The sequence below is a fragment of the Mauremys reevesii genome, linkage group 15, assembly GCF_016161935.1.
Source record: "Mauremys reevesii isolate NIE-2019 linkage group 15, ASM1616193v1, whole genome shotgun sequence".
NCBI classification, from domain to species: Eukaryota; Metazoa; Chordata; order Testudines; family Geoemydidae; genus Mauremys; species Mauremys reevesii.
The window spans coordinates 9,059,647-9,131,735 of NC_052637.1; the positions used below are offsets into that span (position 1 = coordinate 9,059,647).

General features: G+C 44.8%; 4 protein-coding genes across 4 annotated transcripts; 2 read left to right on the forward strand and 2 right to left on the reverse strand.

The window, feature by feature from the left end:
• Window positions 1-20,450: 20,450 nt before the first annotated feature.
• Window positions 20,451-21,413, reverse strand: LOC120383566 (olfactory receptor 14A16-like). Its single transcript, XM_039501721.1, has one exon. It carries the CDS (start codon window positions 21,405-21,407, stop codon window positions 20,451-20,453), a length of 957 nt encoding a protein of 318 aa, XP_039357655.1. The 5' UTR covers window positions 21,408-21,413.
• A 10,413-nt stretch (window positions 21,414-31,826) lies between these two features.
• On the forward strand, window positions 31,827-32,753 carry LOC120383872 (olfactory receptor 287-like). Its single transcript, XM_039502166.1, has one exon. The coding sequence runs from the start codon at window positions 31,827-31,829 to the stop codon at window positions 32,751-32,753; it is 927 nt and encodes a 308-aa protein (XP_039358100.1).
• Window positions 32,754-43,537: 10,784 nt separating this feature from the next.
• Window positions 43,538-44,464, forward strand: LOC120384032 (olfactory receptor 8S1-like). The gene has a single exon (XM_039502353.1). It carries the CDS (start codon window positions 43,538-43,540, stop codon window positions 44,462-44,464), a length of 927 nt encoding a protein of 308 aa, XP_039358287.1.
• A 6,395-nt stretch (window positions 44,465-50,859) lies between these two features.
• LOC120382986 (olfactory receptor 1020-like) lies at window positions 50,860-51,804 on the reverse strand. The gene has a single exon (XM_039500526.1). It carries the CDS (start codon window positions 51,796-51,798, stop codon window positions 50,860-50,862), a length of 939 nt encoding a protein of 312 aa, XP_039356460.1. The 5' UTR covers window positions 51,799-51,804.
• Between the last annotated feature and the right edge of the window lie 20,285 nt (window positions 51,805-72,089).

Genomic DNA, 72,089 nt, shown 5'->3' on the forward strand with positions numbered 1-72,089 from the left:
AGCCAGACACCAGGGCGATTAGAAGAGCACAGCTGGGCATGCTGCACATAAGAGAAGCTTTGAAAACCAGTTTCATGGCTGGCCAGGCTACACTGTGACAGTTCTATTTGTTTGTCCTTGATGAAAACCCACCCCCATTGGTTGACTCTACTTCCCTGTAACCCAACCGACCTCCCCGCTTTGATTACTGCTTTCAGAGGCAATAAAGGCATTATTGTTTCAAAATCATGCATTCTTTATTAATTCATCACACAAATAGGGGGAAAAGTTGCAAGGTAGCCTGGGAGGGGTGGGTGAGGAGGGAAGGACCAGGTGCGGTGGTGGATGAGGGGAGGAGGGAAGGACAAGGCCACACTGCACTTCAAAACTTATTGAATGCCAGCCTTCTGTTGCTTGGGCAGTCCTCTGGTGTGGAGAGGTTGGGTCCCCAGAGGGGCCCCCCACGTTCTTGGGCATCTGGGTGAGGAGGCTATGGAACACGGGGAGGAGGGAGGGGAGAGGGCAGTTACACAGGGGCTGCAGCATTGGTCTGTGCTCCGGCTGCCTTTCCTGCAGCTCCACCACATGCCAGAACATATCAGTTTGATTCCCCCAGTAGCCTCAGCTTTGAATCCAGCCTCCATTCATCGCGCTGCCACCACCTCTCATCTTGCTCCCACCACCTCTTATCTCGCTCGTCCCTCCTGTCCTTGCGTTCATTATCTGCTTTCCTGCCTCCACGCATTCTGCTGAGCTCTTTCAGTGTGGGAGAACTGCAAGAGCTTAGAGAACATTTAGTGGGGGCCATGTACTACATTGGGTAAAACTCAACAGCTTGAGACCATTTTGACCAACATCACATCAGTAGTTTGAGCTCTAGCTCTGAGCAAAATAAACAAACCTAGAAACTTGTAACTGGGCTTATATCTACACAACCCTTAGCTCAAATGACCCCAAATTAAGGTCACTAACCCTACCCTGCACCCTCCTAAGGCACATTAAATATCAAAGAAATTTGACTAAGCATATCATTTTTTTAAGGAGAGGTGGAACTTTAAACAGAAGTCATGGCACAACCTTCACTATCGGGGTGTTGCTGTGTAGTTATAATATTCATCTGTTCATTTACTGGCTGGGTACCCATCTCATAGGTTTCTATTAACCACGTTACTGGAATATTCTATGAGCATTGAGATGGGATTGTGATGTCCAGCAATGAGAATCTCAGATACAGAAACAAGCAAAAAGCTAGACATCAGGGCATAGATATTCAGCTCATGTCACTTGGCCTGGTTCCATAGCACTATGCCAATTTACAGCTGCTGAGGAACTAATTGACTTCAGTGGGACTGGGACTGATTTACACAAGAGCTGTTTGGGGATCTGGACCCTTTGACACCAAGGCAGCTAGAGGTGATTTACAAAAACTGGAGCTCTGACCCATTCACTCCAGTGGTGCTACCCTGATTTGAACTTGCTGAGGATCTGAACCATTGATTCCAATAGATCTAGGGCTGATTTATACCCGCTGGGGATTTGGCCCCTCATCTTTCATTCTCTGACACGAATGTCTAGTGTACATTTCACATTTTTAAACAGTGCATCTGCAGCCAAAGGAGCCTTTTATTTTAGTGCTGTCTGCAGAAAGGATAAATGTTACTACTGAGAAAGAAAGAAAGAAAGAAAGAAAGAAAGAAAGAAAGAAAGAAAGAAAGAAAAGCTGGGCCATTCATCCCATTAGAAGTTGAAGATCAGATAAAGAAAATCTCCACAACATGGAATTCCTGCAAAGTTCTGTCCCCAGAGGCAGTGATGAGCTGCTAAAATCTTAACAACCGGTTCCCTATAAAAAGTTCTGATTTAAGGGATGTGCCACAGCATGTATTTTTTGTACCAATAGGGCTACCATACGTCCGTATTTTCCTGGGAGGAATTTTTAAGAACTGAAAAGCCTGACATGTCCAGGAAAATACAGATGTATGTTAACCCTACCTAAAAGTCTTTTTTAAAAAGATGGGCCTGAACTAGAAATGAGCTCCTTTTCACATGTGTGGGTCCCCGCCACTCCCTTGGGGTGTGCTAGGGTGACCAGATATCCCAATTTTATAGGGACAGTCACGATTTTTGGGTCTTTTTCTTATATAGGCTCCTATTACCCCTCACCCCCGTCCTGATTTTTCACAGTTGCTGTCTGGTCACCCTGGGGTGTGCATGTGTGGGTCCCAGCTGCTCCCTGCCCCCCCCCATTGAAGCAGGTGTGCAGGGTTACTGCCCTGAGAACTGCAGGGCACCAGTGGCCATGGGGCTGTCTGCAGAGAAGGGTGTGGGGCAGGGCTAGCTGGAGGCAGGGAGTGTGACACAGGCTGGCTGCAAAAGGGGCTGGCTGTGGGCAGGTAATGCAGACAGGGGCTGGCTGAGGGTGACTGCAGGCAGGGGGTGGCTGCAGGAGGCTGTGGGAAGGGAGTGGCTGTGGCAGGGGTTGACTGAGGGTGGCTGCGGGAGGCTGTGGGCAGGGGGTGGCTGTTGGCAGGGAAGGCGGGGGGCAGGTACTCACCCAGGGGGAGCAGCTGGGAGCAGCCGGGGACTCACCAGGCAGCAGCAGGAGCCCCGCCAGAGGTCCAAGGAGCAGCAGCAACAGGGACAGGAGGCAGCCCACATGGCTCCTGCAGCACTCCCCATGGGACCGGGAGTAGGAATTACAGGCTTCCCGGCCAGAGCCCATCAAAGCTTCTATCATAGGTTAGTTCCCCACTTTGAACTTTAGCTTCCAAAAGATGAGGACCTGCATGGATCCTTCTGAACTTAAATCCTAGCTTAGATCTGGTAGCACTGCCACCAGCCAAAAATATAGTGTTTTGGCACACTCTCTGTTCCCCCAAACCTTTCCCGGGGGGAAGCCTGATCCAAACTCCTGGGATCTTAACACAAAGGGAAATAAACCATTCCCCCTCCCAGACTTCCCCTCCCTTGGTCATCAGGGAAGACTACCTTGATTCAAACTACTTGAACCTAAAACAAAGAGGGATTCACCTTTCCCCTCCTTCCCCCCCCCACACCTATCCCTGGTGAGTCAGACTAATCCCCTGAGGTCTTAAACAAGGAAAAAATCAATCAGGTTCTTAAAAAGAAAAGCTTTTAATTAAAGAAAAAGATAAAAACTATCTCTGTAAAATCAGGATGGAAGTTTACAGGGTACAGCTGATGAAACTAGAGAGCTAGCATCAGTACAAATACAGCAAACAGAGGTAAAAACCCTACCAGCAAAATATACATTTGCAAATACAGAAATTAATCAAAAGACTAATCCGCCTTTCTAATACTCACTATACTGAATAGAAGAGAATATTTCAGGAAGATTGGAGAGCCTGGATATACGTCTGGCCCCTCTTAGATCCAAAGAGAGACCCCCCCCCCCAAAACAAAGAACCCAAACAAAGGCTTCCCTCTACCGAGGTTTGAAAGTGTCTTGTCTCCTGACTGGTCCTCTGGTCAGGTGTTAGCCAGGTTCACTGAGCTTGTTAACACTTTACAGGTAAAAAAGATCTTAACCCTTAACTATCTGTTTATGACAGCTTCCCTTGCAGGGAAGCCAGTTAAAAAGCAGTTCTAAAACTGCTTCTAAGGGTACGTCCACACTACAGGATTATTCCGAAATTACATAAACCGGTTTAGTAAAACAGATTGTATAAAATCGAGTGCATGCGGCCACACTAAGCAAATTAATTTGGTGGTGTGCGTCCACGGTCCGAGGCTAGCGTCGATTTCTGGAGCGTTGCACTGTGGGTAGCTATTCCATAGCTATCCCATAGTTCCCGCAGTCTCCCCCGCCCCTTGGAATTCTGGGTTGAGATCCCAGTGCCTGATGGAGCAAAAATCATTGTCACGGGTGGTTCTGGGTAAATGTCGTCAGTCATTCCTTCCTCCGGGAAAGCAACGGCAGACAATCATTTCGCACCCTGTTTCCCTGGATTTCCCTGGCAGATGCCATAGCGTGGCAATGATGGAGCCTGTTTTGCCTTTTCTCACTGTCACCGTATGTGTACTAGATGCCGCGGACAGAGGCGATTCAGCAGCGCTACACAGCAGCATTCATTTGCTTTTTCATGACAGCAGAGATGGTTAGCAGCTGTTCTGTACCGTCTACCATGCCATTGTAAATTGGCAATGAAATGATGGTTACCAGTCGTATTGCACTATACCTTCTGTTGCTATCATAGGTGCCCCTGGCTGAGCTCAGCCGGGGGCGCAAAAGACAAAAATGGGAATGACTCCCCGAGTCAATCCCTCCTTTATGGTATCTAAAAATAGAATCAGTCCTGCCTAGAATATGGGGCAAGTGTACTAGAGATTTAGTGTATCATAGAACCAGAGAGCACAGCTGCTCTGTGTCAGATCCCGCAGGAATGATGAGCTGCATGGCATTCACAGGGGGTACTCCTCACCTGTTGCTTCCCTCCTCCCCCAGCCTTCCTGGGCTATCGTTGCAGTGTCCCCCCGTTTGTGTGCTGAAGTAATAAAGAATGCAGGAATAAGAAACAGTGACTTGTTAGTGAAATAACAAGGGGAAGGCAGCCTCCAGCTGCTATGATAGTCCAGGCAGTACAGAATCTTTTCTTTACACATGAAAGGCGGGGCTGATGGAGCTCAGCCCCCTGTTGCTATGATGAAGACGGTTACCAGCCGTTCTGTACCGTCTACTGGGAATGACCGGGAGGCAAGTCAGGAGTACTTATGGGATGATGACGAGGATGGATACCAGTCGTATTGCAACAAAGAATCCTGTGGCACCTTATAGACTAACAGACGTTCTGCAGCATGAGCTTTCGTGGGTGAATACCCACTTCTTCAGATGCAAGTGGTGGAAATTTCCAGGGGCAGGTTTATATATGCAAGCAAGAAGCAAGCTAGAGATAACGAGGTTAGTTCAATCAGGGAGGATGAGGCCCTGTTCTAGCAGTTGAGGTGTGAAAACCAAGGGAGGAGAAACTGGTTCTGTAATTGGCAAGCCATTCACAGTCTTTGTTTAATCCTGAGCTGATGGTGTCAAATTTGCAGATGAACTGGAGCTCAGCAGTTTCTCTTTGAAGTCTGGTCCTGAAGTTTTTTTGCTGCAGGATGGCCACCTTAAGATCTGCTATTGTGTGGCCAGGGAGGTTGAAGTGTTCTCCTACAGGTTTTTGTATATTGCCATTCCTAATATCTGATTTGTGTCCATTTATCCTTTTCCTTAGAGACTGTCCAGTTTGGCCGATGTACATAGCAGAGGGGCATTGCTGGCATATGATGGCATATGATGATGCCACAGCTAGCCCAGGAAATAATCGACATTAATAGTGCAAAGTGGAAAGCTAAATATAGGGGTAAGGAAATTTTTTCTTCTGCTTAGAGCAGTTATAGTTTATAAGCTGTGGACGAGGTAGTAAAGGATCTTAAGGAATACAGAGTCCCTAGATTAATTAAAGACAAATATATGCCCAAGTGGTATTGTCCTAAATGTACCCAGGAAAATCAGACTATAAATTGGGCCTGTATTTGGACACATGACCTAATTCTGTTTAATACCATGAGGAACTTCGGTCAGTAATGCCACATCCCAATGAAGATGCCTGTAAATTTAATTGTATCTCAATGGCCATTCTCCTATATATTTCATTTAATCATAGAATATCAGGGTTGTAAGGGATCTCAGGAGATCATCTAGTCCACTCCCCTGCTCAAAGCAGGACTAATCCCTAACGGCCCCCTCAAGGATTGAATTCACAACCCTGGGTTTAGCAGGCCAATGCTGAAAATGCTGAGCTATCCCTCCTTGGTCTTTTCCCATGTTTAATCCTTCTGACCAAGTATTTGATAAATTGGCAGATGTACATTCAAGAAGTTACCTGGAAGGAAATATTTATAAGGAATGCCTGGCAATACGAGAGATTTTGGTATATCATGATAAATCCAGAGCTTGCAGATCCCCTCATACGGCACGTTGTTCCACTGAAGGATATTTGTACATATGCGGGTGCGATGTATTTGACATCACAATTCCAATCTGCGGGTATGCTGGACTAGAAGAAAAGTCCAGCAAGACCTGTGAATTAGCCACTACTGTGTCCTGTCTTGTACAGCTCACCAAATGGCATTAATCAGCTGTGAGGGTGACCTATACCACTGCCACTCCATATGGGGTACAGGGTCAAGGGGGCAGAGCCCCATGCATGGCCCTGAGGTGTATGAATCTAGACCTGAGAGTCAGAAGAGCTCTTTGGGACTAAAAGTGCCTCTTTCCACATTCTCCTGGGAACAGACCTACTCAGAGCAGTGACTCCTGGACGGACCAGCACCAGCTGCTGTAGAGGGAGGGGCAGTGTCTCCCAGTGAACAATTCTTCACTGACCTCTGTGTCAGGGAGGTTCCCTGTGAGTTAGTGGCTGGCTGGGGACCTGCATCATGGCGGTTTAATTCATTCTCTGATCTGATGTAAATGTGGAGGCTCTTGTGATCCCTGTCAATGATTCACCTTGCTGGGCTCTTTGTCTGAGGGTATGTCTACACTATGGGATTATTCCAATTTTACAGAAACCGATTTTTGGAAACAGATCGTATAAAGTTGTGTGCACACGGCCACACTAAGCACATTAATTCGGCGGTGTGCATCCATGTACTGAGGCTAGCGTCGATTTCCTGAGCGCTGCACTGTGGATAGCTATCCCACAGCTATCCAATAGTTCCCGCAGTCTGCTCCACCCATTGGAATTCTGGGTTGAGATCCCAATTCATGATAGGGCAAAAACAGTGTCGTGGGTGATTCTGGGTCAATGTCATCACTCAATCCTCCTTCCGTGAAAGCAACGGCAGACAATCTTTGCACCCTTTTCCCTGGATTGCCAGGCAGACACCATAGCATGGCAACCGTGGAGCCCGTTTAGCCTTTTTTCACTCTCACTGTATTTCTCCTGGATGCTGCTGACAGACACGGTACTGCAGTGCTACATAGCAGTATCCCCTTGTCTTTGCAAGTTAGCAGAGATGTTTACATGTCCTATTGTACCGTCTGCTGCTTTGCGAGTTGGCAATGACGGTTACCAGTCATATTGTACCATCTGCTGCTGTCATGGTGCTCCTGGCTGGCCTCGGTGAGCGCATGGACAAAAATGGGAATAACTCCCCAGGTCATTCCCTTCTTTATGTTTTTCTAAAGGTAGATTCAGTCCTGCCTAGAATATCGGGCAAGCCTACTAAAGAAGCAGAGAGGACAGCCGTTCTGGGTCAGAGCCCCCAGACATCCCGCAGAAATGGTGACCTGCATGCCATTCTAGGGGGTGCCCCTGCAACAACCCCACCCATTGCTTCCCTCCTCCCACACCCCTCCTGGGCTACCATGGCAGTTATCCCCCCATTTGTGTGATGAAGTAATAAACAATGCATGAATAAGAAACACTGACTTTATTGAGATAAAGCTGGGGGGAGGCAGCCTCCAGCTGCTATGATATTCCATCCAGGACTGAATCTCCATTAGACATTAAAGGGGTGTGGGGGGGGGGGGGTGAGGAGCGCAGCCTCCAGCTGCTATGATATTCCAGGTAGGACTGAACCTCCAGGAGACAAAGCTTAAAGAAGAGAATGACCGGGAGTCATTCCCATTTTTGCCCAGGTGCTCCAGGCCGAACTCACTGAAGCCAGCGAGGAGCACTCCCAGGATGATGATGACGGCTACCAGTCCTATTGTACCGTCTGCCATCAGGAAGGGAAGGGGAGGGGATGCTACTGTTTAGCGCTGTAGCACCACGTATACCAGCAGCATCCAGTAGACATACGTTGTGACAAAGTTCTTCCTCTATCTTGGTGGGTCCTGCGCTTATTGGCAGATTTGCTCACCTCAGTGATCTTCCCCACAGTCTGGGTCAACTCCTCCTGTGTCTGATCAGGAGTTGGGAGGTTTGGGAGGAACCCGGGCCCGCCCTCTACTCCGGGTTCCAGCCCAGGGACCTGTGGATTGCAGCTGTCTATAGTGCCTCCTGTAACAGCTGCATGACAGCTACAATTCCCTGGGCTACTTCCCCATGGCCTCCTCCAAATACCTTCTTTAGCCTCACCACAGGACCTTCCTCCTGGTGTCTGATAACACTTGTACTCCTTAGTTCTCCAGCAACACACCCTTTCACTCTCAGCTCCTTGTGCCTCTTGCTCCCAGCTCCCCACACGAACTTTATCTCCTCTGGCTCCCCCATGCTTGACTGGAGTGAGCTCCTTTTTAAACCCAGGTTTCCTGATTAGCCTGCCTTGATTGGCTGCAGGCGTTCTAATCAGCCTGTCTGCCTTAATTGGTTCTAGCAGGTTCCTGATTACTCTAGTGCAGCCCCTGCTCTGATCACTCAGGGAGCAGAAAACGACTCATCCAGTGATCAGTATATTTGCCCTCTACCAGACTCCTGTACCCCACTGGTTTGGGTCTGTCACAACGGTGACATTGAAAAAAGGCAAGAAACGATTTTTCCCCTTTTCTTTCACGGGTGGGAGGGGGGAGAGATTGACGACATATACCCTGACCCACCCGCAACAATGTTTTTGACCCTTCAGGCATTGGGAGCTCAGCCAAGAATGCAAATGCTTTTCGGAGACTGCGGGAACTGTGGGATAGCTCGAGTACTCAGTCCCTCTTCCCTCCCTCCTTGAGCATCCATTTGATTCTTTGGCTTTCCATTAGGCTTGTCACGCAGCACTCTGTTGAGTCCCTGCTGTGGCCTCTGTCTATCATAGCCTTGGAGATTTTTTCAAATCTTTTGGCATTTCGTCTTTTGGAATGGAGTTCTGATGGAACAGATTCATTTCCCCATACAGAGACCATATTCAGTATCTCTCATACGGTCCATGCTGGAGCTCTTTTTTGATTCTGGGACTGCATGGTCACCCGTGCTGATCAGTGCTCCATGCTGGGCAAACAAGAAATGAAATTCAAAAGTTCTCAGGGCTTTTCCTGTCTACCTGGCCAGTGCATCCAATTTCAGATTGCTGTCCAGAACAGTCACAATGGTGCACTGCGGTATAGCGCCCGGAGGCCAATACCATCAAATTGCGGCCACACTAATCCTAATCTGAAATGGCAATACCAATTTCAGTGCTACTCCCCTTGTTGGGGAGGATTACAGATACTGGTATTTAGAGCCCTTTATATCGATATAAAGGGCTTCGTTGTGTGGACGGGTGCAGAGTTAATGTGGTTTAATGCTACTAAATTCGATATAAACTCGTAGTGTAGACCAGGCCTGAGTGATACCTTGTTCCCCAGCTTAACTGTATATTGGGCAGGGTTGGGCAGAGCCCACCCTGGAGTCACTGTTCAGAAGAGTGGAGCTGGGCCAGGCAGAGGAAGGAGGAGAGTGGGGAACGAAGAAAGTGGTGGTCTGGGTTTACCAATGCGGAGATGGAGTAGAGAATGGGTTGGTGTTTGGAGGTGGAGTGGAAGGAAGCAGGGGTTGGGGGCTGTTCTCTGGGTCTGGGACCATGTCAGTGGTATGGGGCTGAGCAGAGGAGGGGATTGATGGGCAGAGGGGTTAAGTAGGGACCTCTGAGGAAGCTGAGTCACAAACTCTGGGTGGGGAAATTGGCTCTGGCCGGTGGGAGAGGGAAATCTCAACAGACAAGGGCTGGAAGTGTCTGTGGGGTGGAAGGTTATGAGTGGGGAATGAGGGGATTAGGGGCTGTGGGTGTTTGTTTGTGGGGTCTGGGCTGTGTGAGAGAGAGGGAGGGAGATACTCAGGGACTAGGGTAAGAGGGGTTCGGTGGATGGAGGACATGGTGGGGGCTGGAGTAAAAAAGCCTGAATCTCTTCTTCCTTAGACCAGCTGTACTGCATCATAACTCCACTGTGTTACCCTGGGGTGAGAGGGGAGTCAGCCCCATTGAATTACTCCTGACTAACTGTGTGGGTCGTGTCAGTCCCATTGACTGCAATGGAGTTACTTCTAACTTTTCTTAAAGTTGGGTATTTTGGTGCTGTTTTTTTTTTTTCACACACAGAGAGATCAAACCATGTTGCGTCGCAATGCCTCTCAGGCGGGCATGGACAGAACCCAGCAATCAATGTGATTGGTAGCAAAGTCATTTATTTCTCTCCAGCATGCTCTTATATACAATTATATTGCAGGCAATCAAGCAATTGCTAATTGGTTAATAAGATACACACAGGCACAGCTGTAACTTAATAGGGTAATTATCATCCTGTACAACTTTCTGATTTATTATCCTGTTTACTGCCTACTTGGCAGATGAGAACCAGCCCAAGGCCACTTAGCTTCTAACATACCCAAACATACCCATCTGCCAAATTCACAATAGATACCACATCTCCCCACTTTTCTCAAAATCAAAAAAAAAAAAGGAGAGAAGGCATTAGCAATACATTCCCAACTATAATATCAATACTAAAATCTACACAAGCCAAAACAAAAAGGCAAATAAAAACACCAGCTGCCTAACTAAACCGTAACAATATCTTCCGCAGTGCCCTACTTTTACCTATTACTTCCCTCCTCCAGGTAACGCAAGTGGCCCAAGGGGCCAGGAGGGTTCTGCCAATGTGCGTGCCACACAACAGCAACGGCGGCCACACAAATAGCAAAAATACAAAAGGCAAGCAGCAAAAATACACAGCATCCCTCTGTTCTTGTGACCACACTACTGTAACTTTCCACCAAAGCAGGATAGGGAAAATGCAACCCCACACCCACATCTCCCCCTCTATTCCAAAACACACAAAAAGGGAATGCAAAAAAAAAAGCAAAAAAAAAAAAATAACAGTAACCAATTAAACAAAACAAAACCAAAACCAAATAATGCTTCCTTAATCTATAGGGCTCATCTATAACCATGCAATTCTTAACACATAACATCAACAGCACCAAACAAACAAAACATAAAACACCAAAAATAAAACACATAAATGGTGTAAATTCTGCAGGGTTCCTCCCCTCTCTATTGTACACCAGCCTGTAACAAATTTCTATTACCAATTCATCCCTCATATGTCAGGTGATCAAACTGACACTGAGGGGGGCGGGTCCTAGCAGGAAAAACACAACATAAACCACATAAACATTTTAACAACACCACAACAATTCTGGCCAAAAAACAAACACCACAAACAAAACATAAAACATAAATCTTAACTCTATTAATAAATGCATGGTACATTAAATGCTATACAGCTAACATCAATTTTCTTTAACATCTAAAAAACAAAAAACAAATCTACCCCTACTGGGCAATCAATCATTACTTAAAATACACAAATACCCTTATTAATTTCAGGCAAAACAGGGGAATTGCTTCACCAATTAAGTATCAGAGGGGTAGCCGTGTTAGTCTGGTTCTGTAGAAGCAGCAAAGAATCCTGTGGCACCTTATAGACTAACAGATGTTTTGCAGCATGAGCTTTCGTGGGTGAATACCCACTTCTTCGGATGCAAGCAGTGGAAATTTCCAGGGGCAGGTGTGTATATATAAGCAAGCAAGAAGCAGGCTAGAGATAACGAGGTTAGATCAATCAGGGAGGATGGGGCCCTGTTCCAGCAGCTGAGGTGTGAAAACCAAGGGAGGAGAGACTGGTTCTGTAATTGGCAAGCCATTCACAGCCTTTGTTTAGTCCTAAACTGATGGTGTTAAATTTGCAAATGAATTGGAGCTCAGCAGTTTCTCTTTCTCACGAAAGCTCATGCTGCAAAACATCTGTTAGTCTATAAGGTGCCACAGGATTCTTTGCTGCTTCACCAATTAAATCATTTACAATAATACAATTGCATCTTGGCTTACTTCTAAATTCAAAGCTATTAACAGCTTAAAATTTCTTACTTTTAAATTCTGCTATTAAACACTGAAAAAAAAAACATCACCACTTATATATCCTTAAGCCTAATACAATTTCAATTACATAGCACTATATACATTCTTAGCTAATACAACAAAATTGTTCATAACCAAACAATTACAAACTAATCTCTTTGCCTAAATTCATTTACAAACATTTCAAAAACACCAAAAACTTTACTCTTTAACATCTTTACAAAATTCAACTGCTGTTCCCTCTAGCAATCACAGAGTTAACTTTTTACTCTGCCTTAAATTACTCGCTTGTATTCCAACAACCACCTGTCTCAACTAAATCACCATTCTAAATATCCTCTTGAATATTTAAAATTCTCAAGCTTGTGCTTAATAACCTTTCCTCTCCACTACATCCTCAAAAGTTTCCAACCAGCTTTCCAATCACTTTATATTTATTGCCTGCCCGTCTGGGCCCGATCCTTTTTTCCTTTCCAAGTTCTCTGTCTATTGCCTGCCTGCCTGGGCCCGATCCTTTTTTCCTTTCCAAGTTCTCTGTCTATTGCCTGCCTGCCTGGGCCCGATCCTTTTTTCCTTTCCAAGGTCTTTGTCTGTTGCCTGGCCGCCTGGGCCCGATCCTTTTTTCCTTTTCACTAAACCATTCCTTTCATGGACACTAACTTATCCCACTATAAATTTAGCTAGGAGGGTGTACTTCTTAACTAGCCCCTACCCTTCTGGTCTCTTCTGTGAACAATTATCTGTACTTTCCCACCGTGGGGGCTACACTCTCAAGCATATAACTTTAAATACAACATCTGCATTCAGCCTATCTATTATAATATTGGCTACATCTAGTATCAAACAATCGTACAACTGCCAATAATCAGCACATAACACAAAATTTACAAAAATCTAATAAGGCTAACAAAAGCACTTAACATAAAGGTACTAAAATCACATAAATTCAAAGCCATCCTCCTAAATTACCTAAATTTATGCCTAATAACACCATCAACTCCCCCCCTTTTGAGAATACTCAACAAACCTTTTGGCTGAGTTTTCTCAAACTCTAAAAACAAAAAACAAATAAGCTCTAGAAAATTGGGGTTAGTAATGGGGGGGGGTAATATCATATACAATCCAATTAGGGAGGGCAACACAGGCTAAAAATTTTATCCAAAACACAGGGCGCAGCCTGTAAAATAAACCCCAAAATCCAATCAATACATTTTTCAGCAGGAGTCCCAAATTTCTTCCTGCCAGTGTACAATTCTTCGTTTCTTCACCAGGGTCAGTTCTCAATGTCCTTTTAGTCAGGAATTTCTGGACTTTGGCAATGTCAATAATGTGAGCGTTTTTTCTTCTTTTCCACCACCGTCGTGGTTCAGCTTCTACGGGGAAAATTACCAAAACATTAATCCGTAGTGGTTTTGCTTCTTGGAGTTGGTTTTGCTTCTTTCAAAAAAAAATCCAATAACACAATGGGGGCTGCAGCGGACAAGGGAGAGGTTAGCCAGTACATCACCTTGTCCTTTTTCCCTGCTGTTTAGAAGCACAATGGAGCTAAATAAGAAAAAATAGGCCAATCATCAGTAATAGAATCCTCCTAATGTAAAGGGGTCTTTTTGCAGAAAAAATCATGGGTCCAAGCAGTCAGTCTCCTGGTTCCAAGACTCCTGGTTCCAGGGCTGTTAGGATCTTTGGGCAGCTCTTCCATACCTGTGAGAAGAGACAGCTAACACATTCCGTTAGTGCCTGGCAGGGTTTTGCAGCTCTCATTAGCTTTTTTGGGCCCAGTCAAGCCCCTTTGTCTAGGCTGTCCGCCAAGTCTTAGCTGTGCCGCGTCCTTGACTGGGGCCAGAAAAGAATGAGCTGTCTTCGGCTAACTCATTCTGTTCTTTTTTCCTTCCCTGCTTGGCTTCTTTTAATCTATGAATCCTGTGTCAGAACACCCAGCTGTTGCTGCTCATACCAGAGAAGCATAACGGTTTTCCCGGCATTGTCCCAGGCTTAGACCAGCCAGCGTAGGACGCCTTCTCCAGGCTCCTGCCAAAATAACTTACTTGCTTGTAGGTCCGAACGACCTCCGGGGCCACGGCACGAGCCTCTGCCTGCGCCGTGCACTCCAAAGTTTTCCCGTCCAGGGCTCGCTTCCAGCGGAGCACCTCCTCACGAGCCTCTGCCTGCGCCGTGCATTCCAAAGTTTTCCCGTCCAGGGCTCGCTTCCAGCGGAGCACCTCCTCACGAGCCTCTGCCTGCGCCGTGCACTCCAAAGTTTTCCCGTCCAGGGCTCGCTTCCAGCGGAGCACCTCCTCGTCGTGTGCCCGAAGGGCGGTCCGGAGCCTCTCCAGCTCCCCCTCTTTCCACAATGATCCAGTTGGAAGACCTTGCATTTGATTTAACTTATTATAAATGGCCTGCAGCTGTTGACCCCGGCGCTCCATTTTCTTATAAAAGGCATTAAACTGGGTAAACTGAATAGGCGTAGTCAAATTGGGATAGACCTGTGATGGCACGTGTCTTACCCGAGCCTCCTTTGTTTCCCCGCATTCGTGACACCCCCAGGTCACGTGGACACGGCATGGCTTGGGAGGGGGTGCATACGGCAAAGCTGTTTTCATAGGCTCGGGCGTATCGGGGGTAGCGGGACCGTAGCAGGATTAGTTATATCGGGGCCGAGGGCCACATTGGAGGGTAATGGAACCATAACAGGGGCAACATTATCCAGGTCGGAAGCCAAAGGTATCACCATGTCCTCGCCACCGAAAAACTCCCTGGCTCCAACCGGCAACACAGAAGGCATTTCGGGCGTTGGGCGGAAAAGCTTAGAAAGGGCCGCCTGCACTCCTGCCTCGGCCACGAGAGTTTTTACTATCTTCTTTGTCTTATTCCATACTGGACTCAGGGAAAAGGCTTGCTCATCGCCCTGAGCCACCGACTTCCAAAGCTTGGAGCCTAGCCGCTCCCACACAATTTTATTAAAAATTGTACTCGGCTTAACAAAAAGTTCCCTTCTCTGTCCCCACCGCAGCAGGCGGGATAACGTATCAGAGGGGAGCTTTTCTCCCTGCCGCTTCATAATGTGCAATAAAGGCTTCTGTGTTATCTTTTCTTCCGCTGATACAGCGGTTCCCATGTTAGCTGCTCTGCCCTTCCGCCGCGGCTTATAGCCGCCCTTCTCCTCCGCGACTTATAGCCGCCGCTTTTCTCCGCGACTTATAGCCGCCTTTCTCCTCCGCGACTTATAGCCGCCGCTTTCCTCCGCGACTTATAGCCGCCCTTCTCCTCCGCGGCTTATAGCCGCTCTCCTCAGGGCTCAGGTGCGCCTCTCTTTTCGGACACCCGGGGGCTTCTCAAGCACTCCCCGCCGCAGCTCCTCCGCCTGGAACAGGCCACCGACACTAGGCCACCGACACTATCATCATTCGATTCGAATCACGTCGGGGTCACCATTTGTTGTGTCGCAATGCCTCTCAGGCGGGCACGGACAGAACCCAGCAATCAATGTGATTGGTAGCAAAGTCATTTATTTCTCTCCAGCATGCTCTTATATACAATTATATTGCAGGCAATCAAGCAATTGCTAATTGGTTAATAAGATACACACAGGCACAGCTGTAACTTCATAGGGTAATTATCATCCTGTACAACTTTCTGATTTATTATCCTGTTTACTGCCTACTTGGCAGATGAGAACCAGCCCAAGGCCACTTAGCTTCTAACATACCCAAACATACCCATCTGCCAAATTCACAATAGATACCACAAAACCAGGGCTCAGATCCTCACAGCAGCAGGGTCCCCAGTGCTTGATGGTTATCGCACCAGAGTGCAGGCCAGATACCAGCCTTTTGGGGGAAATCAAGTTACAATGTGATTAGCCATTGTATGTAGCTCTCCAGTTAGGCACATCAGCTTTTGAAGTGGTTGGTGTGGCGCTAAACAGATTACACAGTGCATGTGCATGGAGAGAGCATGAGCTGGTTGAATGCTACCTCTGGATCACAGGACCTAGGCTTCTGAAGGGGGAATGGTCTGGCCATCAAACCTGAGCCCCACTCAGGCACTGAGTTTGACTCTAATAGTGGGCCAAAATCTGAAACTAAAAGAAGGTGGCATCTGCCTCTGTCCAGGGGGTTTTAATTTTTGGAAATGTCACCCGAGCACAGCAGTAAATTTGGAAGGTGCTGAAACTACTTTGGAATTAAAAATAGGTTACACATGCACATTCCTGCTGGGCAGAGAGGATGCGGAGGGTTGGGTAGTAACTTTACTCCTTATGAGGCTGTGTCAGGAAATTAATCAATGTGGACACAGCGCACCCATCTGATAAGTGGTTGATATAAACAGTGCAAACAAGAGCGCTTTCACCTAAAGCTTTTACTTTATTTAGTCTGCAGCATGTACACACACAAGCAACAGGTTACCTTAGAGCACCCCAAACTGTAGTTACCTCAAGATCTGGAGTGGTCCTCAAGTCTCCAGTGACAGATTTCCAGTGGCCAGCCTTCCGTCTACCACTGGGGAACTAAAGATGGATTCACAGCAGAGTTCACTTAACCCAGATATTGTCCCCTACTTATCCTTACAAGTGTTACATAGCTTACCAATCAAAACCAACCATTAAACAAGAAGCAGGTGTTAAAAACATGTCACTTAAAAATAAAAAAAAAAACATTAGCAAGCAATTTTGAGCTGTTAGCCATGCAGTTGAATTTCCACCTAACAGCAGTCAAAACTGTAGCCAGACTTCCTGTTTTGCTAAGACACAAACTTCAGCAATTTCAAAAGACAGCTTACCAGGAAGGATGCAGGCTCATGCTCACATCTTGTGGTCGCTCAACTCCTGAGCTGCTTTTAGCAATGAGCGAGATAATCAGGATTCCAGCTACTGGCAGTGGCCTAGGCATTTGGCTAGTTGTCAAAAGCTCCCCTAACAATGGATTTTGGGGGTAGCAACAGAGGGGTGATTAAAGTGGGGGATAAATTGGGTGGTGAATCAATTGGAGAGAAGTGGGAGCTAGGTGGAGTGGAGGAGAATGGTGGTGCACTGCGAAGAGGGACGTAATAGTGAATGACATGAGACTGGGGGGAAATAGGGGAAGAGGCAGAACAGGTATGGCTGACAGCCCCTATTTCCCTCCTGTGTGTGTGCCAATATCTGCCAATTCCAGCTATTGCCAGCTCCGGGGAATAACCTTAACTTTATGTTAACTAAAGTTTTGTTTTGGTTTGTTGCAATAGATAGATAGAGAGATCGATCTTATCTAATTTACACTGGTGTAAGCTTAAAGTAACACCATTAACTTTAGTTAACTTGTTTGTATCATTAGCAAATGATCTGGGATTGTTGAGTCTGCAGAAGAGAAGAATGAGGGGGGGGGATTTGATAGCTGTTTTCAACTACCTGAAAGGGGGTTCCATAGAGAATGGATTTAGACTGTTCTCAGTGGTGGCAGATGACAGAACAAGGAGTAATGGTCTCAAGTTGCAGTGGGAGAGGTCTAGGTTGGATATTAGGCAAAACTTTTTCACTAGAAGGGTGGTGAAGCACTGGAATGGGTTACCTAGGGAGGTGGTGGAATCTCCCTCCTTAGAGCTGTGGAGTAAGATATTGTGAGAGAAATTCTTTGGTAAATAATGTTTAATAATTAATGATTATAAGAAAATCATGATCTGGGCATATTCTTGAATAGGAAATGAATCTCAATAATTTGCCTAATCTATCTATCTATCTATCTATCTATCTATCTATCTATCTATCTATCTATCTATCTATCTAACAATTCACAATCAAATAGAAATCTATCAGTATGACACAATTAGGTTGTGTGTTAGGACAAAGAACTGTCCTTTCTCTCTATCTAATTTCAGACTCTGCCTTTGTCTGTGTCATAAACAGTTAGTTAAGGATTAAGGTTCTTTTTTTCTACCTGTAAAGGGTTAACAAGCAGTACCTGTGGACACCTGACCAGAGGACCAATGAGGGACAAGATATTTTCAAATCCCTGTGGAGGGAAGTTTTTTTTTCCTGTTCTTTGTTTTTTTTAGTGAGTCTCTCTTGGGAGTTGAGGGAGTCCAGACATCTTAATCAAGTCCTCCCAGGTTTCTGCAATAAATTCTTCTATTCAAGCTAGTGAGTATTAGCAAGGAACTAGTATTCTTATACTTTTATTTCTGTATTTGCAATTCTGTGTTTTGCTATAGAGTTTCTTTGGGCTAGTCTACACTTACCAGCCGGGTCGACGCGGTGAGTTCGACTTCTCGGAGTTCGAACTACGCGTCTAATCAGGACGCGATAGTTCGAACTCGGGAAGCGCCGGGGTCAACTCCGGTACTCCACCACTGCAAAAGGCGGTGGCGGAGTCAACCTTGGAGCCGCGGACTTCGATTCTGCGGCGTCTGGACGGGTGAGTAGTTCGAACTAGGGTTCTTCGAATTCAGCTACGCTATTCACATAGCTGAACTTGCGTACCCTAGTTTGACCCCCGCTCTTACTGTAGACCTGCCCTTTAATTCTGTACTGTTATTGCTTTTACTGAGAAAGAAAGGAGGGGGAATTCTCTCCAGAGATTGATAAGTTTAGACCCTGTGTATTGTTCCATCTTGGTTACAGAGACAGTTACTTTCTTTTTAGTCTTTAATAAATCTTTCCTGTAAAGGACTTGGTTGATCTTTCCTTGGGTGGATTCTCAGGGAAAGGGGAGGAGGGAAGCATCCCTCTGTAGTTGGATCCCGGTATCTCTCCTAGGAAAAGGGAGGGGGGAGGAAGCGGGGGGAATGGTTTATTTCTCCTGGATGTAAGAACTCCATGGATTTGGGGCTCTTGGGATCCCCAACGATTTTGGGGAAGGACTGTTTCCCAATACACTTACATTATTGGGTGGTGGCAGCTTTTACCAGATCTAAACTAGGATTTAAGTTTAGATAAATCCATGCAGGTCCCCATATTGGAACCCAACAGCTCTAAGTGGGGGTGAGACCTATGACAGTCTGTCATATATGCAGTGTACACAACCATGCACAAAGATAGCATTCTAATATTAATAACAGGCCAACTTCTTAGATCCTTTCCCAGTTTGGATGTGACTAGATTTACACTGGATGGCATATGGAATACCAGATCCTTGCATGTGATGGCATTTTCCCATTCACACCAATATTATAACAAAATGACCCCTGACAAGTACCAGAGTTTTACCAGAGTTTATGTTACTACTGAACTTAGTCCCATGTCTTTGGTCCAAGGCCTTGTCAGTATTAAACTGGTGGTGTCAATGGAGCTACTCTACATCGGCTCTGGTTTAGCTGAGATGGAATCTCACCCTTATATCTCTGTTGCATTCATTTTCTCCAGGCTCCCTTTACCCACACGTGGATCCTTGTGTGTATTGACCACTGACCAAATCATGATTCCTTTGAAGAGAATGGCTAAATTCCAGTTACTTCAATGGGATCAAAATTTGGCCTCATTATCCGTAGTCTGATTGTCTTTAGGAAACATTGCAAAACCTTCCTCTTAAATAAGCCTTTCAACATCATCAAGATAAATACAACACTGATTTATGCAGTGGTGTTGTAGCCATGTTGGTTCCAGGATATTAGAGAGACAAGGTGAATGAGGTAAGATCTTTTATTCCTCAACTTCTGTTGGTGAGAAAGACAAGCTTTCAAGCTTACACAGAGCACTTCTTCAGGTCTAGGAAATGTACTCAGAGTGTTACAGCTAAATACAAATTGGAACGATTGTTTAGTGCAACACATATTTCAAGGGACCATTCAAGGTGAATTGGCCTGTTGACGACACAGGGTATCATCAAACAATTACAATCTATACTCAATGGGGACCACGTCCTGAAAGAAATCTTTCCAGAACTCCCTGTTCTGGCCTTCAGACAACCTTCCAAACTCTCCAAGCTCATCCTCTGAAGCAGGCTCCCCACAGAACAGGACACACCAACGCAAAGAGACACCAAACCCTGCCAGAACAACAGATATAAAACCTGCAGCCATATCTCCACTGCTATGATGATCATTACCCCCAACAAAACACCTGTCAAGATCCATGGGTCCTATACATGCCTATTACAACATGTAGTGTGCCTCATCCAGTGCACTAAATGCCCCAATAACAATTATGTGGGTGAATCCAAACAATCACTACACTCTTGAATGAACTCACACAGGAAAATGATAAAAGACAAAAACAGCCTATCGCCTGTGGGTGAACACTTTTCATAAAGTGAGCATTCTATATCTGCAAAAAAATTCTATATCTGATCCTCTCAGTCCTTCTCCCAAAGGAAACTTTCACAACTTCAAGGGATGGGCCTGGGAGCTTAAATTCATAACGTTGTTAGATGCCAAAAATTATGGACTGAATAGGGACACTGGATTTATGGCTTATTACAACAATCCGTAATCCACTAACCACCCCACCCCCCGGCCTCCTTCCCTATGACTGGAGACATGTTAATGGACATCTTACTTACACTGGTATAAACCTAGAATAACTCCATTGACTTAGTGGAGCGAGTCTGGATGTACCACTATAAATACAGCATTTTGCATAAAAAATCAAACAGCATGTTCTTATGGGGACAATAACAAAGTATCATCAATTGATTGTGTTTGTAAAGAAACACAGATAAAAACCATGTTCATAAGAGAAATATAGACATTTTATTCTTGCTGAATAACCTCCAGCCAGTGAGATTCCTCAGGGAAGCTTTGATTTCCTTGTTCCTCATGCTGTAGATGATTGGATTCATTACTGGCGGCAGCACAGAATAAAGAACAGCCACCATGAGATCCAGATTTGATGGAGAACTGGAGGTGGGTTTCAGGTAGGCAAAGACGCCAGTGGAAACAAACAAGGAGACAACAATGAGGTGAGGGAGGCAGGTGGATAGGGCTTTATGCCGACCCTGCTCAGTGGGGATTCTCAACACTGTTTGGACGATCCTAGTGTATGACAGAATTATAAGAACAAAACAGCTTAAGATTAAGCATGCACTCAGGATGAGTACCTCAACTTCACCAAGGTACGTGTCAGAGCAGGCGAGCTTGAGTAGCTGGGGAACTTCACAGAAGAACTGATCCACCTTGTTACCACCACAGAAGGAGATTGCAAATGTGTTCCTGGTGTGCAATGATGAATAGACAATTACACTGATCCAGGCACTGGCTACCATTTGGACACAAGCTCTCCTGTTCATTATAGTCTCATAGTGCAGTGGTTTGCAGATGGCAACATATCGATCGTACGCCATGATGGTGAGTAAGGTGAAGTCAGATATAGCAAAGAAGATGAGGAAAAAGACTTGGGCCACGCATCCAGAATAGGAAATGGACTTGGTGTTCATGAGGGAATTAGCCATGGATTTGGGGACAGTGACAGAGATGGTGCCGAGGTCTAGGATGGACAAATTCATCAGGAAGAAGTACATGGGGCTGTGAAGGTGGTGGTCTAGGGCTATAACCATGATGATGAGAAGATTCCCCATCATGGCTGCCAGGTAAATCAATAGAAACACCACAAAGTGCAAAATCTGCAGCTCCCGAATGTCAGAGAATCCCAGGAGAAGGAACTCAGTTATGTTGGTTTGGTTGGACATTTTGTTTCTTAGTTCATCGTGTCCTGCCTGTGGAGGGAAAGACAAGGGCAATGGTCAGGATTATAGTGAGAGAGAGAGTGACCCTGATTCCCCTCTCCATAATCTCTCATGATGTGAAAGTCAAAGGTGCACAGCATTCGTCACTTCTATTAACTGGAGGAACAAGTGTTCTTCACCTCTCACAAACAGAGCACTACTCTGGTGTTTTATCACAGGAGTGTAAATTGGCATAGCTCCCTTTAAGTCAATGTAGCTTGGTCAGTTTACATCATCTGAGGATCTGGCCCAATATGTGGCTTGATCAAATGCAGTATGGAGGATGGAATAAAGTACAACTCAAATCCAACAACATTAGCCAACATTTTGCTCCTATTGCTACAGACACCAGGCTCATAACTTGGCCATGAAACTAAAATGCCCACACAGCCTGGTTTCAGCAAATGTGAAAAAATCAAGATGGGGGTGGGGGGTAATAGGAGCCTATATAAAGGTACGTCTATACTTACCTGCCGGGTCGATGCATAGCGTTCGACTTCTCGGAGTTCGAACTATCGCGTCTAATCTAGTTCCCTAGACGCCCCTACTCTACTTGTGCTACATTGATGACATCTTCATCATCTGGACTCATGGAAAAGAAGCCCTCGAGGAATTCCACCGTGATTTTAACAATTTCCATCCCACCATCATCCTCAGCCTAGACCAATCCACACAAGCGGTCCATTTACTAGACACTACTGTGCTAATAAGCGATGGTCACATAAACACCACCCTATACCGGAAACCCACTGACCACTATACTTACCTACATGCCTCCAGCTTCCATCCAGGACACACCACACGATCCATTGTCTACAGCCAAGCTCTAAGATACAATCATATTTGCTCCAATCCCTCAGACAGAGATAAACACCTACAAGATCTCTATCAAGCATTCTTAAAACTACAGTACCCACCTGCTGAAGTGAAAAAATAGATTGACAGAGCCACCTACTACAGGACAGGCCCAACAAAGAAAATAACAGAACACCACTAGCCATCACATACAGCCCCCAACTAAAATCTCTCCAGCGCATCATCAAAGATCTACAACCTATCCTTAAAGATGATCGCTCACTCTCACAGATCTTGGGAGACAGGCCAGTCCTCGCTTACAGACAGCCTCCCAACCTGAAGCAAATACTCACCAGCAACCGCACACCATACAACATAAACACTAACCCAGGAACCTATCCTTACAACAAAGCCCGATGCCAGCTCTGTTCACATATCTATTCAAGTGACACCATCATAGGACCTAATCACATCAGCCACACCATCAGGGGCTCGTTCACCTGCACATCTGCTAATGTGATATATGCCATCATGTGCCAGCAATGCCCCTCTGCCATGTACATTGGCCAAACCAGACAGCATCTACACAAAAGAATAAATGGACACAAATCTTACATCAGGAATCATAACATTCAAAAACCAGTGGGAGAACACTTCAACCTCTCTAACCACTCAGTGACAGACTGGAATGTGGCAATTTTGCAACAAAAAAAATTCAAAAACAGACTCCAAAGAGAGACTGCTGAACTCAAATTAATATGCAAATTAGATACAATTAACTTAGGTTTAAACAGAGACTGGGAATGGTTGGGTCAGTACACTAATTAAATCTATTTCCCTATGTTAAGTTCTCCTCACACCTTCTATGGGTTATCTCAATTATCACTTCAAAGGTCTTTTTTCTCCTGCTGATGACAGCTCATCTCAATTGATTGGTATGCGTACTTCCACCTTTTCATGTTCTCTGTATGTATAAATATTTCCTGTCTGTGTGTTCCATTCTATGCATCTGAAGAAGTGAGCTGTAGCCCATGAAAGCTTATACTGAAATAAATTTGTTACTCTCTAAGGTGCCACAAGTACTCCTGTTCTTTTCTCTGGGAACAGTTTTCCAACCAGTTATGCACCCACCTTATAGTAGCCCCATCTAGGTTGCATTTCCCTAGTTTGTTTATGAGACAGTATCAAAAGCCTTACTAAAGTCAAGATATACCAAATCTGTTGCTTCTTTCCTATCCAAAGGGCTTTTTATCCTGTTAAAGAAAGCTATCAGGTTCGTTTGACTCAATTTGTTCTTGAGAAATCCATGCTGACTGTTACTTATCACTTCATTATCTTCTAGATGTTTGCAAATTAATTGCTTAGTTATTTGCTACATAATCTTTCCAGGTACACAAGTTAAGCTGACTGGTCTGTAATTCCCTAGGTTGTCCTTATTTCCCTTTTTATAGATTGGCACTATATTTTCCCTTTTCCAGTCTTCTGGAATCTCTCCCATCTTCCATGACTTTTCAAAGATAATCGCTAATGGCTCAGATATTTCTTCAGTCAGCTCCTTGAGTATTCTAGAATGCATTTCATCAGGCCCTGGTCACTTCAAGACATCTAACATGTTTAAGTAATTCTTTCCCTGTCTCAGCCTCTGATCCTACCTCATTTTCACTGGTATTCACTAAGTTAGACTTTCAATCGCCATTTACCTTCTAGGTGAAAACCAAAACAAAGAAGTCATTAAACACCTTTGCCATTTCCACATTTTCTGTTCTTGTTTCCCCCCCCCCCCATTGAGTAACGGGTCTACCCTGTCCTTAGTCTTCCTCTTGCTTCTAATGTATTTGTAGAATGTTTTCTTGTCAACCTTTATGTCCCCAGCTAGTTTGATCTCGTTTTGTGCCTTGACCTTTCTAATTTTGTCCCTACACACTTGTGATATTTCTTCATATTCATCCTTTGTAATTTGACCTAGTTTCCACTTTTTGTAGGACTCTTTTTTGAGTTTTAGATTTTTTGAGTGGTCTCTTGCCATACTTACTATCTTTTTTACACAATGGGATAGTTTGCTCTTGCCTTTAATAATGTCTCTTTGAAAAACTGCCAACAGTCTTCACTTGTTTTTCCCCTTAGACTTGCTTCCCATGAGATTTGATCTACCAACTCTCTGAATTTGCTAAAAAGTCTGCCTTCCTGAAATCCACTGTCTTTTTTGTGCTGTTTTCCCTCCTACCACTGCTTAGAATCATGAACTCTACCATTTCATGATCACTTTCACCCAAGCCACCTTCCACTTTCAAATTCTCAACCAGTTCCTCCCTATTTGTCACAATCAAATCTAGAACAGCCTCTCCCCTAGTAGCTTTCTCCATCTTCTGAAATAAAAAAATGTCTCCAATGTATTCCAAGAACTTGTTGGATAATCTGTACTCTGCTGTGTTATTTTCCCAGCATATGTCTGGATAGTCTCCCATCACCAGCAAGTCCTGTGCTTTGGATGATGTTGTTAGTTGTTTAAAAAAAGCTTCATCCACCTCTTCTACCTGGTTAGGTGGTCTGCAGTAAACCCCTACCATGACATCACCCTTGTTTTTTTATCCCTTTTATGCTCACCCAGAGACTTTCAACAAGTCTGTCTCCTATTTCTATCTCAACCTAAGTCCAAGTGTATACATTTTTAATATATAAGGCAACACCTCCTCCATTTTTCTCTGCTTGTCCTTCCTGACTAAACTGTACCCTTCCATACCAATATTCCAGTCATGAATATTATCCCACCAAATCTCCATGATGCCAACTATATCATAGTTGTGTTTATTTATTAGCATTTCGAGTTCTTCCTGATTATTCCCCATACTTCTCCCATTAGTATACAGACATCTAAGATACTGATTTGATTCCCCTCCTGCCCCCACAGTTCTGTCTCATCTCTCCCTTATTTCTGCTATAGCAGCGCATGCGCCCCCCAGATTCCGACCCTTTTCCCAGGTCTCCATGTTTTTTACTTACCTGTGGGATTTAGTCACCTGCCCCCGTTGAACCTAGTTTAAAGCCCTCCTCACTAGGTTAGCCAGTCTGTAACCAAATATGCTCTTGCCCTTCTTCTTTATCCCAATTTGCAGTGCATTTGATCTTGCAGTGTTAAGAATCATTGGTCATTATCTAATCTAATCTATCTATACGCCCACTGCCAGGATTGTTTGGTTCTCTCTCTCTCATATTCCCCCATCACTGTATTATCCAATAGTTGTTGTTGTGCCCCTTCACTGCATGTTCTGAGTTGCAGCGTCTTTCTGCAGTTCCTAGCACAGACGGGTGCTTCCTTGCTTCTCTCCTAGGGCAGGCTTGGGTGAGATGCGATGGACTAAATGGGATCAGGGACTGAAAGCCACTCCCAGCTCTAGAGATGATCCCACCTTGTGCAGGCTTCAGACACGGTCACAGCCCAGGGTGTCCCTGCTCTGGGGCTAAATAGCTGAATCTGGTCTCCAGGGTTGTGATCTCATCTCTGATCTCACCTCTGGAGCAAATCACTCTGACAACCTGCACTAGCTGATCCTAACCCCCCAGAGGGGGAACAGCACCTGCCCTGGATCTCACACAATGGCAGCATCCCTGGAAGGACCCTTGGCTAAAAACAAGGCAGGGCTGAGTCACAAAGGGGGTCCTTACAGGATGGCAACATAAAATATAAATTAGTAGCACAGACATGTGACCTACAATAGCTGAGAGTCTAGTGGCACCAGAGTCTCAGCTAGTTCAAATCAGGGTAGCACCACTGGAGTGAATGGGTCAGACCCCCAGCTTTTGTAAATCACCTCTAGCTGCCTTGGAGTCAAAGGGTCCAGATCCCCAAACAGCTCTTGTGTAAATCAGTCCCAGCCCCACTGAAGTCGATTAGACCAGTTCCTCAGCGGATGTAAATTGGCATAGTGCTATGGAAGCGGCCAGGTGACATGAGCTGAATATCTGTCCCGTGCTGTCTAGCTTTTTGCTTGTTCCTGTATCTGATATTCTCATTGCTGGACGTCACAATCCCATCTCAATGCTCATGGAATATTCCAATAATATGGTTAATAGAAACCTATGAGATGGGTACCCAGCAAGTAAATTAACAGATTAATATTATAACTACACAGCAACACCCCGATAGTGAAGGTTGCGTCATGACTTCTGTTTAAATTTCCACCTTTCTTTAAAAAAAATGACACACTAATTCTGAGTGGCGCGCAGGAGCTGGTCCAAGAGGTGACTATAGCAGGACCGCTTGGAAATAGAGACCATAATACAATAGCATTCAACATCCCTGTGGTGGGAAGAACATCTCAGCGGCCCAACACTGTGGCATTTAATTTCAAAAAAGAGAACCACACAAAAATGAGGGGGTTAATTAAACAAAAGTTAAAAGGTACAGTGGCTAAAGTGAAATCCCTGTAAGCTGCATGGGCACATTTTAAAGACACCATAATAGAGGCCCAACTTCAATGTATACCCCAAATTAAGAAACACAGTAAAAAAATTAAAAAGAGCCACCGTGACTTAATAACAATGTAAAAGAAGCAATGAGAGATAAAAAGACTTCCTTTAAAAAGTGGAAGTCAAATCCTAGTGAGGCAAATAGAAAGGAGCATAAACACTATCAAATTAAGTGCAAGAGTGTAATAAGAAAAGCCAAAGAGGAATTTGAAGAATGGCTAGCCAAAAACTCCAAAGGTAATAACAAAATGTTTTTAAGTACATCAGAAGCAGGAAGCCTGCTAAACAAGCAGTGGGGACCATTGTGGAGAAACTAAAGGATTCTTTGCTTCGGTCTTCACAGCTGAGGATGTTAGGGAGATTCCCAAACCTGAGCCAGCCTTTGTAAGTGCCAAATCTGAGGAACTGTCACTGATTAAAGTGTCACTAGAGGAGGTTTTGGAATTAATTGATAAACTTAACATTAACAAGTCACGGGGACCGGATGGCATTCACCCAAGAGTTCTGAAAGAACTCAAATGTGAAGTTGCGGAACTATTAACTAAGGTTTGTAACCTGTCCTTTAAATCGGCTTCTGTACCCAATGACTGGAAATTAGCCAATGTAACGCCAATATTTAGAACGGGCTCTAGAGATGATCCCAGCAATTACAGACCAGTAAGTGTAACGTCGGTACCAGGCAAATTAGTCGAAACAATAGTTAAGAATAAAATTGTCAGACACATAGAAAAACATAAACTGTTTAGCAATAGTCAACATGGTTTCTGAACAGGGAAATCGTGTCTTACTTATCTATTAGAGTTCTTTGATGGGGTCAACAAACATGTGGACAAGGGGGATCTGGTGGACATAGTATACTTAGATTTCCAGAAAGCCTTTGACAAGATCCTTCACCAAAGGCTCTTACGTAAATTAAGCTGTTATGGGATAAAAGGCAAGGATCGAGAACTGGTTAAAAGACAGGGAACAAAGGGTAGGAATGGTAAATTCTCAGAATGGATAGGGATAACTAGTGGTTTTCCCCAAGGATCAGTCCTTGGACCAATCCTATTCAACTTATTCATAAATGATCTGGAGAAAGGGGTAAAAACTGAGGTGGCAAAGTTTGCAGACGATACTAAACTGCTCAAGATAGTTAATACTAAAGCAGACTGTGAAGATCTTCGAAAAGATCTCACAAAACTAAGTGATTGGGCAACAAAATGGGAAATTAAATTTAATGTGGATAAATGTAAAGTAATGCACATTGGAGAAAATAACCCCAACTATACATGCAATATGATGGGGGCTAATTTAGCTACAACTATTCAGGAAAAAGATCTTGGAGACATCGTGGATCGTTCTCTGACGATGTCCACGCAGTGCGCAGAGATGGGCAAAAAAGCAAACAGGATGTTAGGAATTATTAAAAAGGGGACAGAGAATAAGGCTGAGAATATATTATTGCCCTTATATAAATCGATGGTATGTCCACATCTTGAATACTGCATACAGATGTGGTTTCCTCATCTCAAAAAAGATATTCTAGCACTAGAAATGGTTCAGAGAAGGGCAACTAAAATGATTAGCGTTTTGGAACGGGTCCCATATGAGGAGAGATTAAAAAGGCTAGGACTTTTCAGTTTGGAAAAGAGGAGACTAAGGGGTGATATTATAGAGGTATATAAAATCATGAGTGATGTGGAGAAACTAGAGACGGAAAAGTTATTTACTTATTCCCATAATACAAGAACTAGAGGTCACCAAATGAAATTAATGGGCAGCAGGTTTAAAACAAATAAAAGGAAGTTCTTCTTCATGCAGCGCACAGTCAACGTGTGGAACGCCTCGCCTTAGAAGGTTGTGAAGGCTAGGACTTTAACAGTGTTTAAAAGAGAACTGGATTAATTTTTAGATGACTAAATACCTTTAACAATCTAGCCCTAAGTACCTGCAAAAGGAGAAGATTCCTGATAATTGAGGTGTCCTTAATCTAGCAGATAAAAGCAGAACGAGATCCAATTCAGCCTGGAAATAAGAAGCAAATTTTTCACCATGGGGGTAATTAACCATTAGAACCACTTGTCAAGGGTGTGGTGAGTTCTCCATCACCTGAAGTCTTTAAATAAAGACTGGATGTTTCCTTCAAAAGATACACTGTAGATCAGACACAAATTATGGGTTTGCTGAGGGAATCATTGGATGAAATTTCCTGGTTGAGGTTATACAGGAGGTCAGCAGAGATGATCATAATGGTGCCTTCTGGCTTTAAAATTTATGAATCGCTGAAGTCAGTGAGCCTGATTCTCCCCTCACTCACCCCAGTGTAAACCAGGAGTAACTCCACTGGAGTGAGTGGTCTGATTCCCCTCTCAAACACCTGGTGTAAATTTTCCCCTTTCTGTGCCTCAGTTTCCCATTTGTAAAAGGTGGATAATGATCCTGGCCTCCTTGGTAAAGTGCTTTGGGAGCTACTGATTTAAAGCACCGCATAAGAGCGAAATATTATTGTTATTTTTTCTCTGGCAAAAGAATATGTCTCATTGTGCTCTGTTGTTCAGCCAACTCTCTTTGAGACAAGATCCAAGAATAATGGATGGAGGTTTGACACAAGGAATGAGCATGTGAAAGTTGTTCAGAATTCAGTGCAGAGCAACTCTATGAAGGTAGGTGTACGAGTTCACAAAACCCACATGGGGTTGTAGGAATTTGAGGACTGGCCCTTGAGTTATTTATTTAATGACTCCACAAGCAAAGCACTCAAAGTTCCTGAGAAAGTCTGTGGATTTCTCTGAAGATCATGTCCCAAGGCTGCCTCTGAGTAGATGAAATAAGCCTTCCTGAGTGAAATACTTTTATTTTGCCTGAATATAGCAATTAAGAAAACAGTTGCAGTTAAGATATAGATTGGTTATTTTCAATGATAGGTATATAAAGAGATATGCAAACAATTTATTAAGGATAGTTGATGGTTGACTCCATTAGGGCAGGCTGAGAGCTAGAACCTTTTGACAAGTATGTTAGAGAAACAGCATTATTATTATTATTATTAATTATTATTATTAATAATAATAATAATAATAATAAATAATAACTGTATTGGTTTTCTCTCCATGTTCAGAGATCAGTTTCTTCTACATCTATTGTGATATCATTTCCCCTCCTCCCCCCAATTCTGGATACATCCACAGATCTAACACAGTGAGTATGTTTTGAAAATTCTTTGAATATCTTACCAGAATACGTAGGATTTACTCAAGTTTAATTGAAATCAGAACATTTTCTTGTTATTATTATTCCTAACATATAAATTAATACTAGTTTAGATTCCTTGAACAGAAAACATTTTGCATTCTGATTTTCTTTTCATTGTTTGTGCCAGGTTTTTTTAAGCTAGGATTTTCATTGGAGTTTAAAGGAGTTAGATGAACAAATCCCACTGAAATGCAATATATGTGGGTGCCCAATTCCCTCAAGCGTCTTTGAGAATGCCAGCCTGTGTTTCTGCATTGTGCTCACACTACTGTATAAAAACAGGTTAAACAATTTCTCTTGTATTTATAGTCAGCTTCTGATCAGTTTCACCTTCTTGATGTCTTGCAGAATAATTGTAGTTTTGCAAATAATGCAGACTCTACACTTTCCAAAATAAAACAATCTTCCCCTTAATTAGTCCAAATCAGATCTGATGTTTTGAGAGAGAAAAAATAAGTTTTTGACAAGAAGAAATAAAAGAGAGAATGAAAAAGCTCTGTAGTCAGCACTTTTCAGAAAGAAGGACATGGAGTCCATTCCATCTTTTGTACAATCAACATAATTATTTACTAACTGCACCTCTGTTACACTTGTGAAAACATACTAAAGACAGTGCAGTTTGCAGGCGGGCCCATTAAACTGGATAAAATGGGGTCACGCTTTGTATTGGGGCACTATTTATAAATCCTTTCCAAATAGGGTTGGACAGCTTAGATTTTTATCGGGAAATGTCAATAAATCCTATTTCACCATACACACCCAAACCGATGAAAAAATATTTTCATTGGTAATAATTAAAATTGATAGGTAGGCAAAGTAAGGCAAATGCTGCTTGAAAACTTATTAGGGTTTGACTAAAAGCCATTTACTTTGTGTATTTTGACACATGATGTTGACAGTTTGTGTTTTAACAGTTATAAAGCTTTAAATGTTTGAATCTCAGAATGTATGGTCATTGAATAATTATTGCCTGACAGTCCCCCATTGTCTGTCCCTGCCATAATTTCCCACAATGTGGATACTTAATTGATAAAAATAAAATAAAAATGTTTAAAACCCATAATTTTGCACAACTGTGCGAAAATACAAAAACAACGCTTAAAAATAAACATTGATATTATCTGTTGAAATTATTTTAAAAAATGAATTTTTCCAAGCCTTCTTATAAGCAATTAAAAATTACAAGTATGTTAGAAACATGAGCAATATATGTGCATCAATAGAAAGCTTTACAAATGATTATGTCAGGGTTATAAGCAACATATTTTGACAGCTGGAAACAATACAAATTGCTCAGGCATTTATTAAAGCATCAATTATTTATTAATTGAACCTTATTATAAAGTATGACCAAAATGAGAGGTTAATGGAGTCTGGAACTCTATGGTACCATCATGATTACCAATGGTTCAGAGGAGGTATAAGTCAAATATGAGGGTATCACCATCATCATCAACAGCGACAACAGATGACTGTCCTATTGTTGCTAGAGTCAGGGGCCCAGTTGCCCACTAGAGGTCAGGCCCTTCCTTGAAAATATAAGCCAGGACTCTTGGGTGCTGTTTCAGGCTCAGGGTGAGGAGCGTGTTCTAGTAGCTCAGAAAAAGGAACTGGGAATTTGGATGCCCGGGTTCTGTTTCCAGCTCGTTAATGGGTGCCCATCTCTGTCTAATGCCGTGAGCCGACAACATGCTGAGGGTTCCCAGCACTCATTGAGAGCTAAATGTCCACTACACCACACAAATTGTGTTCAGAATCCTGATATATATGTGATGGCTCAGTTTGTTGTCTGTCAACAATGACCTGCCTCTAACAAAATCACCTGTATATTTTTTCATCTTTCCTTTATGGTTTCTTGTGTTTTGGCAGGTACATCACCTGGCCCCAATGGTGAAGGGAAATCAAACTAATGTGAAGGAATTTATTCTGCGTGGGTTCCCTGGCTCTCGTTATTTGCAGATCTCACTCTTCATGCTATTCTTGTTTATGTACCTCCAGACACTCACAGGAAACATCACCATCATATCCTTAGTGGGGACCCACCGTCGCCTCCGCACCCCTATGTACTACTTCCTATGCAATCTTTCCTTCCTGGAGATCTGGTTCACCACAGCTACCATCCCCAAGACTCTTACCAATCTCGTGTCCCAAAGCAAAACCATCTCCTTCCTCAGCTGCCTCCTGCAGATGTATTTTGTTTTCTCCCTAGGCTGCACTGAATTTCTACTACTGGCTGTCATGGCCTATGATCGCTATTTGGCAATATGCCACCCATTGCGCTATAGCTCCATCATGAACAGCACATTGTTCATTCAGTTGGCCATTGGCTCCTGGGTAGGTGGCTTCCTGACTATTACTGTGCCAGCATTTCTGATCACCAGGTTGTCCTTCTGTGGCGCTATGGTCATCAACCATTTCTTCTGTGACATAGATTCTTGGATAGATCTCTCCTGCACAGACACGCACCTTTTTGAGATGGTGTACATTTCTATCTGCTTTATTGTCATCCTAGGCTCCTGTGCAGTCACCCTGTTCACCTACATTTACATCATCTCCACTATAGTGAGAATTCCATCTGCCCAAGGCCAGAAAAAGGCCTTTTCCACTTGCTCTGCCCATCTCACCATTGTGGTTATATTGTATGGCTGTGCCATCTTCCTGTACGTCGAGCCTTCTAAACAGAACTCACTGGACATGAACAAAATTGTCTCTGTCTTCAATACAATTGTGACACCATTGCTTAACCCTTTCATTTACACTCTAAGGAATAAAGAAGTCAAGGAAATCTTGAGAAAGGCTTTCAGTAGGACATGATGTTATTGTCCAATGGCCTGGATATCATTGATTTAGGTAGGCAGCAAGGGGAAATCAAGTAAACCATCAAAACTTATGAATATTAAATAAATCATTTATGGTATCTAAATAAAATCAAATAATAATAATAATGCAGAATTTGGCCCAGAATTTGGAAACTATATTACCGGGACTGAGTCTCATTTAAAATAAGGCAACTTTGAATTCTTTTGGCAGCGTAAATGGGCCTTAAAATGGGTTTGACTGTAATTTACAAGGTCTGAAAGACTGCTTTACACTGCTGGAATGATGGAAAGGGTTCTTCTTTTCAATGAGGATCAGGCCCTCATTCTTTGTGTATGGAAACTATCCTGATATGATATATTTCTCCATTTTACCTAGATACTTGCTTCTGACATTTAGCACTCTAGCACTTTTGATGGAGCTCCATAAGCATTGTGATCACTTTGCTTACAATCCAGAAAATGTTGATAAGACTCTCTGAAAACTTGGAGAAGACTTGGACGTTACTGGAAAGCTATGATAAAACTTTGTCACATCTGTCAACACGATGATGCAAATTGGACTGCTTCTTACAATCTTTCACATGATTTGACATCTTTCTAGCTCTATTACAATATTTTGACAAGGATCTACGGTGCAGAAGCCAAAGGCATTTAGGTGCTAAAATCAGGCTGGGACTTTCCAGGGAGTCTAATGGAATTAGGCACCAAGACCTCATTCAATTTTGATGGGATTTGTGGGCCTAACTCTCTTAGGCACCTTTAACAATTGCAACCTAAACAACAATAAAATATAATCATGGGTCTATGTGTGGGTATTTTGACATGTAATGTTGACAATTTGTGTTATAATAGCTTATAAAGCTTAACTTTTTGAATCTGAATGTCTATTGCCATTAAATAATTGCCTGGCCACTCCTCCTCCCACCCCCACCCCCACCCCATATAATTTCTCGCAACTGTGAAAATTTAAATGGATCAAAATTAAAAAAATGCTTAAAAGTAAACAGTGATATTAACCATCGATTTCTGCCAAGCCAATGTATATAACTTTATCCACTCATGGTAAAATTTAAGTCTGTGGTGCTTCTCAAGTGAGTTAGATCATTACAGTCTGGCCTAGTGAACTCCAGAGTTTTTACGCTTTATCCTATAATATTTTTATACTGTGGATTTCATGTTGTCTTAATTAGATTGTAAACTCTTTGGAGTAGGGACCATTGTTTGGTTAATCACCTAGCACAATGGGGTCCTGGTCCACGAATGCATGACTGGGGCTCCCCAGCAAAGTTGGGTTGCTGGAATTTTCAGAGGCATCCAATTCCCATTGAAAATCACCATCCAATTAGTCAGCCCCTCTGGAAATCCCTTTTGAGAAGTTGAATAAACCTTTTCCCATCTGAAGGATTGGGAAAGGATTCACTGGTGTGAATGGTTACTGGCATAGGAGGTTCAAAGATATATTGGGTCCTGCCCTAATCTCATCCCACACCAAACTGGTGAACAGGTGTGAATAGGGAACAAGGAGTCAGGCGGTGGGCCTATAGTGGGTGTGCCCATGGTTGGGACTTCTGACATCCAACCCTCAGTGCACAAACTGAGTACACAGGAAACAATCCCTACGTAATGTGATACTCCTGCTCCATTGAAGGAATAAATGAAGATTCTCTCCTCAGGTCAATGAATGGAGGGCTATGTTTCCAAGGCATTTAGGTGCCTAAAGTTGTGCATGGACACTTAGACACCTAACTCCCATTGCAATCAATGAGAGTTAGGTGTCTAAATGCCTTTGAGGAACTGAGCCATAATGGGATTTTCAAAAGTGTCTATTCAAGTTAGCCACCTACCATCCAATGGGAGTTAGGCACCTCATCGGTTTAGGTGCTTTGGAAAATCCCACTAGGCTGTATCTTTATGTGTACCTAATTCCCACTGATTTCAATGGGAATTAAGTGCCTAAATACCTGGAAGATCTGGGCCACAGTTCTTAAATAGTTATTTTGTGTAAGCTACATCCAGTTAAAAACAGTGGAACTTCACTCTGTTTACTGAAGTTATAGCAAGTGAAATCCAATAGTCTTGAAGCAAAGTTCAGAATCTGGCTCTAAATCCATTGATTTAAGAGAGATAACTCTAGATTTATGTTGAGGTAACTGAGGTCAGAATTCAGACTTAATTCCATTGTCTTCACTAGGCCTAACTGTTGGACCAAAAAAAAAAGGTGGATCATCCTAATTCTGAGCAATGTCCTGACTGGATCTAGATGGAGAGAGGAAGCCAGATGACACTGCCACTAGCTCCAGTTAAATCTCAAATACAACCTGAGATATGAGATTATCTCTCTCCTTGTGATGTGTCCTTTTTTCTTCCCCCACCTCATTTCTTCTCTTTCCTATCCTTCTCCTTTTCCCTCCTGCCTAATGAGATTCTGGCTTAGCTGGCCAAGACTGTATCTATTCCAACATGACTGTAGACTTGTGACCAAGAAGGGGAAACTAACAGCAATGCCCAAAAAAGCCCAATCCTCACACAAGCTGGTCAAGTGTCAGAGGGCCTTTCTACACTGGTGTAAGGCAGGAGGCAGGCAGCAGAAAGCGGAGGAAGCCAGCAATCACTCTCTGGGCATTAGAGAGGGAAAGGAGGCAATCCAGGCAGAGAAGAGAAGCCCTGGGATCCTGGGTCCGAAGGAAGGGTGTACCCAGAAGGGTGATGGAGTGGAAGCCTGAAAGAGGCAAAGTAGGAAAAGGCTCAGGGAAATGGCAGCAAGGTTTGGGACAGAGCAGCCCCTGGCTGCTGATGAGAGGGTCCCTGAGCAGGAGTCTGGAGGAGAGGCCCGGGTTCCCCTACCAGCCCCGGGGGAAGTGGCATTGCCTTGGATTGCAATTTTGAGGGATTTAAGAAATCAAAATCCCCCTATACTGACTGTTGTTGACTCTTGTCCTCAACAAGGACAAGTGTAGAGTCCTGCACTTAGGAAGGAAGAATCCCATTCACTGTTACAGACTAGGGACCGAATGGCTAGGAAGCAGTTCTGCAGAAAAGGACCTAGGGGTTGCAGTGGACGAGAAGCTGGATATGAGTCAACAGTGTGCCCTTGTTACTGTTAGCCAAAAGGGCTCGTTTCCCCCTGGAGCTTACCTAATTACACCAAGGAGGCACGGAGACAGGAAGACGAGTACCACACCCTTTATTGATCAGTCAGCTGAGCGGGTGCTCTGATCGGCTAGTGCCAGAAGAGAGACACACATTACATGGCCAGATGGGCCTACCTTTATACCCAGTAACAAACAACTTAGCCTACGTTCGTCTACGTCATTTGGTTGACCTGTAGAACCTGTACATGTATCTGTTAGGGGATAATTGGGTACGCAGGATACATATATCATTTTGTGGGGGACACAAGATACATACAGCTGTTGAGGATACATTTATCACGATAAGGGGGAGACAGGATACATCTATTGACCCTTTGTACTAGATACTTTGGATGCATACATGGAAAAACAGCTGCATACACTTGAGGAGCCAAAATGGCTGATAAGCAATCCAAACAAGCTAATAAGCAATTAGTTGACATAGGTAGATGTACGTCCCTTGTTCCTGTTAGGTCGATTAAAGTTTCAGGCCTACTACAGAAAAGCTTCATTGACACTGGTTTTCACCAACATTACCAAGAAGGCTAGTGGCATTTGGGGCTGTATAAGTAGGGGCATTGCCAGCAGATCAAGAGACGTGATCATTCCCCTCTATTCGACATTGGTGAGGCCTCATCTGGAGTACTGTGTCCAGGTTTGGGCCCCACACTACAAGAAGGATGTGGAAAAATTGGAAAGAGTCCAGCAGAGGGCAACAGAAATGATTAGGGGGCTGGAGCACATGACTTATGAGGAGAGGCTGAGGAAACTGGGATTATTTAGTCTGCAGAAGAGAAGAATGAGGGGGGATTTAATAGCTGCTTTCAACTACCTGAAAGGGGGTTCCAAGGAAGATGGATCTAGACTTTTCTCAGTGGTACCTGATGACAGAACAAGAAGTAATAGACTCAAGTTGCAGTGGGGGAGGTTTAGGTTTGATATTAAGAAAAACTTTTTCACTAGGAGGGTGGTGATCTCTGGAATGGGTTACCTAGGGAGATGGTGGAATCTCCTTTCTTAGAGGTTTTTAAGGTCAGGCTTGACAAAGCCCTGGCTGGGATGATTTAGTTGGGGACTGGTCCTGCTTTGAGCAGGGGGTTAGACTAAATGACCTCCTGAGGTCCCTTCCAACCCTGATATTCTATGATTCTATGACCATTCAAGCTGGAAATTCATTCTAGATGTGGCTATGGCAGTATTATAGCCATAGGTATCTCCAGCTGCCGATGTGCCTCTGATTTATACAATGTGAAAGAGCTTCATCAGGAGAGAAGGAAACAGGCCTGCTCCAAAAGTGAAGGCCAAAAGTATAAGAGGGTTAAAAAAAGAACTAGATAGGTTCATGGAGGATACAACCATCAATGGCTATTAGCCAAGATGGTTAGGGATGTAACCCCATGCTCTGGGTGTCCCTAGCCTCTTACTGCCAGAAGCTGGGACTGGATGACAGAGGGTGGATCATTCAGAATGTCCCTGTTCTGTTCATTTCTTGTGAAGCATGTGGCAGTGGCTACAGTCAGAGACAGGATACTGGGCTAGATGGACCATTCTTATGCTCAAAATACCTTAAAACCCAGAGATTAAATCACTTTCCTGAGAGATGGGAGACCTAACTTCCCATCTCTGCTCCCCGTCAGGCAGAAAGGGAAACTAATCAACGGTCTCCCAAATTCCAAGTGAATGCCCTCACTGCTAAGTTAAAGGTACTGGGGAGGCACTAAGGTTCCCTGAGCTGCTTTGTGAATTTACACTTTTGTTCACCTCCAGGTGAAACCATTTGTTGAATTTCTGTCCAATTCACAAATAGTATGGGGTTGACCAAAGTTGCAATTTTTGGCTATTGTATGAAAAATGTCTCCCAGCTCTATACAGGGTAGCTACTCCTTTGTCTCATCTCCTATTCTGTCCTGACATCTGACAGAGTCTATCTGCTCTTTTCACATCCCTTAACCTGTGTATCCACCTATCGGTGATGCCTAAGGATGGCCAGATATTTCCCATGCTGTCTCCTCTGCTGCCCTCTAGTGGTTATTAGATAGTATGATTAGGCTCTTCAAAGGAGTGTCAGGGAGATGAAATGATTTGGTATTTGGGTTTCTAGCTCCTTAGGCTGCTTTGAAAATCTGAGCCTAAATACCTGCCTTTGTATTGACTGTCCCTGAGATTTGAATACCCAATTCACTCTGGCTCTTTTGAGACTCCAAGCCTCAGTGATCTCATTCTTATGCATTACAGAGTGTTGCTTAAGGGCTGACACAGCGCAATGTTACTAGGAGATTTTTACAGTGAGTGAACTTCAGGGATCTTGTCCCCGGGAAACAGGACAACATTTAATCAGCTCTCAAGAAATCAGCTCTTTGTCTTGGAGTCAGCCAAAGAAAGGCTCTTTGCTTCACTCTCACTGATAAACTTACATACCCTGAAGGGTTTCGCTGCTCTGGGTAAAGAATATTGGATCTCCTTGGATGCCGTATGCAGAGGCAGAGAGAGAGAGAGAGAGAGAGAGATTAGACAGAGAGATCAGTAAGAAGGTAGAAAACAGACTAAGAAAACACAAAGAGGAGATCAGGTCAGAATGATCTCACCAGATTTATAATCCACTTTTAAAGGGAGGTGAGTTGATTCACATCTTATTCCTTCTTAATCTTTTTTTTTTTTTACCCTTTCCATTTGAAAGGGTAAGATTCTGCTCTCCTTATCCAGGGTGAGTCTCTCTGCAGAGTCCCATTGACTCTGTGAGTCTATGAGACTTCTGCCTGGATGCAGCAGTGTGTTCAAAGGACAGGGAGTCAGTTGCCGCACAGGGGCCCTGGTTGGCAACACATTGATTTGAATCACCCATCTCTCTCTCGGCAGCACTGAGACAATTGGGATCAGTTGGTGCATGTAGCAGTATTATCTATTTGTGTGTGTGTGTGTGTGTGTGTGAAGGCAGTGTTTCTCAACCTGTTTGATATGAGGGACCAGCTTGCTGCCTTCCTAAACTGTGTCAGGGGGATCTTAGAGACCAGCACAGGCCCACAGACTGGTCATTGAGAAATACTATTAGGAGGTGGCAAGGTTAGGGGCAGGACATTCTCTGGAGCAGGGGTTTAGCTTTAGAATTCACTTTGCACAGAATCTGCCTCTGTTGACCTTCAGGTTTTAGCACAAGGCCGTCTCTCTGCTTAGGCATTTGTTTGATTGGCTTCATTGCCATTTTCACTAAAAATCAAGTTCAAAATAGCCACTCACTTCCATGGGGACAGGATAGATTCTCTCCTGTATGAACAGACTGATATTCAGACGTGCAGGATACTGAGTCAAAAGTCCCATTGGGTGAGATTTTAAAAGGAGCTGAACTGATTTAGTTACAAAAGTCCCATTAATTTTCAAACAGACCCCACTTTCCAATTTAGGTCACTGTACCCAGAGGATGTTTGCTGGACACACTCACTTATTATGATTTTTATTATTATTCTTCACTATTACATAATGGGGATTTTCAAAAATAAAATAGATTTCAAAACATACAAGATCTTTAAGCTTAAAAAGGGGAAGCTACTGTCTAAAATGTATCCCCAGGAGTCATCAATAAATCCTGATGCCAAACTGACCCTGTAGATTTGGATAGTCTGGAGTTCTGTTAAACCCTCTGCAGAATTTCTGCTTTTTAGATGCTCAAATACATTTGTTCTCCTTTGACTTTCCTTAAAATCCTCACAATGCCGGTGATTGCTGTCTGCCGGAGGTCACTGACCATGATGTCTCGCATTCCTAACATGTTCTTGTGCTGCTCATTCAGGACCCTGAGGGGTCACTTCAAGTGCTCCAATAATCACTGGGAACATCTTTGTTCTAGTTTTCCAAAATATTTCCTCTTCATGGCAAAGTTCTTGATACTTTGACATGTTCTCTCCTTTTTTCTTTTTTATGTGTCTGTCTGCTGGTCTGGCAATATGAGTCAGCATGGACTTGTTTGTCTTCTTTTCCACAACTATGTCCAGCCTCTTTGCTTGCACTGTTCGGTCTGTGACAATTGCCAGATCTCTTCATTCTCTAGAGCACTTTCAATTCGGTGGTTGTAATAGCGCATGATTTGTTTAAATCCATACATGCTACCGAGGCTCCAAGGGAGACACTTGGCAACCGCATTGTATCCATTCATATCTTCTCTCCCAGCCAGGTTCCTGCAAGTGCTCAACAGAGGCTCCTCTGTCTCTTCATTTTTGGAACACATTCTGCAGTTTTGTCATTCAATTTTGCTTTGTGCATCATTAAGCCATACTCATGTGCCCCCCCAGTCATGTTCTCTGCCTCTCTTTTGAGGTTTTTTTTTTTCAAGCCATGAGTTTGTTAATCTTCTCTCACTAACGGGTTTGATCCCTCTCCACCACTGGCTGTCCATTCATTTCTTTGTAAATCTTTCAAACCTTTCTTTGGCAATTAGCTTTCTCCTTTCTTTCATGCTTTCTTGGGCTGCGATGCAGCTCAGTCATCGCTTGTTATCGCGACCAGATGATCTTTAAACTGGTTGACTCTGCATATAATTTGATGTTATATACTTCATTGTCAATTGCTTCCTCCACAGATAGCAGACCATTTCCTCCATCACATCATCAGATGTGAATCCTGTCCAAGTCTTGATTGATATTCAATGCTTTGTGCATCACCAGGAGCTTGGTTCTCCCTGTCACAATCTATCCTGGACATCTGTTCTTCAAACTTCTACTAAGGTGTTCAAGTGTTCTTAGACCTTTCAGCCATCCATGCATTCTAGTCTGGGTGCTTTCCAAGTTTTCATTCCTCTCCATACTTCATCTATTTCTTTCTTTGATATACCTATGTATTCCTCTATTGTGTGCTTTCAAAATTTCTCTCTCACATTTTTATCAAGTCTGCTGTCTGATTATGAGTCAACAGTGTGCCCTTGTTGCAAAGAAAGCTAATGGTATTTTGAGTTGTATAAGTAGGGGCATTTCCAGCAGATCGAGGGATGTAATCATTCCCCTCTATTCAGCATTGGTGAGGCCTCATTTGGAGTACTGTGTCCAGGTTTGGGCCCCACACTACAAGAAGGATGTGGATAAATTGGAGAGAGTCCAGCGGAGGGCTACAAAAATGATTAGGGGGCTGGAACACATGACTTATGAGGAGAGGCTGAGGGAACTGAGATTGTTTAGCCTGCAGAAGAGAAGAATGAGGGGGGATTTGATAGCTGCTTTCAACTACCTGAAAGGGGGTTCCAAAGAGGATGGATCTAGACTGTTCTCAGTGGTAGAAGATGACAGAACAAGGAGTAATGGTCTCAAGTTGCAGAGGGGCAGGTTTAGGTTGGACATTAGGAAAAACTTTTTCACTAGTATGGTGGAGAAGAACTGGAATGGGTTACCTAGGGAGGTGGTGGAATCTCCTTCCTTAGAGGTTTTTAAGGTCAGGCTTGACAAAGCCCTGGCTGGGATGATTTAGTTGGGTTTGGTCCTGCTTTGAGCAGGGGGTTGGACTACATGACCTCCTGAGGTCCCTTCCAACCCTGAGATTCTATGATTCTATGATTATGCTGTACATCCTCAGACCTGATATCATTCCAATAGCTCTGAAACTCCTTCACATTATTAATTGACTCTCTATTTTTTCCTGTTCTGCTTTTTAACTTTAATCAGATCAAAGAATCTCCTACGGTCTCTCATAAAGAGTATGTTCTCTTGCTACTGACAAATTTGTTCTGTATATCTTCAAGCCGATGGCTCTGAGCAATCAACTTCTGTTTACATTGTTCCTTCACAACTCTCACATCCCTTTCATTCAGCTGATATTTCACCTCCAGCGCTATTCGCTTGTCTTTTCCCTTCAAATGATTTTTGTCAAATTCATCCAGTAGATTGGTATCTCAACATAAATTCTTATTTTTTCTGGTTTATCCTTCATTTCCATGGAGCTTCTTGAATATAGGAAGTTTTCTGGTGGTTCATATCCTCAGATGCTTGATGTTAAAAGGAAGAGCTGCTATTGGCAGCTGTAGCATAAATGATATAATTCAGTTGGCTAGTACTTGTTGGCCTTGCTGCTTCCTTGAGCGCTTCATTCAATGCATGCATGATATTAACCAGTCTTTGCTGGTCTACAGATTTCATTCTTGGTAGCGTTGCTCAGTGCTCCGTGTCTCTTACATTCTGTATGATCTCAATCAACAAGTCATTTATATTTCCTGTACTTTCTTCAGGCGCTGTTTCACTCATATTTGTCTTCAATATTTCTTTCATTTGTGGCTGCTATTTGTCCTGTATCGTTGCTTCTACCAAATGTTACACACCACTCATCTCCTTTTTCAGGCTTTCAGTCTCCATTTGTGTACATTCTCCTCTTTGGAAAAAGCTCTCTGCTGTCTGCTGAATCTATGTTTGGTCATTTTTTTTCTGTATTGTTATTGTTTCTCTCCTTCCAGGTTGGAACATTCATTTTCTCCAGCTTCTCTTTTCCAGTTTTGCAAAAATCCATCACGATGGTCTTTCTTTAAAAAAAAAACAAAAAAACAAAACAAACAAACAAACAAAAAGATCTGCTCTAGGAACAATTTTATGGATTTTCTTTGGCCTGTGTTATCCAGGAGGTCAGACTAGAGGATCACATGTATCCCTTCTGGCCTTAGAGTCTATAAATCTATGAGCCATCGGATCCCTTCTTGCTTTACACTACTAGCACATTTCACTTTTGTTGACAATGATCTCCTATTTCTTAGGTTGTTTTGGCCATTGTATGAGATTGACTTGGGGTAACCCACCACCACACAACAAACCCTGCTGGGTAACAAGCCTGTGGACGAGATAAGTTCTGATGATGTCCCTCTTTATGCTGTTCATAAAAATGATTGATTTGCCTGTATTCTTCATATTGGGTTGGTTTGGCAGGCTATACCAGCTGGGTACCAAACCAGTATGTCTAGGCCTTTATTATTAATTAATTTATTATTGTTATTAATTAATATTATTATTCAAATCCTATGCATTTTAATAGGGATAAATCCAATAAGACAAAACAGATCTTCAATAGGGTTATCAACAAAATACTCTAAACAACTACAAAATCTACAAAATCTAACAGACAAAGATTGTTTTTATAGAATTGGTCAGATCCCCAGATTGTGCAAATTGGCCATAGCTATGCTGGAGTCAAAGGCCCAGGTCCTCAGATGGTGTAAATCAGCTGTAGATCCACTGCAGTCGGGGGGCAGATTACAGAGCTAGCAGGCCAGAGAGAGAGAGAATGACTTTATAGCCTGATAGCAAAAGCACTTTCCCCCAATGCCGGAGACCCAGAATTCGATCCCTCTTCTCCAATGCCTCTTTAATTATTTAACCCCAGTGGAACAGCTTCAACAGGAGAGACTGAGGGAGCCCCATATCACACTGTCCCATTCTCCCTGCTGAGCAGGGTTTTTGTGAATCCCAGTGGGGCCTGATTCTGGGATTTAGTCACCTAAAGTGGCAGTTAGGGGCCTAAATCCGTTGTGACTCTAGTCTATTTTGTCCATTTAAAACACACATTTGGAGTAGGGCCCTCTTTACATTCATCCTACTGATCGGATATTCACCACAGGCCACTTCAATTTACCTTTATGATATGTGTTCCTTTCATTCTTGCAGGTCACAGTTTTCCTGAAAAAATATTAATGGAAAATCAAACCACAGTGAGTGAATTTATCCTCCTGGGACTTTCCAGTGACCCACAGATGCAGATTTTCCTCTTCCTGCTGTTTTTAGTTATTTACCTAGTCACCCTAGTGGGGAATGTAATGATCATGCTGGTCATAAGGGCTGATCCTCACCTACACACCCCCATGCACTTCTTCCTCTTCCATTTATCCTTTGTTGATATCTGCTATTCCTCAGTCACGGTGCCTAATATGCTGATGAACTTCCGAGCAAAGCAAAAAACTATTTCTGTTGATGGATGCATTGCCCAGATGTTCTTCTTTTTCCTCTCAGCTGGTACAGAAATTTTCATTCTCTCAGCCATGGCGTATGACCGCTACGCTGCCATCTGTGACCCATTGCATTATGTGCAGACAATGAGCAAAGCGATCTGTGTTCAGCTGGTGATTGGTGCATGGACCATGGCCTTCTTAGGTGCCACAATTAACACAGTTTTTGCCCTCAAGTTGCATTTCTGTGGGCCCAATCAAATCAGCCATTTCAGCTGTGAGCTCCCTCTACTATTACAACTGTCCTGCACTGAGATTCTTATCAATCAAGTGCTGCTTCTCACTTCTACTGTGATACTTGGGTTGAGCTCCTTCCTCCTCACACTGATCTCCTACATTCACATCATCTCCACCATCTTAAGGATACGCTCTGCGGAGGGCAGGCGTAAAGCCTTCTCCACCTGCAGCTCCCACCTGATTGTGGTCAGCTTGTTGTATCTGACAGCTCTTTTCCAGTACATAAAACCCAGCTCGGTCTCCTCTGTGGTTCTGGATGAAATATTCTCCATCCAGTACAGCGTCTTGACCCCCATGTTAAACCCCATCATCTACAGCCTGAAAAACAAGGAAAAGGGCTCTAGGAAAAATGTGGGGAAATTCAAGTTTCTCAAGTAGCGATGATGTTTTTATTTTTTATAAATAAGAACGCATGGAATGATGGATAACCATTGTTCTGGACGTTTTTCTGCTCAGATATCTCACTGACACTTTGGACCAAATCCTCAGTTGGGTCTCCTTCATCCAGGGTGAATGCTATAAACACCAGACTACACGGTCATTCACGCCTTCTCTCTCTTTCTTTCTTCTTCCCATCCCAATCTCGCTTTAATCTGGGACACTGACCACAATAGAGGTATGACTGATTGACACCAGCTGAGGATCTTGCCAAATCTGTACATAGAAGATCTTTGTCTATTACATGCTGTAGTTCTTCTAGGGTATTTTCTTAAAAACCCATATTTAATATCTGTAGCATCTTATTGGATTGATCGCTGTTAAAATCACTAGGGTTTTCTAATAATAATAATCACTGGAGCCAATGGGTGTAATCCCTAGCTAGGGCTATATTCATAAAGGGATTTAGGCTTGAACAGGAGAGATTGAGAGAGATCCACATCAGGTATCCTATATCCCAGTGGGGAGGTCACCCACATGGGAAGGGGCATATCCCAGGCGACTACCCTAACCACTGGGATAAAAATTATGAACAGTCTCCTCCTCCTAATTCTTTCTTGTTCTCTCCCACCCCCTGCTTCTTGTAACAACACCTTAGATAGGGTTAGAGGGTTCCCAGCTGAGAATCCCAAGCAGGAGGTGCCTCCCCCCAGAGGATACAGGAACTGAACGCTATGACAGCAGCAGGGTTTTTAATACACCTCTCTCCTCACCATCTCTCATTGGCTAGGGAACCACTTCTCAAGCTGGTTTTTTAAAATCCCTTTCTTAGGTACTTACATCTCCCCATTCATTTTGGAGGGAGTCCGGGCACTGAATTCAGGTTTTGTGCATCTCAGTGATTTTCTAGGCACACAAAATTAGCTCATTTAATGCTCAGCATCACAATACCTACATCCCTTTGGGAATCTAACCCTTGGTATAAATTGACCAAGACCCATTCAGACAATGAAGCTAGATGGATTTACATCAAGTGGAACTCTGGCTCGTAGTGTTCATATTCTAAAGTGATTTTGTTCTCCTCAACTTTCACTCACTGTCGAGTTGGAAAGACCTTAAATTTCACTTAAGCACTAAACACAGTAGGAAGTGGTGCTGGAGCTCTGCACACAGCTGAAATTCACCCTTAGGGTACGTTTACACTTACCTTCCCGGTCGACGCGGTGAGTTCGAACTCCGGAAGCGCTGCGGTCGACTCCGGTACTCCACCACTGCAAACGGCGGTGGTGGAGTCGACGGGGGAGCCATGGAGTTCGACCCCGCCGCGTCTGGACGGGTAAGTAGGTCGAACTAGGGTACTTCAAATTCAGCTACGCTATTCACGTAGCTGAATTTGCATACCCTAGTTCGACCCCCCTTCTTAGTGTAGACCAGGCCTTAGAGGCAGATCTCCAGCTGGCAGAAAGCATCATAACTCCACAGAAATAAACAGGGCTACACTGAGGTATGCCAGCTCAGGATCTTGCCTAAGCAAATAAAGATATGATATGACTCAGAATCCATCTCTTGTGAAAGTTTGACTTAAAAAGATATGGTCTGGGCTAAATAAAGAGTCAACCAATAGGCTGAGATTCTTAAAAGAGCTTAGGGGAGTTAGGTACCCAACTCCTATTGGATAGGGAAAACGTAGCCCTAGCAATGTGCCAAAGGTGAGCCAGAAAGTCTGTGGAGAGGAAGACAGTGAAGCCTGATCTCTTCTGTCCCTGTCCAATGCTTTTAACCACAATACCGTCCATGTGAGTCCCGTATCTCTGCCCATACCAGCCTAGTATTGACAAAATGCACTGCCGGCCCCTGTTAACAAAGACACCACCCTCTTCTCCCATTTTCACTGGGATGATTTCTTTTCACATGCTTCACATAAAATGAATAGAGCTGGTTGAAAAATGGGAATATTTTCATGACAACATGTCCCTCTTTCTCATAAAAATTCAAATCCTTTGCAATCAGATCAGTGAATGAAAAATAGCATGACCTAATTACTTTCACCTCCAGGTTTTGCAATGTATCCTGCCTACTACACATCACTCCATTGGACTCTAATTTCTTTAGGACAGGAACCATGAATACCTCCATGTTTGTTAGTTCTGGTGATTTTTTTCCCCATAACATCTTTTTCCAATCTGAAAGTGTGGTTACATAACAGAAAATTTCTGTCAGAGAATCTGTATTTTAGCGAAAAATAGTTTTCTGGGGGGGAAGGAGTTTTCATTTCAAATTGACCTCTCAAAATGAAAGGAAAGTTTTTGTTTTAAAATGTCAAACAGAAATGAAATGTTGTTATAGCCCTGTCACAAGGCCGTTGTGTAGGTAAAATCCATTAATGTTTGGGAGGAGCTCAGATAGCACGAGGGCTGCAACCCAAAGACAGTGCTCTGCACTCCATTGTGTTCCACAATATAGCTCCCCGGCTGGGATGTTTCAGCACTGAGCTGTACACATACAAGAGTGGGATTTTCCAAAAGCCACTAAGCTATTTAAGAGCCCAAGTCCCAATGACTCAAGCAATGAGAGTTAAGCTGCTAAATCACTTAGGTGCTTTTGAAAATCCCACCCTAAGGGCCAGATTTCCAACAACCTGGCACCCACAACTGACGACAGATTTTCCCCAGAAACTCCCCTCCCATTTAGGCAATGAAAAGAGCCGGGTTTTCAAAAATGTCCATCAGCCAGCAACTCTTGAGTGGCACTTAGAGACAGAGTTTTGACACAGCTCATCACCTACTGTGCTGAACTGTTTTGAAAACATGGTCCTTAGTTTGTGCCCTCCCTTGGCCATCAGCCCTCAGTTCATGTGAACTAGCTGGCTGCTCTCTCTCTTTCTTCCTCTGCTCTGCCTCTCCATCCTGGTCTGAGCATTCAGGCCTAAATATACAGATTATCCATTCACCAACTCTCTGAGCTCTATGGGAAGAAAGGATAAAGACACATTTATCCTCTCTGCCTGAGTCTGCAGACAGCCTGAGACAATATCTATGAGAGGCGGGAGTTGCCCTGAGAATTACCAACACCACAACACATAACTGAGTTTGCACAGAGCCAGAGACAATCGTGCTCAGAGAGGGACAGTTGCCTTGAGTGTAATCGACACAGCAACATCTGCCTGAGTCTGCAGAGAGCCCGAGACAGTAGCTCTTAGTGGAGAGAACTGAACCATTCATCTTAATGGAGTGTGTTACCCACTGGTTATGGTTGGACCCCACCACCCCCATCTCAGCAGGGGACACTGTGCTGCATTACAAGAGTGTTCTATAAATGAGACATGTCTGTATCTATGTCAAAAGTTAATGAATGAGGCATTAGTAGGTGGCGCTCCTGAATATGCAGTTTTGTAGGAGTGATCAAACTTCTTCTTGTGCGTGTACTGCAAATGACTACCTCTCTGCAGCTCTCTCCATGCATCTCTTAACAGCCATCACAGCCGAGGGTCTCCAGTTGATTGTAATGTGGTGACAGAGTAAACAAGCAACATCCCACACTCAGCTCCGAGGTTAATGCAGGGAAAGGGGCCCTGAAGCCATTTCTTAGATGTAATAGAGAAAGAGACACCGTGGCACTCTCCCTGCCTCTCGCCAATCTGCTACCCAAATAAAACACAATTCCTCTTCTTTTGACTAGTTCTATTTTAATGTTTCTCTTTGTTATAAGGTGAAACCTTGATTAAAAAAAATCATGCAGAAGTAAAATAAATTTAGTTAACATATAGGGCTGTGTTTTCATGGAGATTTTGCCTATAAATATTGTTTTGTGCCATTAAAAACACATTTGCAAAGAAAGACACAACCTGCAGTGGACCTCAGTAGTGTTCAGATGGTGACAGACAGGTTGTGGGGAATGACTAGGAAAGTATATTCCACCAAGGAGTATTCAAAGAGAGAAAAACTTGAGTAGAGACTCAAATCTCTTGCACCTCAAACTGTAACCATAGTCATGAGATGAAAATTAGGGCTTTACCCTAAGGGGGTGCTGTTTGTGATCCAGGCCCACTAGCTTCAGGATGGAGAACACCGGAAATAGCCCCTTCCACCTCTTTCCAATCAGTCTGAGGCAGCAATAGGCCAAATTAGTAGTAGCATTTATGTATATCACAGCTGTGATTTCATGCCCTACCAAGATCACAGTCTTATTGTGCTCGCTAGGGCTTGCACACACAGTATGAGATGATCCTGACTCAATGGCCTTACAGTATAAACAGATAAAGGAAACAAAAAGCAGGAAGAGAAACCGAGGCACAGAGAAGTGAAATAATTTCCCCCAGACCCCACAGCAGAGTGAGGGCACAAATCCACACCGCTACTGCCTGATCCACCAGACTTTGCTGCCTCAGGCTGGGAAGGACGGAGAACAGTGCGGCTGTACTGTCTCAATGCTGCTGCATGGCTGACTCGGGTCACTGATGAAACCTTACCATGTATACTGTACTGGATGATTGATATGCACAAAGAAAGGAGCAGCTACATTGTATAATAGTGACCAGATGTCAACAGAACCTCTGGGGCTGCGAAGGGGCAGCCATACTATAAAAAGACCTCTAGGTGGCTGCAGAAAACAAGGGATAAAAAAGAAGCAGCTATAGGGCTAGATTCTCAGCTCCAGTAAAATGATGTAGCTCTGTTCATTTCAATGGGGCTACACCCATTTCCCACAGCTGGGGATCTGGGACATTGGCTCCAGTGGAGCTATGGCTGATTCCCAGCAGCTGGGGATCTGTTTCACTGATTCAATGGAGCTACATCAATTTACTCCATAGGGGAATGTGGCCCATTGACTCCAATGCAGCTACATTGATTTAAACCAGATGGCAATCCGGTCCGTTATCTTCAGTGGAGCAACCTTATTTTACACCACTGGAGAAAGTAGCCAATAATGTTTACAAAAGGAAAGGTTGATAAATGGGCTGTTATATTGCAAAGTGAGCAGTATGGTAGTATGTGCCAAGAATGAGTCATGGACAGCTAGTCCATGAAATAAAGGATGGTTATTGGCAAAGATCCGGGCATTATAATGGACCATTATTACTCAGAAAGTTAAACTATGCTTCATCATGCTGTGAACCATTTCCCTGCAGAGACTCATTAGGCTGTTTCACTAAATGCAATTACATTTGGGAAAAACAACTCGAGTCACACTGAGCATTGCTAAGAACAAAACTTTGGAGACATAATGGTGATGGATTGAGTTTAAAAATTTTGGAACTCGATTGTACTTATGCAAATCCTTGAATTGGATAGGGAATAACAAACTCCCACAAGGTTTTGCAATAAGAAAGAAGTGGACAGACTTATTCTTCCCTCAAAACACCGGTATAATTCAGGTCAATGTGGGACAGCTTTCCTTAGAATACTTACTGATGGAAATGCTTACTTCTGGGACCCAGATGTGGACAATATACTGTGATGTATAAATGCAATGGTTATATAGACTATGCTAGGATGTTTACATTAATTGTGCGTACACACACAAATGTGCATGTTTATCCTTCTGCACAAACCACTGTCGTCCTCTGCCTGGTTTCAGATGTTCTGAAGTTTGCTCTTTTTTACACTTGGTGGAAGAGGTTTTCTTGAGCTCAGGTACTCCCAACCCAAAACAGCTTTGGCATCTGGCAATCAGGAAGGCTAGGATTCCCAAAGCAAGCGCAGGGAACTAAGCACCCAAATTAAAGTTGGATGTGGGTGCCTAACTCCCATAAACTCCTTTGAAAATCACAGACAGACTTCATATTATGTCAAGGATAAATTCCAGTATTAGAGCCTCAGCTATTCAGTGCCATGTTGTTTCAGACCAAGAAGAGGGACTCAGTTCAAACATGTCTTCACAGCTGCTTTACCCTCCCTTCAGCCTTGAATACTTGGTCATGCACAACACTTTTTCTGCATGTTCTGTTTTTTTGGGCGAGTCTCTGTGCAGGTAAAGCTCGGGGGAGGAGCTGTTCTTGTGTGCATGGAGGAAATACCATGAGGGAAATCAAAGATCTTAGAAACATCTAAGACACCAAAATTTAGTGTCCACATTTCATTTTGCAACCATGCAAAGACACTTCAAACAGAGCTGGACAATAAGGGCCATGATATAATTCCCTTCTCAAACTTTCTGCTTCTAACCTCACAGGAATTTTTTCAGGCCAAGTGTTGTGAAATCCTAAGTGACGGCTGGGAAAGAAGAAAGGCCCAGTCAAAGAGATTGTTAATAAATCCAGTTAAGATTGCAGGCAATCATCATAGTTCTGTTGAGATCTGAGCTAGGTTATTCAAGGTGATCTAAAGAAATTAGGCACTGATCTGCCAATGGGAGTTGGGAGCTAAACTTCCTGAGGCCATTCTGAAAATCACAGCCTAAATCATGCCTAAATTCTGCATCATGACTTTCCTGAAGGCCCCCTTCACCTCTTGGTTCCTCAGACTGTAGATGATGGGGTTAAACATTGGGGTGACGGCTGTGTACATGAGAGACAGAGCTTTATGGAAGCCTGGGGAGAGCTCCACTGATGGTGTCATGTACATGATAATGAGGGTCCCGTAATACAGACTCACGACCAGCAGGTGAGAGGCGCAGGTGGAAAAGGCCTTCTGCCTCCCGGTGGAAGAGGCAATTTGCAGGATGGCCGAGAGGATAAGAACATAAGACACAATTATGAAGAGGAAAGGGACCAGGCTTATCAGGGAGCAGGAGACCAGAATGATCATTTCCACCAGAGGGCTTTTTGTGCAGGATAATCTGAACAGCTCCTCCATGTCACAGAAGAAATTATTAATTTCATTGGGGCCGCAGAAGTTTAGCTGGGGCACCATCCCCACTACTAAAGCCGAGGCTGAGAAACCAGTTATCCAGGAGGCAGATACCAACAGAAGGCAGACCCTGAGGTTCATCATAACCATATAGCTGAGTGGGTTGCATATGGCTAAGTAACGGTCATAAGCCATGACTGCAAGAAGGAAGCACTCTATGGAAGCTAAAGCTCCGAAGAAAAATAACTGTGTAATACAGTCCCTGAAGGAGACTGTCCTATCCTCTACCAGGAACCCAGCCAGCAACCTGGGGGAAATGATTGAGGTGTAGCAGGTCTCCAGGAAAGACAAGTTCCCCAGAAAGAAGTACATGGGGGTGTGAAGCTGCTGGTCATACACAACTAGTGCAACCATGAGGAGGTTCCCAGCCATGGTCAGAATGTAGATCACCAGAAACAGCGCAAAAAGCAGAATCTGAACTTCATTCAGGTTCCTGAAACCCAAAAGGATGAACTTGGTGATGGATGTTTCATTTTTCCATTCCATGTGTGCCATGTATTCTCTGGAAGGAAAGAAAGGAAAGAAGGAAGATTAACCAAAAAAGAAACATCTCCTTTCACCAAATCTACAACTATTTCCTTGTTATTCCACCCCTTTTAACTGTATTCAGTGTTTACTTAGGGCCAGATTATCAAAAGCATTTAAGAGCCTAAAGATTCACTTATTCTTCTAGAGGGATTTTACAAAAGAACCTCAAGAACTAAAGTTAATTGTTCTGAATGGATGTTAGGTGTCTAGATGCATGTGAAAGTCCCACTAGACACTGAAATATCTTTAAAAATCTGACCTGTGACCTGTTTAAGTACATTAGTAAATCCAACTAAACACCTATCTGCATCTTTAAGCACATAAATACCTTTGAAAATATGTCCCTTAATATATCATATTTTTTCACCTGGCCTGATGTAATATGATAGTTGTTACAACAGCTGCAAATACTTCCATTAACATGACCCCAGAACTTCACAGAAGGGTACGTTTTCGGTTAACTCTGTAAAGGGAAAAAAACAATGGAGTTATGCGTCTGCAAACCCCAGAGTAACCTACCTATAATTTTATCAGCAACATGCAATAATACATATGGGTAAGATTCTCATTCCACATCCATTCAAAGCCTGCTTCCTTTGCACAGCTGTATTGGTATAATGGGGCCATAGACATAAACACGGCTAACCTGTTGGCTGAACTTTGTGACTTTGTCCTCACCCACAACTATTTCACATTTGGGGACAATATATACCTTCAAGTCAGTGGCACTGCTATGGGTACCCGCATGGCCCTACAGTATGCCAACATCTTTATGGCTGACTTAGAACAATGCTTCCTTAGGTCTCGTTCCCTAATGCCCCTACTCTACTTGTGCTACATTGATGACATCTTCATCATCTGGACTCATGGAAAAGAAGCCCTCGAGGAATTCCACCGTGATTTTAACAATTTCCATCCCACCATCATCCTCAGCCTAGACCAATCCACACAAGCGGTCCATTTACTAGACACTACTGTGCTAATAAGCGATGGTCACATAAACACCACCCTATACCGGAAACCCACTGACCACTATACTTACCTACATGCCTCCAGCTTACATCCAGGAGGCACCACACGATCCATTGTCTGCAGCCAAGCTCTAAGATACAACCGTATTTGCTCCAATCCCTCAGACAGAGATAAATGCCTACAAGATCTCTATCAAGCATTCTTAAAACTAAAATACCCACCTGCTGAAGTGAAAAATCAGATTGACAGAGCCAGAAGAGTACCCAGAAGCCACCTACTACAGGACAGGCCCAACAAAGAAAATAACAGAATGCCACTAGCCATCACCTTCAGCCCCCAACTAAAACCTCTCCAGCGCATCATCAAAGATCTACAACCTATCCTTAAAGATGATCCCTCACTCTCACAGATCTTGGGAGACAGGCTAGTCCTCGCTTATAGACAGCCTCCCAACCTGAAGCAAATACTCACCAGCAACCGCACACCATACAACATAAACACTAACCCAGGAACCTATCCTTGCAACAAAGCCTGATGCCAGCTCTGTCCACATATCTATTCAAGTGACACCATCATAGGACCTAATCACATCAGCCACGCCATCAGGGGCTCGTTCACCTGCACATCTTTCAACGTGATATATGCCATCATGTGCCAGCAATGCCCCTCTGCCATGTACATTGGCCAAACCAGACAGTCTCTACGCAAAAGAATAAATGGACACAAATCTGACATCAGGAATCATAACATTCAAAAACCAGTGGGAGAACACTTCAACCTCTCTAACCACTCAATGACAGACTTGAAGGTGGCAATTTTGCAACAAAAAAACTTCAAAAACAGACTCCAAAGAGAGACTGCTGAACTCAAATTAATATATAAATTAGACACAATTAACTCAGGCCAAAACAGAGACTTGGAATGGTTGGGTCATTACACTAATTGAATCTATTTCCCTATGTTAAGTTCTCCTCACACCTTCTATGGGTCATCTTAATTATCACTTCAAAAGTTTTTTTTTCTCCTGCTGACGATAGCTCTTCTCAATTGATTAGACTCTTCCTGATGGTATGCATACTTCCACCTTTTCATGTTCTCTGTATGTATAAATATCTCTTGTCTCTGTGTTCTATTCTGTGCATCTGAAGAAGTGAGCTGTAGCTCACGAAAGCTCATGCTGAAATAAATTTGTTAGTCTCTAAGGTGCCACAGTACTCCTGTTCTTTTTGGGGCCATAGGGGAACTGGTCAAAAAAATATTCTATGGAAATTGGTTAGTTTTCAGCAAAACACTTGAAAAGAGAGATTTTGTCCAAAAAAGGCAGTTGCAGTGCCTCGTGGGCTATGTAGTTTGCTCCTAATGTCCCCATTCTCCTCAATGGGCTGAGATCCCCATCTGGACTACATCTCCCATAATGCAGCGGGAATGGGGACTCCATATTGCACAGATTCCCCTTACTAAAAAGGGAGACCATGATGCATTATGGGAGGTGTAGTGCAACCGATGATGCCAGCTACAGAGGAGAATGCAGACACAAGAATCAAACTACAACTCCCAGGAGGCACTGCATCTCCTATTTAAAATATTTTCATGTAAAAAAGGGATTTTTACATTGAACTCAGACACATTTTTGAAAATTAAAAAAAATACTCAAAACCCCAATATCCTGTTGAAAAATAGTTGAAGGAAAATGTTCAGCCCAGATTTTAGTATGAATGAGATTTTGGTTTATAGGACTAGATGCTTTAGCTTCAGTCCAATGGGTCAGAACACAACATATGATCTTAACTACAAGATAGGAGCTTTTAGAAAAATGCCTGCATGGAAATGAGTCTAGCACTTTGTCCTGCAGGATCCCAGACCTGGGCTCAGTTTAGCTTCAGAGGACGCAGGAGCCATAGTCCCATTTCTTAATTGAGAGTGCTTTGCTCCCAGCCCCAAACAAAACATACCCTCTGATCTAGCTGCACAAGTGTCCCTGCTAACATAAGCTGTGATGTTGAGGCATGATCAGCTGAGATAATAACTAGTAATCAGGGTTTTGCAGATGAGAGTATGTAGATATAGAGAACAAAAATCTGCTCTCTCTCAAACTATCAGCCACCCTACTCAAGTAAATTGGGTTACAAGGAATGCACGTTAGTGCTTATACAGTATGAGCATAATAAAATAGATCCACATAAATAATAAGGTGCAATGCTTCTTTGGCCCCATCGTGATGGACTAGATGGGAAGCTCAGTCTATTGATCTTAATAAGGAGAAAGTTAACAGGTGACTTGATGACGGTCTATAAGTAAATGGGGAGGAAATTTCTGATCAAAGAGGAATTTTTAATCTGGCAGAAAAAAGATCCAATGGCTGGAAGCTCAGGCTAGAAATAAGTTACATTTTTTTTTAACAGTGTAGCCTATAAGGTGGTGAGGTTCAGAAATAAGTAGATGTTAGATTTTGGGTCTAAGTTAGCCCAAGTGTAGAGGAGGATGGGAACTTGAAGTTGCTATTGTGAGAAAGTCAGAGATAAGTTGGAGACAGAGTGGTATGGGAAAGTAAGAGTTTTCGAGGACATTGATCAGGACTATGTTTCAGTTATAGCTGGTTTAAGTAAGGTTTTTAATCAGTGTTTTTGAGAATTGTTAAGAATATTTTATTAAAGTGCTACCTATATTGATAGTATGGGAAGGACATTGGTGCGGATGTTAATTTAAATAATGTGTAATGTAAAGAGCCAATAAGAAGGTGGTGGATATATAATTATTATATTATAAAGGACAGTTTAATGTTAATTAGCATTATAATATAGTATAAAAGGAGTAGTCTTGCTAAATTGTAGAGATCTTCAATTAACATCTAAAGGGTACCATCACTCTGTTCTCAGTGGACTGATCACCCATTGATATCCCTTTCCATCTTTGAGTGTAAGTGTAATTGTAGGACTGTATAAGTGGTAATTGCATGCCTGTTTGCTTAACTAATCATTTTTCTTTTTAATAAAGATTGGTTGTTTCAGCCAAAGTGTTGTCTGGGGGTTCCTCTACTAAATACATTTTCTGTAACCTACCTAGAGGCTCGAACCAGAAAACGAAGTTGGGTTTTATTTCACCCTTATCTTTAACTATTTAATATAAATTGGGACTATTCAACATAAAGGCTACAACAGTGAGTGTAATTAACCATCAGAACAACTTATTAAGAGATGCAGTGGATAATCCATCATTTGGAGTCTTTAAATCAAGACTGGCTGTTTGTTTCGAAAAGATCCTCTATTGCTCAAAAACAAGATATGGGCTTGATGCAAGAATCACTGGGTGAAATTCTCTGGCCTGTTTAATGCAGGAGCTCAGACAAAATGACCATAATGATCCCTTCTAGCTTTGATATCTATGAATCTGTGACCTAATTTGTCTCTTTTATCCCTAACATCAATTACGCTATGATAGTTCACTGAGAGTCAGTATGATCCAGGGGGATTGATCAGTACTCTGAAATTCTGGCAGGCAGGCAGGGATCTATTCCTGGCTTTGCCACTGACCGGCTTCATGGTCTTCAGGCTGTCACTTCCCACGTTCTCTCTCAGTTTCCCCAATTCTAAACTTGAAGCTTTTACTTTGTCACTTAGGAAGGAAGGGAGAGACTTTGAAAGGCACAGAAAGGACATAGGGTAGGTGCCTAATCATGTTTTTAGCCTTTGGAACTCTTCGCCAAAGAGCTCTATAGAAAGACTTAGTATTATTATTACATACAGGAAAACAAATATTGCATGTAAGGTTACTAGCTATACTTGCAACATTTACCCACTCTTACCCTTATCCTCATCATGCTTCAGGGCTAGCTGCATCTTTGACGTCTCTCAGTGCAGATGAGAGGGCTTGAGCCTTTACCTCACTGGGGTGGAAAGCCACAATTCTCCCGCTCTTTAGACCCAGTCCATGGGTTGCAACACCTATTTACCAGCTGTGAGTCCTTAGCAGGCCTGACTAGGTTCATCTCCCTTTGCCAGACTTGCCCACGGGGAGCTGAGACTGGGGTGAACACAATGACCCAACCAGCCTTTGTGAAGCCAAGTATCATTTAATCTGAACAGCAGGAATCAAAGCGTAACAGAACAGCTGGCATATGTCTGTCTGACGTGAAGCTTAGATAGGTTTAGCTTATCCAGGCGGGTGGTTCTGGGGGGAATGGCCTGTATCCCTGCAGCCTCTGCATCTCTCTCTCCTAAGCTCCAGTGCCTCAGATTTTCAACCACTCCCAAAGCTCCTTGTTTCAGTTTCCCACCTGTTGGTCCTCCCGTCCACGGTTACCAGCCCGTGCTGAACCCAGCATGGTGGAGGTAACACTTCAAGGGCACTGACGCCAGGACTATCCTTAAAGTACCAGAAAACAAGGAGATATCAGGCATTATTGTCTGCTTCCCAGCCTACGTGGTCTCTGGTCCTATTGGAACTAACCTCCTGGCAGCCATGTAGCAAGCCTCACAATAAAGATCAGACGCGTCAAACATAATATTCATAAGATAGCGCAGGCAACTCACATGTCCCTTACACTCCTTTCCCATGTTCATTCGAATGTTGAGAAGCTGGGACTTGGTTGTTGACTTTCAGAACCTTTTAGATGATATTACTGCCTAATTATATGCCTTTTTCCCATTCACTGAAGATTACATCATTGCGATGGTTTTCTTCCCAACCCTTTTGTGGATTGCTTTGACTCCCTCAGTTAGAAGATATAATAACACCTTCCGCTACCATTTTGAAATGTCTGTTGCATAAACAAAATAAACGTGTGAACCTCAAGAGGGTTCTTAATTTGTTAACGCTTTAATGACAAAAAGGGTCTGGAGAAAAGTTCCAGTTCTTTCTTTCTTTCTTTCTTTCTTTCTTTATGTTCTTAAAGAAACACACAATGAAAGTACAAAAAGTTAACTGTGACTTGTAAACAGTTTCAAACACCGCATGCTACCCCGCAGGTCTCCAATATAGAGGTCTGCTCAAACCTAATTTTAACGTCCAGCCTGAACATGACTAGGCCACAGTCAATCCAAACCTGACCCCAGCCTGAGGGTGTCAAGTTGTTTTTAGACCTGACCTGACCCAAACACAACACTTGTAGTCGGATTCTGTTGGGTTGAGGTTTCCTTGAACAGTGCGCTGAGGTTTGGGGTGGAGTGTGAGCCAAGGAGACTGGGGTGCAGAGGGAGCTCAGGCCATGCCCAGGACTCTGGAAGAGGTGGATGTGGAGATAGGCAGTGGGGAAGACCCCCACCTTGGCCTCAGAGACACACGGAAGGCTGAGGAAGCAGTGGGGTCAGGGAACCTGTGGTGTGATGATGTCCCCACTTCCCCACCCTGGCCACCCATAACTGCTGCCTGCCCGGCTCCTTGCTACCCAATGCCTGCTCTTGCTTTTGCACAACTGGCAGCAGGTCCTGCCCTGGAGGGAAAACAGCCCTCCACCCTGTTCCCAAAATAATGTGGCTCTGCTCAGCCTCTTCTTCCCCACCTACCCCACCTCCAGCCCCTGTCTCCATGCACCCCTTCTCCCTGGCTCTGAGGGGGCTAGGCTAGTGTTGGAGCTGGGGCTGGGTTACACCATCTTACAGTTTGAGTTTTCATACCAAACCCAAACCTGACATTTGTGAAACCCTTCTGCCCATCTGAATTGGCAGCAACAAGGGCCGGGTTCAGTATCCAAGGGATCCGTTTCAATAACACAATGCAAAACCGGCTCGAGCCCCCACCCAGTGACCTGGGACAATTACATAGCACCCCCCAGGTGCCTTTAGGAGGCAATACTTCCCCTCTCGCAAACATGGAGTCTGAGTGTAGCAAAAGCCTTTTAATAAAGGAGGCAAACAATGCGGCATTATGTTGGGGAAACACCACAAACAGGATTCCTAACATAGACCATGAGTAAAAGACCTCCCCTCCAAGTAAGTTTGGCAGTGTCCTTTTCCTCTCAGGCTCTTAAGTCCAGCAACCCTAAAAAAATCACCCAAAGTCCCAAAAGTCCAACACCCCAAAAGTCTCTTGAGTCCAGCAACCCCCAAATCACCCAAAAGTCCAACAACCCAAAGTCTCTGTCCCTGGTCGGTGCAGACCCAAAGTTCAAAAGTTTATCTGCAGAGTTTTACCTCCCAGCCTGGGTGGAAATGCCCCCCTCCCCTCAGGGGTGTTAAGGGGCACCATACATGGTCCAAGGCCAACTGCCCCACCTCTCCATGGGGTTCTGCTGCAGCCTTCACTGTGAGCCACTCTGCCAGCCACTCTGCTCCACCAGGCTTCCTGTGAGCCACTTCAGCTGTCCCGCCAACTGCTGCACTCCACGAAGTGCTCAGCCATATATCTTCAGCCTCCACCCCCACTACTTAACACAGCACTCAATGATTTCGGCTCTTTAGTGAATTCAGCTTGCAGTAGGGTGAGCCCCAGTGCTAGTGCACCATTGGCCCAAGGTGAATTCAGCTCAGCAGCCTGTAACTACACTCCTAATAAAATCAAGATTAGCTTTGATATTCCACAGTGAAGAAAGAGAGAGAAAAGGCAATGTAATGATCATTTCAGGCCTTCAAAAGGAGCTCAAGCCATCAGGTAAAAATACCTATCCCCAGACATTCTCTCTATTCACTGGGTTTTGGAACCCATGTCCCTTGTCTAGTGAGTGCTATTTAGTTGATGGTGAGTCCCTTCTTCATTAAATGCTAAGTACAGTTCTACTGCCCTTGATTCACATAATCATGGGAACAACACTTTATTCTTCCTGCCCCAATAACAGAGAAACTGGGGATCCCACAGCAGTCAAAGTGAATATTTGGCCTGCCGTGGGCTCAGACTAGGTGGGGTGGGTGTGCCTATGCAAACAAGATCAGCCCCTGAAGTTCTTTTCCACAACTTGCCACAATTCACCACCAGATATCAGGGTAGAGCTCATCCTGACTCTGCTTACATTTGTAATTGGGTCCCCTTGGGCTTGGGTCGGGTTGACCGTCTCTCTACTTCAACAGAACTGAACCTTCAGTACATTAGAGGTCCTCATTCATCTCTTATTTCAGTCACTTGGGTCACCTTATGGGAAACTGCACTTTGGAAAGTCATTGCTTTGCTTCTGACCCTTCCCAGGGTTCCTTGTTCCTCAGGTAGTAGATGAAGGGTTGAAAATGAAAGATATTGCTGTATGAAGCAGGGAGAGGACCTTGTTTAAATCTGGTGACTGTTTCTTATAGAGACCCCAGATAAAATTATGATGGTCTCTGGTGGGGTAGAATAGGCCCAGAGGCCCCCTGCTCGAGGCCTCAGGGTCCTGCCACACCCATCCCAGGAAAGGAGCAGTAGAGAGGTCCTCCAAGTGAGCTAGAGTTGCTGTGGGGGAAGTAGCCAATCAGAGAGGCTGCAGGGAGTAACCAATCAGGGCCCAGGAGGGCCATATAAAATGAGCTGCAGAACTAGATACAGTCAGTTCCTTGTTGGAGCCAGTAGAGTGCAGATGAGGGATCCTGGCTGGCCAAAGGGAACTGCAACACAACGGGCAGCTCAATGCTGGCAGGGACCGCGGAAGCGAGCAAGAGTTCCTGGATGTCTGCTGGGTCTGAACTTAGAAGAGCCTGAGCTAAGGCTAAGGCATCAATGGCGGGTGGGGCTGCAGGGAAGTGGCCCAGGGAACTGAAGACAGTTTTGCTAAAGAGACATGGTGGCACATGACTGCTATTCTTAGGGTCCCTGGGCTTGGGCCTGGAGTAGTGGGTGCATCTGGGTCCCCCACATAGGCCACTGAAGAAGGGCCTACAGTTGGACAGCAGTAAACCCTCAGAAGGGGACTGAACTGTCATGAGGCCCAGCTGGCTGGAGAGCTGGGGCCAGGACAGATTAAGAGGGTGAAACCATTGCCTCCTCCCTTTGGGTATGGCCCGATACCAGGGCTGGGACTGTTTAAAGACTGCAGACACACCCGACCAGAAAGGGACGCTCATAAGAGGTGGGAGCTACGCCATTACATGGTCCCATAGGAAACAGAAACAACCTGGAGGTGTGAGGAGCAGGTGGAGAAGACTTTTCTCTGAACTGGAAGGGATCCTTTGGATGATCAAGATGACCCTAAAGTAGGAAGCTAGAGTTAGTAGAAATTGGACCACCATGTTATTGAAAAACAACTAGAGCGACCAAAAGATGTTAACACTGTATTTATAGACTTTGCAGCTGCTTTTGACTGAGTGTATCAATCAGTGCTGTGGATACTGCAACACCAGTATAGGATACCTGAGAGCTTAGTGTGCATCACGGAGCAACTGTACTGCAGCACATTTATTTGTGTGTGGGTCAACAGTTGAATTACAGACTGGTTTTCCGTAGAATCAGGAGTACAGCTGGGATGCCTTCTCTCACCCCCCAAATATCTCCTTCCCAGGACACACATACAGCGTACTTGATTTGGGAACTTGAAATATGATAACCCTTGTGGTCGCTCCATTCTCACGGTCTCGGTTTCCAGAGCTGGTGGGAGAAAGTCTGCCCTGCTTGCAGCAGCCACCTCCCCGCAGATCCTGGGCTAGGCACCGGGCTTGTGTGACTGATCTCAAAGCTCAGGCTTTGCAACTGTGCATCTGGCAGCCATGGGGCTGAGGGAGGGCAGCCGAGGGGAGCAAGGGGCGGGTCCCACTCTGCATGCAGGGAGCGTGGGGAAAGTGACCCAGCTGCTGAGAGGCAGGTGCCCAAGCGGATGAGTAGGGAGTACTTCGGGGAGCATCTCATGGCGACCAGGCTCCATGGGCAATGGCCAGCTCCATGGGGTGTTGCCGGCCAGCACCAGGCTTCTTTGGCCAGAGGCAAGAGCATGTCAGATGTGCAGCTTGGAGCTGTGCCACCCGCCCTGCCTCAGGAGAGGCCAGTAGTACAGAGGCAACCTGGCTCAAAGAGCAGGGCAGGGAGGGCTGCCGGACAAGCGAGCCAGCACCCCAGCTCCCCTAGCATGGAGAGCCTATGGCCTGAGTGGGCCAGGCAGCTTCCAAAGGGCCAGCTCTGTGCTAAATGGAAGGCAGAAATCGGGCGGGGGGGAATCTGACCCTTCATGCCTCCTCCACTCATCACCTCTAGGAGGCACACGTGCGTTTGCTTGCCCCCGGGGGCTAAAATGCTTACTTATGGCTCTGGGGTGGCTAGAGTGGGGGACAGGAGCCTGGCTGGGGGAGCTGGCTAGAGTGGAGGGGTGGAGACAGGGCTGGCTGGAGGGGGCTGGTTGTTGATGGGCAGGGGTCAGGAGCCTGGCGGGAGGGACTGTCCAGAATATAAAAGAAATATAAAGTAAATTAAAATAATATATTTTCTTAAAAAACATTTAAAAATAAAATGTAAAACTTGAAATAAAATGTAAAATAAATAAAATAAAAAATAATAAAAAAGTAAGCCCCTTCTTGGTGAGAGACCAGGGGACTTGTGCTCCTCCATCCCACTTCAAGCGCTGCTAGTTACAGCCCTGAGCCATGCCGCTGCTTCCTTCAACCTCAGCTCTCTAAACTTTATGTGAAAGCATAGTTTCTGCTGCACGGCAGACATGACCCCGCCATTGCAGCCATCTTGTTCCCAACTGATGCCAGACTGCATCTTGCTGGGATTATCTGAGTACCTCCTTGTTGGTGCCGTTATCAAACGCACCGATGTTAAGAACATGCTGTAACTTTTAACACTGAAAAAAAATGTTTGATTTCCTCTACTCAGCTGTGTATAATGGATATGTTTCTGCTCCCTATAACACAGTTGACATCATAATGGCATTGAACACTCATCTTTTAGGCCTGGTCCACACTAGTACTTTAATTCGAATTTAGCAGTGTTAATTCGAATTAACCGTGCACGTGTCCACACCAGGAAGATTTAATTATTTCGCATAGAGGCTCTTTTAGTTCAACTTCTGTACTCCTCCCCCGAGAGGAGGCACACTAAAATTCGACATGGCCATGTCGAATTAGGCTAGGGTGGATGCAAATCGACCTTAGTAGCCTCTATCACACACCACTGCACCACTGTTGACAGCAGTGGACACAGTCCCGAACTTGATGATCTGACCAGCCCACACAAAAAAAAAAAAAAAAAAAAATTTTTCCTCCTTTTTTGTGTCTGGCCAGTTTGATCTCATTTCCTGTGTGAGCAGTATCACAGCATCAGCATCACTGGCCAGCAGAGGTGAGCAGAGGTGTCCAGCAAGAAGAGATCTCCAGAGCCCCAAGACCAGAGCATGGGATCTGATCGGGATCTGATCGCTGTGTCTGTGGGGGGAGCGTGTCTGCTGCAGCTGAATGCAAGACCTACGGGAAAGACAAAAGAGAAGAAGAGAAGGCCATGAGACAGAGAGGACAGCCGGGATACATACGAGTGCCGCGCGAGCCAGAGCCGAGAGGAGACAAGCCAGAAGAAGAGAGAAGAAGCAAAAAGTGGCAGGCCCCCGCCCAGCCCCAGACATGCCATTCTCGTTCCACTGCCACACTGCCACCCATTCTCCACCACTGCTGCCCCACCAGTGTACATGGGACTCTGGAGATGGGATACTGTGATCTGACTGTTCTGATGAGATGTTCTCGGAAGAGATGGGAAGAGGGGGAGGACGAGGAGTCAGCAGCTGCTTTGCCCCCTGATTTCACAAGCATGAGGATCTCCCTCACCCATCACCCCTACCACCCCCCAGCCCCAGCCATTACCATGGACCCTGGAGAAGGGGAAGGATCAGTCAGTAAGCTTTAACAACATAAACAATTATTTTTAAACAGAACAGGAATATTAACTATGCAAAAATGAAGGTAATAGATATGGGGATGGAAACAGAAATCCTCTTGGGAGATTTCGAAGCTGAAGCTGTAATGCAAAGAAAGCTCCCCTCCGCTGGAGGGGGGAGAGGAGAGCCTGCCTTATTGGGTGCTCATGGTACTTTGCCCCACCCCCCCAGCCCCAGGCTATCAGAGCATATCTGGAGCATTGCCTGCATGGCCGCATAGGCCCTGGTTGCTGCTGGCTCACGCACCAGCATGCTGGCTCTATCTGCCTCAGTGACCTTCCTCAGTCAGATCTCGAGACTCCTGCATTTTTTTATTACAATAATTTGTGTACTATTAGTATTGGGAGTGCTTTCTGTTTCCTTTTGAATACAATGGCTGCTTTCTTTTTACAGGGGATGGTGCTGGCTGCAGATGGGGGAGGATAGAGGAGAGGGGGCATGGGAGGGGGTGCAAGAGGGGAGAGGGGAGTGCTTATGCCAAGAGCAAGTTACATAGCAAGATGACAGTGGAGATACAAGTTTTTTTAAGCAGCCAAAACCATTTGCTCATGGCAAGTGCTCCATGCCACAGCTCTCTCTCCTGATCTCTCTGATCTGCAATCTCTGATCTGCAGTGCAATCAAATGAGAAAATTTTGAACTTTCTGAACTTCTGCTATTTCAGAGTGCTGACTTCACACTGACTGACTAGATGGCGTGTATGTATCTTTTCCTTTTCAAAAGTTTTTCCAACACCCCCAACTGTTTCCCCAGCTGCTCCCACACAGCTGCAAGCTCAGGCTGGAGAGAGAGCGCAGAGAAGAGGGACAAAAAGAAAAAACACGGGGCGAAAAAAAGACAGAGGGCGGCTCCCTGGCCAGGCAGGCGAGCTGAGGAGAGGAGAGAGAGCGCTCTCTCAGAGGGGAGAGCACACAGAACAGGAGGACAGAGGGAGGACCAGAGAGGAGAGGAGGACGTCAGGGGGAGGACTGAGGACTGAAACTAACGAGGGACTAGGCAGGGGCAGCATGTTCTGGGGTGACAGCAGGGCAGGCAGCAGGATGCAGAGGCCACAAGTACCCCTGACCTGCCTCCCGCCGCCACCCGCCCCGCTCACCCAAAATACATAATAAAAAACCCAAAATAACAAGAAGGGGAGTGAGCAGGAGCGCCAAGCCTTCCAGAGTGTTCCACAAGCAAAAAGCAAAAAAAAAGCTTCTCTTATAAATCTTCCAGTCCTCTTCCTTCCTGGATCCAAATCCCCCAATCCAGTTTTCCTGTTCACTGTGTAGTTGATTAAAAAAAGTTTTTGTTGTTCATTACTGTTTCTTTTGTTTTTTACAGGTTTTGGGGAGGGAGTGTGGGGGTTGTTTTGGGGTGGAGGGGGGGGGTCACCATGGAAAGGAGTACACACACAGGATGGCAGGACACACAGGAGGTCACACACACAGGACACACACCAGTGTCAGTCTGGGAGGTGTTTTTGTCATTGTGTGGTTTGGTTGGTGCTGGTGCCTGGCCAGCTATATTTGCCTGCTGCTCTCCCCCCCCCTACCCTCTGGCCCCCCCCCCCCCCCTCTCCCCCCCCCTGGCCCCCCCTGCCCCTGCCCTGTGCAGCTCCCCTGCCTCCTGCAGGCCTGCAGCCCTGCCCCCCCATGCCCCTGCCCTGCCACACCCCCCCCCACCAAGGCACCTGCCTCTCTGCCCCCCCACCCCACCCCCCATGCCCTAGCCCTCCCCTCCACCCCCCCCAGCCTCCCCTCCCCCCTCCCCCTCCCCTCCCCCCCCCCCCACCCACCCCCACCCACCCCCCCCCCCCCCCCCCCCCCACCCCCCCCTCCCCCCCCTCCCTTCACCCCACCCCCACCACCCCCCCCCCCCCCCACAACACCCCACCACCCCCCCACAAGGCCACCACCCACAAGACCACCGAAAAGGAGGGTCCATTCGCAGCAGTGAAAGGTCAGAGGCAGCAGTGCAGAGTGCTCTGCATTAGTCTGTCCAGGCTCCAGCAGACAAGGTCTCGTACATGTATCACGTCCCTACTTAGTCAACAGTCATGTTCCAACTTCTACCACAAAATGTGAATTCATAAAAAACTAAAAATTATTTTTTAAAAAAATTCCATTTTTAAAATTTAAATGAAAGAACGAAGGGTAACTGGTAAAGAAGGACAGAAAGGTGGAAAAGGGGAAAGCACAGAGGTAGCAAAGTCAGAAACTGACTGAACTTTGGCAGGAAGGTGAACTCTGGTTGAAAAAGCTGCAGTCACCTGGGTGCCTGCGCCTCCCTCCTGCACTCTTCAGCCTCCTGGGCTCTTCTCGCTGCTTGCAGCTGGGCTCTTCTAATTGCATCAGCCTCTGGCTCCTCCAATCAACCACCCCATTTGTCATAACCAGCCTCCCATCAACACAGGAAGGTCTAGGGGCATCAGTGGGGGTGGAGAGAGAGCAAGCAGTGAGATCTGAGCCTTTCAGATTGGGGAGGCCAGCACTGAGCACCATCTCAGCACAGCTCAGCCTCACTCTCCACTTGCTCCACCCACAACACCCTGCCTGTATAGGGCTTCCACAGTTGGGGTAGTCCCCTTCAGGAGCCAGGTCAGGCAAGGATGCTGGGGCGCATCAGGCATCCCCAGCATCAATTTTGGGTCGGGAAGAAACCACATCACCACAGGCACCTAAACAGACCAAGGTAAACTGAAGGCAGAAAACGGGAAAACACGCCCACCGCCATGAACCAGTTGTGGCTGAAAGAAGCCTGGCACGCTACCCACTGGCACCACCTGGCATTGTGGGGAAGCCACCACATTTACACCACTGCATTGGTGGGCTGCTGCCAGGATGATGATGGGCGGTGCCCTGGCCTGGTGGGCTGGTGGGGCCAGTCCCATGATAGAGCATGCCATCTATACACCCCATGACCCCCTGGGACACCAAGCCCCCACTCCCATGACACACGATTTGAGGGGACCACTACCTTTACTGCATGAGTCACAGATTGTGGCCCACTTGGCTCAGAACAGCACCAAGTTCATTCCACATCACATTGCAGTGCAGTCTGCTGAGGCTGCTTTGCTAGTGGCTGCTAAGTGCACAGCTAGCAGGTGTCACTCAGGGCTGCTCAGGGAGTCTGGCAGCCAGAGGGCTGCATCAGCCCAGCCGTCATCCAGCAAGTCTGCAGTGCCAGCATGATTCATCCCAGAAGTGCAGCACTTCCAGCCACCAGTCAGTCCGCAAGCACTTGCATTGCCCACCACCCAGCAGCTGCTATGTTCCCCAGCCCCGTCCCACTCACCCGGGCCCAGAATCGCCGTCCAGCATCATGCATTCCCTCCACTGCCAGCATCCACATGTTCTGCACTGTGCCTGCCGCATCTGCTGCCTCCTCACTCGATCCGCCAGCATCTCTTGTCCATCTGACTGCCGCGAGTTGACAGCGGCCATGTGTGCAGCAAGAGGTGCGATGAGGCTTGTAGAGGTGCGTGTGAGTGGTTGAGAGCGGCCAGAAGTGCAGCGCGAGAATGCTGCGCATTACGAACGTCGCCGGAGGTGCGAGTGCGAGTGATGATTGAATTATGCCAGCGCCAGTTGACCATGAGATTTCCCACCGTGCCACCAGCATTTCAGAACAGTTTTCCCCCCAATGGGGGGGGGGGGGAGTGTTCATGCTTCCCAGGGGGGAGTGCGGGAAGTCGGGAATGGCTTTTAGTGTGCCCATTGCTGCGGGAATTCCACAGTTTTGTCCTTGGGTGCATGAATTCCCCAAGTAGTAGTGACTAGTGGGGAATTTGTTGATTAAAATAAGTCGAATGAGAACAAATGAACGAAACTACACATGACCTTAGTTTTCATACAGATATCCTACTACCTACAGAAGCCTTTGAAGATGCTGAAATGCCATTGACGCAAGACCAATCAGCTATAGAACCTTGAGCTGTCAACCGATTATCCAGACAGATAAAACTACTCACCCATTTAATGTCAAAGACATCCACATGCAGCATCAGCAGGGCATTTGTTACTGTTGTATGGGAACATGAACAGCTTTCATTATATCATCATAGGTTCTGCAGATTTTCTCAGCTCTTCTAACTTTAGAAGTAGTTGGTCAGTAGTCTCTCCACAGAGACACTATCATCCACATACTCAAGATGTATTAATGATGAATCTTTAAAATTCACACCTCCTAGTTTGGCCTCAATCAGCTCTGTCATCGAAGAGTGTATTAGAACACGTCATGATGTAAGTGAGAGACGGCATCCCAGTTGTACTCCTGATTCTACGGAAAACCAGTCTGTAATACAACTGTTGACCCACACACAAATAAATGTGCTGCAGTACAGTTGCTCCACGATGCACACTAAGCTCTCGGGTATCCCATACTGATGTTGCAGTATCCACAGTATCCGCCCTACCTGCTGTACCTACAGGGCTCCTCCCTGGAGGCAATGGTTTCACCCTTTTAAGCTGTTCTGGCCCCAGCTCTCCAGCTCAGCCTCATGACAGCTCAGTCCTCTTCTGGGAGATTACTGCTGTCCAATTGTAGGCCCTTCCCCAGTGGCCTATGCGGGAGACCCAGACCCACCCACTACTCTGTGCCCAAGCCCAGGGACCCTAAGAATAGCAGTCATGTGCCACCATGTTTCTTTAGCAAAACTGCCTTTAGTTCCCTGGGCCACTTCCCCGCAGCCCCAGCCTCCACTGATGCCTTACCCTTAGCTCAGGGCTCTTACAAGTTCAGGCCCAGCAGCTATCCAAGAACTCTTCCTCACTCCCCCGGTCCCTGCCAGCACTGAGCTGTCCATTGTGTTGCAGTTCCCTTTGGCCAGCCAGAAGCCCCCATCTGTGCTCCACAAGGAACTGACTGTATCTGGTTCTGCAGCTCATTTTGTATGGCCCTCCTGGGCCCTGGTTGGCTACTCCCTGCCGCTCTCTGATTGGCTGCTTCCTCCACAGCCACTCTAGACCACTTGGAGGACCTTTCTACTGCTCCTTTCCTGAGATCTGTGTAGAGAGGGCCTCTGGGCCTACTTCACCCCACCACAGACCATCATAAGTGTATTTGGGGCCCCTATAGGAAACAGTCACTCCCTGCTCCATACAGCAATATCTTCCATGTTCAACCCCCTCATCTACAGCCTGAGGAGCAAGGATCCCTGGGAAGGGTTGGAAGCAAAGCGGTGACTTTCCTAATGAAGAGACGAATGAGGACCTCTAATGTACTGAAGGTTCAGTTCTATTGGAGCAGAGACAGTCAATCTGACCCAAACCTTGTGGGACCCAATTACAAATGTCAGGTTTGGGATGGGTATGAAAACTCAAACTGTAATATTGTGCCACCCAGTTCCCACTCCTCCACCAGCCCAGGCCCCTTGGAGCCAGAGAGAGGGGGCGCATGGAGGCAGGGGCTAGAGGTGGGGTAGGTGGGGAAGGGGAGTCTAGGCAGAGCCACATCATTTTGGGAACAGGGAGAAGAGCTGTTTCCCCTCCAGAGCAGTACCCGCTTCCGGTTGTGCAAAAGCAATAGCAGGAATGAGTAGAAAAGAGCCGGGCAGGCAGTTGTTGTGGTTGGCCAGGGTGGGGGAGCAGGGACAACATACCATCACATGTTTCCTCATCCCACTGCTTCCTCAGCCTGCCGTGTGTCTCTGAGGCCAAGGTGGGGTTCTTCCCACTGCCCTTCTCCATCTCCACCTCTGCCCAAGCTGCCTCTGAACCCCAGTCTCCTCAGCACACACCCCAGCCCCAAACCTCAGCGTGCTGTTCAAAGCAACCTGAACCCAACAGTATCTGACTGCAAGTGTTGGGTTTGGGTCAGGTGAGGTCTGAAAACAACTCGACACCCTCGGGCTGGGGTCAGGTTTGGATTGACTGTGGTCTAGTCATTTTTAGGCCGGGCTTTAAAATTAGGTTTGAGCAGACCTCTATATTGGAGACCTTGTGTAGCGGGCGGTGTTTGAAACAGTTTACAAGTTGTAAGTCACAGTTACTTTTTTGTACTTTCATTGTGTTTCTTTATGAACATAAATAAAAAATTAATCGAAGAAAGAAAGAAAGAAAGAAAGAAAGAAAGAAAGAAAGAAAGAAAGAAAGAAAGAAAGAAAGAAAGAAAGAAAACTGGAACTTTTCTCCAGATCCTTTTTGTCATTAAAGCTTTTCTAAATTAAGAACCCTCTTGAGGTTCACACGTTTATTTTGTTTATGCAACAGACATTTCAAAATGGTAGCAGAGGATGTTATGTCTTTTCACTGAGGGAGTCAAAGCAATCCACAAAAGGGACGGGAAGAAAACCATCGCAATGATGTAATCTTCAGTGAATGGGAAAAAGGCATATAATTAGGCAGCAATGTCATCTAAAAGGTTCTGCAAGTCAACAACCAAGTCCCAGCTTCTCAACATTCACATGAACATGGGAAAGGAGTGTAAGGGACACGTGAGTTTCCTGTGCTATCTTATGACTATTATCTATGTGTGTTATCATTATTGTGAGGCTTGCTAGACAGCTGCCAGGAGGTTAATTCCAATAGGACCAGAGACCACATAGGCTGGGAAGCAGACAATAATGCCTGATATCTCCCTGTTTTCTGGTACTTTAAGGACAGTATGAAACTGCAGAAAAACCTGAGTGTCTCTGGATTAAATTTAGAAGTATGAACAACAAGGGTAATGTCGTGGTGGGAGTCTGCTACAGACCACCGGACCAGGGGGATGAGGTGGATGAGGCTTTCTTCCAGCAACTAACAGAAGTTGCTAGATCACAGGCCCTGGTTCTCATGGGTGACTTTAATCACCCTGATATCTGCTTGGAGAGCAATACAGCAGTGCACAGACAATCTAGGAAGTTTCTGGAATGTGTAGGAAGGATTCAATCAATGTGCTGGGCTGGAAGGAACCACAACTGAAAAGAAAAAACTAGGGCAAAACTCTTCTTGACCTGGGGAAGAAATAGTAGAGAAAGCAATAGTGGATGGGAACCTGGGGAGGCAGGCCAAGTTGAGATGAGGATTCAGGATGAAAACAGGAAAAAAAAAAAAGGAAGAGAGACTTCAGAAAGAGAGAAACAGAGACTGAACTGATGCTCTCCGGTACTCTGAGGTGCATGGGAAGGAGGAATAACATGTAAGGGAAAGTCGGAAAGCTGAAGAAGAAAGAAAATTAAAAATGGCTGAAGAAACCACTTGCAGGTGTAGAAAGAAAAGAAAAGAAGAAAGAAAAGTAAGGGCTATGCTAAAGTTCAAAAAGCAGTGAAAACACTTAAACTAAGAAACAAAAAGAAAGCTTACAAGAAGTGGAAGTGGAAGATTGGATAAAGTATTAAAGTAAAATATTGTTAAAGGAATGCAGTGTGAAAATCAGGAAGAGGCCAATCACACTTGGAGTTGCAGCTAGCCAGAGATGTTTGTTTTAGGTATGAAGGGTTTCTTTAGGTATGTTAGCAACAGGAAGAAAGAGGAGAGAGTGAGGGCTCCTTGGAGAGAGGAGGGAACCTAAACCTAGTGAAAGAGATGGAGAAAGAAAGCTTAGACATGCTTTTTTTTTTTGTCTTGTACTCAAAGACAGTCCCAGCTCAGAGCACTTCAGCTCTCTGTGCTGAAGGAGGAGAGTGGGGAAAGCTGTAGTTCGGGAAAGTTCGGGGAGTTCGGGAAAAGCCTGGACCCGCTGCACAAGATGGGTTGGCGAGCAGGCATCATAAGCATGCGAGGATGAGATTGGATGAGATGATGGAAAGCCATTCCATTGTCTTTGAAAATCGCGGAAAACGAGAGGAGATGACGGGAAAAAAAAAAAAAAAAAATGAGGTGCCCAAAAAAAGGGAAAAAGAAAAAAAATCGAAGCAGTCAGTGGGGAAAATCAAAGAACTCAAATCAAAAAAAAAAATCACAGGTCCTCAAGGGGATCATCAATTCTGGACTCTTAAAGGAGGGGAAAGTGATCAGGAACAGTCAGCATGGATTCACAAAGGCGTCATGCCTGACTAATCTAATTGCCTTCTATGATGAGATAACTGGCTCTGCTGATGGATTTGAAGCAGTGGATTGAGATATCTGGAACTTTAGTAAAGCTTTTGATACAGTCTCCCCAGTATTCTGTAAAAGCAAGTTAAAGGTGGAGGGGGAATTGGTTAATGGGTAGTAAGGTGTGGGAAAAGTGGTTAGATGGTTGGGCTCAATGGGTAGTGATCAATGGTTCCATAGTTGGTTGGCAGTATCATCGTGGTGCCCAAATCCACAGGGGGTGGGCTGGGGGTTCAAAGTGGAAATTAACGATCTGGAATGGGATGGTGTGGACCTTGTGCAAGTTCTTCATTACAGGGATGAGGGGAGGAGAGAGTGAGTTGATTAGCTGGAGGGGAGAGGAGAGGAGGGAAGGGACCTAGGAGTGAGGGGGAGGAAATAAAGAAAGAAAAGACATGACAACACAAGTGCACAAAGAGTCCTGCACTTAGGACACTTGAATACAAAAACACATCTGCAGAGTGCAGGACTGGGGACACTTGTTAAAGCTGAAGATGCAAAGCTAGTGTGGACGAAGGTAGAAGAAGC

Bases quoted from the DNA above. Each gene is read 5' to 3' on its own strand.
- LOC120383566 (XM_039501721.1), bottom strand. From the start codon at position 21,407: ATGTCCAACCAAACCAACATAACTGAGTTCCTTCTCCTGGGATTCTCT.
- LOC120383872 (XM_039502166.1), top strand. From the start codon at position 31,827: ATGGTGAAGGGAAATCAAACTAATGTGAAGGAATTTATTCTGCGTGGG.
- LOC120384032 (XM_039502353.1), top strand. From the start codon at position 43,538: ATGGAAAATCAAACCACAGTGAGTGAATTTATCCTCCTGGGACTTTCC.
- LOC120382986 (XM_039500526.1), bottom strand. From the start codon at position 51,798: ATGGAATGGAAAAATGAAACATCCATCACCAAGTTCATCCTTTTGGGT.